The sequence below is a fragment of the Benincasa hispida genome, chromosome 4 (assembly GCF_027475165.1).
Source record: "Benincasa hispida cultivar pf3 chromosome 4, pf3_genome.v1.1, whole genome shotgun sequence".
Lineage (NCBI taxonomy): Eukaryota > Viridiplantae > Streptophyta > Magnoliopsida > Cucurbitales > Cucurbitaceae > Benincasa > Benincasa hispida.
In genome coordinates, this window is record NC_143481.1 from 67,914,887 (window position 1) to 67,986,975 (window position 72,089).

Consider the following 72,089-nt stretch of genomic DNA (forward strand, 5'->3'; position numbering starts at 1 on the left):
CTCAATATATCACATTTTCTTCTCCACTTAAAATAAAATAGTAAAGAGTTATTATTCCATGTAAGCAATGTTTATGTACACTAAAGCACAATAGTCTTTTGGGACTTAAGCACAAGGCACAAAAAAAATAGTGTAGATTTTTTTGTGTGTTGTGCACTATATATGAAAATACTACATAGTTCGAGAAAGTATAATCAAGTGGAAATATTGGGAGAAAAAAACTCTAAACACAAGAAAATTTGCATTTAAGCTTACTAGATTTGATTTTTTTTTAGCTAATAAAGAAGGAAAGACCCTAATTATTACTATTTTTTTAAAAAAATAATGAAAAAGTCCAAAAGCACATGACTTTGAGTCTTGGGGCTTCACAAAAGGTGCAAGCCTGAGGTGCTCCTTATTTTGTGAGCAAAGACGAGGCGCCAAACCTACACTTTGATCTTGGCGTGTGCCCGAGTGGGCTTTCTAAAACACTGAATGGTAATAGGTTTCAATCAAATAACCGGAGAGGCGCCAAACCTACACCGAGCTTGGCACGTGTTTGAGTGGGCTTTCTAAAATGCTGAATCTCATAGGCTTCCATCAAATAATCTGCCAAACTTGCACTGAATATTTGAATGTCATATGTAACTTCGTCAAAGTTTCCACTAAAACCTACCAGAAAATAAAAGGGAAAACTGCACAAAATGATCCAAAAAGCAAAAAAAAAAAAAAGTGACTGACCTCTTTCTAAAAACTTAATTGTTATTGACCCATTTGGCATGTGAAATACCACTTTTATCCTCAATATTAAATGAAAACTGAAAGATTGCATATGCTGACGCCAATGATCGTTTATGTTGATGTCAGCGATCACATATATTGATGTAAGCAATCATGTGCGCTAATGTCAGCGATCGCACACCTTTTTCTGCAAACGATAATTTTATTTTTATCATATCTTTGTCGATACAACTCCGTTTTAACTAAATGACCATTTATTTTCATACGATTTTTCGCATTTTTTTCAACTATGCTTATAAAGTAAGTAAAACATTAAAACATCTTTAGTTTTAAATGACTTTGAATTTTCGTTTTATTGTTGGAATGGTAGAGTAAAGAGAAGTAGAAAATACATGGGAAGAGACATTTAATATTGAGAGTAAAAGTGGTATTTCACATGCAAAAAGGTTAATAAAAAATAATTTTTTAGAAATAGGTCAGTCATAAAAAAAAATTATTATAAATATCATAAAAATAGATGCCCAATGCTTAGTGTCCTAAACGTCAGGTGTCATTTTTTATGTTGCCAATGTGCCTTGTAATAATTCATGTTTGGTGTCTCCACATCATACTTGTCACTTTGCCTATAAATAGTAACATTTGGTGGATCTTAATATTATGAACATTGGTGATAATAAAAAGAAATTTTCATATTTTTCCTATTTCCATCAATTCATATTTTCTATTGGGCTGTTTTTAAATATAGAAAAATAAATCAAAATATTTACAAAATATAGTATAATTTTAGAACTATCAATGATAGGCGCCAATAGACAATGATAGAATTCTATCAAGACACTGATAGAAGTCTATCAGTGTCTATCATTGATATTCTAAAATTTTGCTTGTAAATATTTTCAACAGTTTTACCATTTGAAATAATTTCCCTAAAATTATTATTCCTATTTCCATTTAAACAGTTTTCAACCGTTTCTATTATTCTTATTTCCATAAAATTATTATTTTAGTTATTTATAAGTTTAATTATATTTTATATTATTATATTTATTTATTTATTATTATTATAATATATATATATATATATATTATATTTTCTCCATATTCGTTGCGCTCCATTGTGCTCCTCAATTTCACAATACGTTATCAGTACGAGCTCCTGTTGCTTTCATCGCTGAAGGTAGGTCCTAAAAGTAAGTCAAGTATTTTCCTCTTTATTATAATTAATAAATTAAATGTTATTTTTCATATTTAATACATCTAAAATTTCTAATACAAATACAATATTTTGTGATAGTGTTGTCGTGATAAACCTTACAAAATTAGAATTCGTAGTCCTTGACATTAATGACAATAATTATTTGTCATGGGTGCTCGATGCCGAAATTTTCCTAGATGCTATGAACTTGGGAGAAATAATTAAAGAAGGGAAATGCGACACCTAGCCACGAAAAAGCAAAAACTATGATTTTCTTTCGTCATCATATCCACAAGGGATTAAAAATGGAGTATCTTACAATAAAAAATCTTTGTATCTTGTGGAAAATTTTGAAAGAAAGGTATGATAATCAAAAGACAGTTATTCTTCCTAAAGCCCGTTATGAGTGGATGCATTTAAGACTACAAGATTTTAAATCAGTAAGTGATTACAGTTCTACATTATTTAAAATTAGTTCAAAATTGTTGTTATGCGGAGAAAAAATTACTAATGCTGATATGTTAGAGAAGACATTTTCTACATTTCATGTCTCAAATATGCTCATGTAGTAGTAATATCGAGAGAAAAGTTTTAAACTATATTCTAAATTAATTTCATGGCTTCTTGTGGCCAAACAAAATAACAAGTTATTGATGAAAAATCATGAATCTTAACCAACCGAAACCGCACCATTCCCTGAAGTGAATGCTGTGAATTCTAAAAACAATCGTGGTCGAGATTGTGGTCACAGTCGAGGTCATGACCATAGAAAAGGAAGAAATAATTATTATTTTCGTGGTGGTCATTTTAATCGTTCAAATTTCAAAAGAACCACACAAAATGATGATCACAAAGAAAAATCTCCATAAGATAAGAGTTCAAAAAGTGTTGAAAATAAATGCTTCCGATGCAGAATGATTGGGCATTGGTCACGTACCTGTCGTACGTCAAAACACTTAGTTGACCTCTATTAAACCTCCCTGAAGGAAAAAGGAAAAAAATGTGGAAGTAAATTTTGCATACCAGGATAATAATATAGTTGACCCTGAAGGAACTCTTATCAAAGATGACTTATGAGCAAAAGCAAGATTGTTTCAAATTCATTGTGATAGAAATACTGCATTCACAAACATACATACAAGTTATGCATTTTAGAACAAATTACGGCATGCTTAGAAAACTAATTAAATACAAAGAACCGAAAGACTCACCTTTGAAGAACCTTTCTTCTGTCTTTCTCTCGGTCTCGCTAGGAACAGCAACTCTCGCTGTCATTGTGCATGCCAAGCCAATCGTCCAACAAATCTCGTTGTCACTCACACCAAATGATCTTCTACACGAACAAACAGCAAAAAGGAAACCACCACTCAGTAACCTCGGTATTCTCAGAGTGAGAATCTAGGAGGTGTGGGCTCTGTTGGATTTAGTAGAGGGAAGGAGGAAACACGATCGTATTCAACAACCAAGCAAATGGGAGAGATTTTGTGTCTATCATATAGATGGGTACTTGATCGTTTAGAAAAGGTGCACGATCGTTTAGGTAATCGGGTATGATTGTTTAAACGATTGTTTAGGTAATCTCGCTCTCGCACTTGATCGTTTAGTAAAAGCTATACGATCGTTTAGGTCGATTGCGCGTGTACACGATCGTTTAGTAAAACTTATGCTGTCATGTAGGCTCCCGTTAACTATACGATGGGCAATGTACAAATCTAAAGCGATTATCCGATCTCTTTGCAAAATGAAAACTATTTTCATTTTATCCTTCAGTTATGAAAATTGAATGCAACCTCCCACTTTCATGCACGGTTATGGAGAAAACCACCAACAATTATCTCATAATTGTTTAATTATAAATAAATATAATAACTAACTTATCATATTATATTTATAACCTATAATTTTAATATCATATCATATGCAACATATAAACCATAATCCTTTTCTCCTCCACTAGATATAAATCATATTTATATCCTTTTCCTCCAATTAATGTATCTCATACATTATGTCAACTATATCATATATAATTGACCAGTTTAATCATATCATATATAATCAAACTCCCTCTTGTCAATTTGAACACTTCAAACTGACCCAAAAACTTATTCTCAACTTGAATCCATTGAGCTACCAAGGGGACCTTATGGACCTGTGGCTTGAAGCTTCAACGGTACGTGAATAGCTGATTAAACTCTTTAGCCACGAGATCCACCATCTGTTAACTACCAAGCACTCTACTAAAGTGAAGAAAATCGAACTCGAGATTTCCATGAGCAGTGAAAAATAGATCATTCCAAATTACAATTATGAATGAACATTACAAATTACAATCGTACACAAAACAAATAGTTATGAAATCGATATAGAAATTATAGCATGATAACTACAAATGAACAAGGCGAAAGCTACAAAAATTTGTAGACTCGTCTCCACGCTCCTTGCTCACGAATGCTCGAACACAACAACCTCAAACACTCGAACAACATGACCGCAACACTGCATGAATACTTCGTGCTCATCCTCAGCGATCGCCTCGGTCACGAACTCCTCAGCAACACGAACGGCCTCCACAGAACCTCGACGGTGTCGAATTGAGTATGGCACCACCAAGAAGGTTACCTTGGTATTCTCAGTGTGAGAATCCAGAGGGTGGACTCTGTTCGAACTTGGTATGAGGCAGACGAAGGAGGAATCAACAATCGTGTACACGATTGGGCAAATGGGAGAAGACAAAAACCTATCGCATAGGTCGATGCCCAATCGTTTAGCTAAAGCTAAGCAATTCTCTAGCAAAAGCTAAGCGTCGTTTAGCTCATCGTTTAGCTCAGTATCTGTCACCTACAAAACACTACACGATCGTTTACTAAAACACATTGTCGCTTAGTAAATCCGTATTTACTTGACAAACGCCCGTGAGTTTTCTTTTTGCGTGAGAAATCTCAAAACAATTTTTCAACGTTTTTTAAAAACTTTTGTAAAAACTTACTAAAATTAGGAAAAAAAAATTTCTTTTAACTCACGGTTACCATGAACCACCTAACCTCCCACTCAATTGGTTATTAGAGAAAAAGATTTAATTATCCAATCATTAATATTATTATAAATATAATTGATAACCAACTTATCATATTATATTTATAACCTATAGTTTTAATATTTCATCTCATGAAACATATAAACTATAGTTCTTTTTTTTATTTCATGGTACTTAATGTAAATCTCATTTACATCAATCCTCCACTAGATGTATCTCATACATCATACCAATTATATCATATATAATCAAAATACCTCTTGTCAATTTGAACATTTCAAATCAAGACCAAGAACTGATCCTCAACTGAATCCATTGAGCTACCAAGGCGACCTTATGGACCTATAGCTTGAAGCTCCAACGGTACGTGAATAACTGACTAAACTCTTTAGTCACGGGATTCACCATCCATTAACTGCCAAGCACTCCACTAAAGACCGACAGCTGAACTCTTCTTACCACATATATATTATGTGTCCATCTTAACCAATCAAAAGTGCGACAACCCTTCACAGATCGCTAGTAAGTATAATTAGGCCAATAACCGTTATGCCCCTATAGTTATTTGTCTCCTTAAGTACCACTGATCCCTCTAATGAACATATGTCATAGTCCTACTATGATCGAGTCTTCTCTTCCAAAGAGAAGTTGTGGCCATTATGTTCAAGCCCCGGAATCAACCCTTAAGAGAGCAATCTCTCTACTTATCCCTGCTTTGGGAAAGGAGTGAATTCCATTTTGTGAATTGAGTTCTCAGCTTCTAGATTAGACAAGTCCCTAAAAAGGTAGGCTTGTTGCGTTGGCAATCTAGCCATTCTCACCCATACTAATCAAAGAACCGCCCTCAAATGCAGAAGTTCCCAAAACACTTAGGATTGAGGTCGTGTCACCTATGGTCGTTTAGGTGAGATGTAAGTCTCTAGTATCAATGGTGTTATATACAAAGTCTAGTCATCTCGTGGTCCAGGTCTTATACAAACTTTTTGTATAGGACACCCTCACTCGCACATCTCCACATGGATGGTCAGGATCTACCATCTATAGTAGTTTACAACACATGTAAACCTCTACAAAGCGGGCCATATCTGTAGTGTCACCAGGATCAGGTATCTCACCTTAATCCTTATACTACAGACCTATTTAGATTATCACTTAAGGCATGATTCTCTTGTATATCACATATATATGCTTAAGTTCACATAAGATAACCAATGAGCTTTGTTTATGGGATATGAGTAAATGCCAGAATTAAATAACATTTATTTTATTCATCAAACAATGTGTATCTTTACAAAACAACGAGACTTCGGGAGAATTAGGACATCAATCCCAATATAAAGACCGACAGCTGCACTCTTCTTATTACAAATATATTTCTGTGTCCATCGGATATAACCAGTCAACAGTATGATAACCCTTCACAGATGCTCGTAAGTACAGCTGGGCCAATTTACCGTTTTGCCCCTGTAGTTACATCTAATTCCTTAAGTACCACCATCCCTCTAATGAACAATACAACATAGTCCTACTATGTGTGGGCACCTCTCGGGCTATGAGAAGGTGTATGGCGCCAAATCGTTCAAGTCTCGGAATCAGCCCTTAAGGGAGCAAAAGCAAGAGTGAGTTCCATCTTGTGTAGTTGAATTCCTAGCTCCCAAATCAGACGAATCCCCAAAGTGGTAGGTTTGAGTCGGCAATCTGGCCACTCGTACCCATGCAAATCAAAGGACCACCCTCAAAGGCAGGAGTTCCCAACTCACTCGGGATTGAGGTCATGTTACCTATGGTCATCCTAGTGAAGTGAAGTCTCTATCATGAATGACATTATATAACAAGACTATAACACTTCATGGTTCGGTCTTATACAAACTCCTTTGTATAGGACGCCCCCGCTCGCATGTCTCCACATGAATGATTAGGATCAAAACATCTGTAGCAAGTCACTACACTTGTAACTCTTCTACAAAGCGGGTCGCATCCGTAGTGTCACCAGGATAAGATTTCCCTCCTGTATTCATATACCACAAACCATTTTGGTTATCACTTAAGGCATGATCCACCTATATGTCCCCACACATACATGCTTAAGTTACAACGACAACTAGGGATCTTAGTTTATTGGTTTGTGGTAAAGTAATTAAAACATCCCATGTTTCATAGACAACAGTGAAGAAAATATCATATATTATTACATCACAAGCATTTGTTCAATACAGTGTTTACAAACTACATGACCCAACGAGAGTTTAGGACATCAACCCCAACAGACCCATCCCATATGACAAATTTGGATGTGGCGGACTTCTTTGAATCTTCTAAAGAGAAGATTGGCGTAGTTGATGGTGAAGGATCTCTTACTGGAGAGTTCCATGAGCACGTTCGGATCGCTCCGATCTCACAATGACCGAAATACAACAATGTACATTCAAACACACAGTTATGTAAACATATCTTAATTAACGGTATGCTATGAACAAGATATAACAAGGGAGAGAGTATCATACCAGTTGAAGACAATCTTCAATCTTCGGAACTCAACGCAACTGAACCCTCTACCTGATCACCCAACGCCCAGCAGCAGCGTCGACTACAGCAACACGAACAACCGCACAAACATGAACGCCACAGGGACGACACCACCAGAAAAGAGCCCTAGGTATTCTCAGAGTGAGAACCCAAAACATGATCTTTGGTGAATTTAGCAGAGGAAGGAGGAAGCACGGATCGAGTAGGTGATAAGCAAGTGAGGGGGAAAAAGGCGCTATCACATAACATGATGCTTATCGTTTAAGAGACTCTATACGATCATGTAGGTTTTACTGAACGATCGTTTAAGAAATAGTATGCGATCATTTAGCAAACTCGGCACACACTATGATCGTTTAGAGAAGTTATGCGATCATGTAGGAACTAGTGTGCGATCGTTTAGGCGCGAAGTGGATGATCGTTTAGGTGGAGAGTGACTATCGTAAGGTTCTCAAAATGCTTAAGCGATAGTTTACGATTCACCAACGCGATCTTCTATCTTTTTGCGGACGAGCAATTGAATTCTCGATTCAAAATGAAACAATTTTATTTTTATTTCATCGATTACAATAACCAACGCTGGCCCACTAACCCACGTCCAAACGTGATTTTTGGCTTAATTATCATATAATTAATCAATTAATTAATTAATTAATATAATCATATTACATTTTTATTCTATAGTTTGATATCACATATCTACTATAGTATTTTCTCCTTTACTTGATATAAATTATATTTATATCTAATTTTCTCTAAAATAATGTATCTCATACATTTAGCCAATTATATCATATATAATTAATCAGTCCAATTATATCATATATAATCAAACTTCCTCTTGTAATTTGAACATTTCAAATTAACCCAAACACTGGTTCTCGACTTTATCCAAGCTACTCATGGGACTTAATGGAATGTGGCTCGAAGCTCCAACGGTCCGTGAATAGCTGACTAAACTCTTTAGCCACAAGATCCACCATCCGTTAACTGTCAGGCATTCCACTAAAGACCAACAGCTAAACTGTTCTTACCACAAATATATTCCTGTGTCCATCGAATATAACCAATCATGAGTACGATGACCCTTCACAGATGCTCGTAAGTACAGTTGGCTCAAATTACCATTTTGTCTCTATAGTTACATCTCACTCAAGTACCACTGATTCCTCTAATGAACAATACAACATAGTCCAACTATATGTGAACACCTCTCGGGCCAAGAGAAGGTGTGTGGCGCCACATCATTCAAGCCCCGGAATCAGCCCTTAATGGAGCTATCTATCTACTTACCCCTGTCTCGGGGAAGGAGTGAATTCCATCTTGTGTAGCTGAGTTCCCAGCTCCCAAATCAGACGAATCCCCAAAATGGTAGGTTTGAAACGGCGACCTGGCCACTCGCACCCATACAAATCAAAGGATCACCCTCAATGGCAGGAGTTCCCAACTCACTCAAGATTGAGGTCATGTTACCTATGGTCATCCTAGTGAAATGAAATCTCTATCATGAACGGTGTTATATAACGAGACGTTAACATTTCGTGGTTAGGTCTTATACAAACTCTTTGTATAGGACGCCCCCGCTCGCATGTCCCCAACATGAATGATTAGGATCAGACCATCTGTGATAAATCACAATACTTGTGACCATTCCACAAAGCGGGCTGCATCCGTAGCATTACCAGGATAAGGTTTCCCTCTTATATCCATATCCTACAGACCATTTTGGTTATCACTCAAGACATGATCTACTTGTATGTCACCACATACATGCTTGAGTCACATACAGATAACTAGGGATTTTATGTTTATTGGTTTGTGGTAAAACAAATAAAACAAGCTGAGCAAAATACAAGATGTGAAGTAAATATCATATATTATACAACACAAACATTTATACAAACTGTTTATAAACTACAGGACACGAGACTTTAGGACATCAACCCCAACAGATGGAACATCAAGTGTTTTTTTTTATTTTTTTATTTTGAGAATATCTAGACTTAATGTTGTTGTTTTCTTTTATCTATTTTCATGTTTTTTTAGTAACTTTTATATATTTGAAGTGTTGTTTTTCTTATTGTAATTATTTTCTTTTAATGAAGAAGCATGGATCATTTTCATATGTTTGACAAATGGTGCAACTACACATACAATACTTACAAATAAAAAATACTTTTCTAAATTGGCAATGCTAAAAGCAAAAGTAAATACAATATCAGGTTTTGCAAAGTTGATTAAAGGTTTTGGAAAAGCAAATATTATTTTCCCCAGAGGAACAAAATTTACAATTGACAATGCATTGTTCTCTAGTCAATCAAAGAGAAATCTTCTAAGTTGTAAAGATATACGTTGCAATGGTTATCATATTGATATTGATAGTAAGAATAATATGGAATATCTATATATTGTCTCTATTGTCTCAAATGAAAAATGTATATTAGAAAAATTGTATGCTTTATCTTCTGGATCATATTATACTTATATACAAGTAATTAAAACATATGTAACAATGAACCTGAAGTTCATGAATCCAGACATATTTACAATTTGGCATGACCAATTGGGTCATCTAGGATTTATAATGATGAGGAGAATTATTGAGAATTCAAATGGACACTCATTGAAGGACCAAAAGATTCTTCAATCTAATGAAATATCATGTGATGCTTGCTCTCAAGGAAAATTAATAATTAGACCATCACTAGCTAAAGTGGGGACTGTATCACCTGCATTTTTAGAACGAATTCATGGTAATATATGTGGACCTATTAACCTATTAAGTAGACCATTTAGATATTTTATGGTATTAATAGATGTATCCAGTAGATGGTCACACGTGTGTTTACAATCAAGTCAAAATCTTGCATTTGCAAGATTACTTGCTCAAATAATTAAGTTAAGAGCACAATTTTCTGATTATACAATTAAGACCATTCGTCTTGATAATACTGGTGAATTTACATCGCAAGTTTTTGATAATTATTGTATGTCAATTGGGATAAGTATCGAACATCTTGTAGTTCATGTTCATACACAAAATGGTTTAGCATAATCATTTATAAAACGTTTTCAGTTAATTGAAAGACCATTACTTATGAGAGCTAAACTCCCTTCATCTATGCGGGGGCATGCATCACTTGTACACATTAGGCCAATAGCATATCATAAATACTCGTCATTACAATTAGCTTATGATCATGAGCCAAATATTTTCTATCTGAGAATTTTTAGGTGTGCAGTATATGTTCCAATTGCTCTACCACAATGCACTAAGATGGGTACTCAAAGGAGGTTAGGAATAAATATTGGATATGATTCCCCATCAACTATTAACTATCTTAAATCTCTGACGGGTGATGTATTTGCTGCACGATTTGCTAATTGTCAATTTAATGAGACAAATTTTCCAATATTAGGGGGAGGAATTAAGATATTAAAAAAATAAATTACAAGAAATGCATCGTTATTGTCTCATTTAGATCTCTGTACAAATCAATGTGAACTTGAAGTTCAGAAAATAATTCATTTGCAAAATATAGCAAATCAATTACCAGATGCATTTATAGATGCAAAGAAAGCAACTAAGTCACATATATCAGCTGCAAATATTCCATAAGAAATTGATATCTCAACACAACAAGTTGTCAATAATGAGTGTGGAACATCCTATAAGCGTGGTAGACTAGTGGGTTCCAAAGATAAAAATCCTCGAAAACGAAAAATAATTAAAAGTGAAAAAATATTTGGTTGAGGATGTAAGCACCCATGAAGAAATCCTCAACATGACTAGTGAGGAAGGTGAAATGCCTAAAGATGAAAATGAGATGTCAATAAACCATGTCATGACAAGAAAAAGATGAAATCGAACTAATGTATTTATTGACAACATTTTTGTGTATAATGTTGCTCTTGATATTATATTTGAAAATGAGGATCCTGAACTAAAATCTGTTGAAAAATGTCGACATAGAAAATATTGGCTTCAGTGAAAGAAGCAATCAAGGTAGAACTAAACTTACTTTAAAACGGCTGGTTTTTGGACCAGTAGTCCAAACACCAAAAAGTGTCAAACCTGTAGGATACAAATGGGTATTTGAGAGAAAAAGAAATGAAAAATAATGAAGTCACAAGATACAAAGCAAGACTAGTTGCACAAGATTTTTCACAAAAACTTGGTATTGATTATGAGGAGACATATTCTCCAGTGGTGGATGCAATTATACTAAGATATTTAATTGACTTGACTATGTATGAAAGTCTGGAATGCGTCTTATGGATATAGTCACAACATATTTATATGGATCTCTCGATAATGATTATTTATATGAAAATCCTGGAAGGATTTAAGGTACCTGAAACATATACATCAAATTCTCAAGAATGATATTCAATAAAGTTACAGAGATCACTATATGGATTGAAATCTAATCAGGACGGATGTGGTACAATCACATGAGTGGATAATTATTGAAAGAAGGATATCAAAATAATTCAATATGTCCATGTGTTTTTATTAAAAAATCACAATCAAGATTTATTATTATAATTGTATATGTTGATGATTTGAATATAATTGGAACTTCTGAAGAGCTTTCAAAGGCAATAGAATATCTTAAGAAAGAATTTGAGATGAAAAATCTCAGAAAAACAAAATTTTGCCTTGATTTACAAATTGAGCATTTAGCAAATGGAATATTTATTCATCAATCAACTTATATAGGAAAAATTTTGAAAATATTTTATATGGACAAAACACATACATTAAATATTCCAATGGAAGTCCGTTCATTGGATATAAAGAAAAATATATTTCGACCTCGAGAAGATAGTAAAGAACTTATTGGACCTAAAGTACCATATCTTAGTGCATTTGGTGTACTTATGTATTTTGTTAATAATATAAGACCAAATATTGCATTTTCAGTAAATTTATTAGCTAGATATAGTTCTTCTCCTACAAAAAGACATTGAAGCGGAATTAAGCATATACTCTATTATCTCCGAGGAACAATCGATATGGGTTATTCAAATAAATCAAATTTTGATTTAGTTGGTTATGCAGATTTTGGATATTTATCTGATCCACAAAAAGTTAAATCTTAAACAGGTTATCTATTCACATATGGAGGAACTGCTATATCATGGCGATCGGTGAAACAGACCATAACGGTCACTTCCTCAAATCATGTTGAAATTCTTGCAATTCACGAGGTTAGTCGATGTATGACTAAGGTCAACGGCTCAACACATTCGTGAAATGTGTGGCTTGTCTTCTAATAAAAATCTTCTAACAATATTATACGAAGACAACACAGCTTGCATAGCCTAAATCAAAGGAGGATATATTAAAGAAGATAGAACAAAACATATTTCACCGAAGCTCTTCTACACTCATGGTCTTAAAGAAAATAGCGACATCATTATATAACAAATTTTTCGAAGGATAACTTGGCAAATTTATTTATAAATACATTACCAACCGCAACTTTTAAAAAATTAGTGTACATTGGAATGCGAGGACTCAGAGATCTTAAGTGATGTTTTCATGAGAAGGAGTAAATATATTGTATTCTTTTAAAAGTATGTATTATATGAAATATATACTCTTTTTCCTTCACTAGGGTTTTTTTTTTCCATTGGGTTTTTCCTAGTAAGATTTTAACGATGTATATTTCATATATATATATAGGCATCTAAGGGAGAGTATTATAAATATCATAAAAATAGATGTCCAATGTTTAGTGTCCTAAAAGCCATGTGTCATTTTTTATGTTGTTCCCGTGTAATAATTCATGTTTGGTGTCCATGTAAGTCTAGATCTTACTTGTCACTTTGTCTATAAATAGTGGCATTTGGTGGATCTTAATATTATGCACATTGGTGAGAATAAAAAGAAATTTTCATATTTTTCCTATTTTCTTAAATTCCTATTTTCTATTTCTATTGTTACTATTTCAAAAAAAATATAATTTTAGTTATTTATAAATTTAGTTATATTTTATTATTTTATTATTATTATATTATATTATAATTTTTCCATATCCTTTATGCTTTTTGGATTATTTTGTACAAATCTCCAAATAAAATGGCATCAAATGGCATCATGAATTCCAAAATTGAAGTCGAGTAATAATACTTAATCGTTTCGGGTTGTTAGATTCTATTCTATGTTTGAAGTTGACCATCCAGTCTCCTAAAGTTTCTTTACAATAAATTAGTGTCAGAGCTTAAAATGAGTGTCTCACTCATATCGTCCCTTCATGTTTGAGAAAGACACGTTTAGTCATAGTGTGTCCTTTCTTTACTATCTCTCATATATCTTGAGAACTAATGAAACCCTTCATCTTCATGCTTCAATCTTGTTCTTGTTCAGCATAGGATCTTAATTTCTAAAAGATGAATTGATGAAATTTTATTGTTAAGTTAACATAATTTACAACTTTTTTAAAATTTAAATCAATCATTTTTCTATGAAAAATTTAAATCAATCATGTAGTAGGATTGAAAATTAGACAACTAAAAAAAATAATAAATCAATATTAAGGTAGTAGATTTGGACTTTGATTGGTGATAGCAGACTTGCTTTTAGATGTATTTTTTATTAAAAAATAATAATAATAATAATAATAAACTAATATATCAGCCGGTCAATTTTGGTCGGTCGGATCAGTTTTGGTGCCCCTGTGCACACCCCTAATAGTAATACATTTACCGTTTGTAAAATCACATAAGAAATCCAGGCACTCTGAAACTCAGAAATAGAAGGGTAAATCAAATCAATGAACTAGAAAATAACCCCCAAAAAGGAAAAAATAGTCGGGAGGGGGGAAATCTTTCCATAACTAGGAAGTATATGCTTTCAATGTCTTGCAGACGAATGTGGATTCAAAGTAAGAAAGAAAAGAACCAACAAACAGTTGAAACATTTTTATTCGATTTAGAGGTCACTGATTTATGTACATAAGTTCTATATATATATATAAAAGAATGACATTGTTGATCGTTATACAAAGTTTAGCACTATTATGATTTCGTGTCAATAAATGGAAGACAAGAATTTCTCTTTATATTTTTCACTTACAGTATCCATTCCAGAAACGAAGTAGACAAATCCACTTATGCTCCACAACTTGTAAAGAATTCCTTCCCCTCCGTCTTAGCTTCTTTGTTGTCTTCACAGTTTTTAAGCATCCATTATTGAGTATGGGGCCTCTGCCTAACGAACTTTATTCACATGGAGCTCTGATGTGTTGTTCTTCATAGGCCTAACGTACCGATAAAAAAACAAATAAATGTAGTTAAAAAGAAAAGAAAAGAAAAAGTAGCTTGGGGAGACAACCAGTTTTTTGAATCACTTTAGCATACCCAATTCGCCCACATTTCAAATGTAGAAGTGAAGAAGTGTGCTTTTATCAACATTAATTTACTCCTCACTATCATGGACGTTCTTCTGTGTTGTGAAATAGACAAATAAGCAAGAAAGAGTAAACAATAAAGATTGATAAAAGAGATTTACGTGGTTCACTAACAGTGTATTAACTACTTCCCGAGGCAGAAGAAAAAAGCAGTTTAATAACAGAGAAAAATATCAGATAACACAGTTTATAGAAGCGTCAATTGAGTTAGAGAATTTATAGATGACACCTCTCTTTGAGACATTTCCAATATAAAGAGGACTCATTGCTCACCAGTTTGAGTTGTAATTCAGAAATTCTTTGCTGTCTCTGATTAGCAAAGAACTTCAGTGACTGCAATGAAAATAGGAAAGTCAGCAGAATCTAACAGCCATATTTACACAAACTGGGTCATTTATATTAAGTTATTAACAGAACAAGGAACAGAAGTTTAAAACAACAAGGCTTCACTTACTCCAATTCTCTGCATCTCCAAGGACCTACTTAATGCTTTTCTTTTAGTCAAGAGATTCTTGGGCACTGAATGTAGAGGTCGTTTATAGTTCTTTCCACGGAAAATAATTATTGCATAGCCTTCTTTTAGTTTGTCCACGGATACTAAAATCCCACCACTTTCTGCTTCAAGCGATTTTGCGGTATAAATAACCTGATTAAAAGCTCTCTGCATGGTAACCACCTTTACTACCTCTCTGTGTTTCCAGTGTTGATGCAAGCCTTCAATAACACCATCAAAGATACCACGCCTACCTAAAGTCACCAAAAAACCGAAACTAAAGAATAAACATGGGGAAAAAAATAATGCTGTACTATTTACCTTTCATTGCATAGTTTGCCACAATTTAACCCTTCTATTTAGTTTTTTCATTTCCTAAGGTTAATCGAAGTTATGCTTGATGATAATTACATGAGAGCAAAACAATAGGGCATCTTATGTTTTCATCGAAGTAAATTGAAGCAACTTTATATGTTTTCAATAAGATTCTAAAGGTGCTCGGGTACTAGGCATTAGAACCTAACAAAAGTCCAACTTAACGGATGGAATCAAATTTGAACTAGATACCGAGTGTTAAGCAGCTATCCATCTTCAATCCCATCTTTCTAAAACATATTCTCTCCTCATTTGTAATAAATTCCTGATCTGCATCTGGCTCAACATGCCTCCAAGATGCATTCAACTTTGTCAACTCCTTTATTGACTTCTCTACCTTAAAGTTCAGCTGCAAAATCCCAATAAGAGAAAAACATCGGCAGGTCGTGATAACAGCTTAACAAAAAGGGTCAATTCAGATATTAGCGCATAAAAGTCAACCCTACATTGCTAAGTCTTCGCTCTTGCATCCTTAACTCCCTAATTATTTTTCCCTTTTCAGCATCTGCTTGAAGTTTTGATTCTGTGCTTCCAGTTGACAAATCTTGATACTCCACTGTGATATCCTTAAAATCTGATAGAGTTCCAGCCTTGGCTCTCTCTTCCATGTTTCCAGTGTCAAAACAGAAAAGTTCACTGGCTTTTAGCCGTGAATTTTCCTCGTGAAGTTGCCATCTTTGGAGCTCCATTTCTCTTTGAATTATTGAATTGGCAACTCCAACAGGTAGGAAGTCCTTGCCACGGTAAAGGATAATAAGAAATTTGTTGCGCAGCAGCAATGTTCCTCCTGTGAGACTCTGAACCAGTAATAGTTATTTAATGCAATAACATCACCCCATGCTGCATAACACACTAAACCATAGCAGGGGACACAAAACACCATAAGCATAGTTTAGGACAACAACCAGATGTCTCCAGTCCGTACAAAATTTAAGTCCAAACATCCACACATAAGATAGATATGTGCTCTACCATAAACTGAATTAAGCAAGAAATCCAGTTAGTCCTTAGAGATTAGAGCGTTTTGCTTAGCTCTCTTGTTTATTGGGAGGAGTTACCTCCTTTTTGTTCCCTGCTTTCAATTTTTTCTCTTTCATGAAAATTCTATTACTATCTAAAGAGAGATTAACTATAAATTCTTACAAGCAACTTTCAAGCAATTTGAAAAGATTTCATAGATACAAGATTCAGACAATGATTTTGATGCTTTATTCAAGTTGACGTTCATTTAGGGACGATGTTGTTAGGAATCCACACCTGCAAAGAAATCCCCAACAATTTTCCCAAGAACAGAGCAATGCTCTGGTATGTATTATTTATGAACTTCAAGGGAAAATTACAAGATGAAGGTGATCATAAGTTCTATAAACAGAAAGCAAACAATAGCAAAAGATACCCTAACCTCCAGTACATTCAAGAGGGCTGGAAAATCCTCTCCACCAAGCACTCGCTCACTACCAGGAGATACCCTGCCTACACCTACGGGCATAACCCCTTCTTAAACCCCTCCTTCAGCTGGTCCTCACCTCTAACTAACAAAAATTACATTTCATCTCAGTCTTCCTTTCCCCACTATTACCTTTCCTACCCCTACGTTTATAAGTATTTATAATTGGGGGCCTTACAGATGTCTTTCATATATACTAGAAAATTTTCAATTATTTCACATTCAAAGTCTCACAACTTATACATTTCTAGAAAACTTGCCTTAAGTTCACATGCCATCTGCTCATTGTTTGTATTTGGAACCCCCCACTTCAAAGCAATCTTAGCTATCAGACTTTTCTCCCACAATTTTAAGATGGCAGCAGCTAACCCTTGAAGTTTTCTGTTTCTCCCTTCAAATATTTGGAAAATAACAAATTAGTGAGCATACAGTTACTTTCAGAAGGAGAGTAAATATACAATGAACCAAGTGGATAATATTCAATTGAGCCATAATATAGCAGGGTCTGTATGTAGCTATGAACATGCACACACAACATCATAAGCAGAGTGCAAAATATTATTTATCCACAAATGAAAATGCATGTCGATTGGGGGTAAAGTTTAAACCATTCACCTTAAAGATTAGTTTATGTGGGAGAATAGAGAAGAAATATCAGATTTGACTCGGTTCATATGATCATTAACCATTCTTTTAAAATTATCCCAAGACATTTCTACACTGTTAGATTAGAAGTCGTTGTACTAGACCAAGTAGTTAAAGAAAAAAATAAGAAACAAACAGGTTAAGGTGAACATTTCATTGTGTTGCTTGCGACCTTCACTTAAATTGCTTAAGTTTTGCCGTGTCTTCCCATAAATTTTAAGCAGAAAAACCAGCTATTCAAAACCTTCTACCTTGATTTTTACCTTCGTCCTATCTTGCCTAACATTGCAACTGAAGAGCTCAAGAAAAATTTGATTGAATGAAGAAAAACAACAAAGTTTATACCAAGGACAAAATGAGTAGGTAAGGAATGTGCTAGCTTCCTCAGATGTAGTAGTTCAGCATCTGTAAGATTCGGTTTAGTAAAGGGTGGACAGCGCCTAAATGGAGGCATATATCCAGGAACCACCTCTGGAAGCATGTCAGCATCAACCGGCAGAGGTTTGTGCATCCACCAATCAATAAAGCGAGGGCCCAAGTCATCTAATAGTCGGTCAGTTTCCCTCTCATAGAGTGATCCACTCAATGGTTGGAAATTTCCTTGATGCATCAAGAAAGAAGTAGAAGTTTCTTCCCATTCACCATCATTGTCGTTTATACTTTGATTTAAATCATTTTCATAATGTTTGCCTGAAAAATCACTGTCCGTTTCCAGCTTTACCGGATTCTGCTGCATCACCTGTGTTTTGGAACAGTAAGAGCTATCTACTTGCATTTCTGTACTATGTTTCAAACCCAGTGGATAATTGCAACCCCGGTAAACAACAAGACCGTTCTTCTTACTCCAGACAACCATACCTCCAGTTTTCATCTGGACAAGAGGAAAAGTAAGAAAGAAAAACCATAACCATAAACAGACATCCTAAGCATAATATGTATGATTATCATATCTGACAGTTAAAAAATGGATGGCAACATAAAGCAATAATTTTCCACATAAAGTTAGCAACACTAGAGCATATCAATTTACTTGTGTCTTCTTTAAGGAAAAATTTCTCGCTGTTATATTGCAAAAGCATTCCTACTCCCAATAAGAATTACTAAATACAAGGGACTTCAAATGATAAGTAGACGACAAGTGAAGGAGACAATGAGGTTTTAGAAGAAGAAAATGAAGCCCAACAAGCTCAATCTAGTTCAATTGAAGCTCGTGCTAAAAATCATTGGGAGAACATTCCAAGTCAATCCAATCATGAGGCAATCATAATGCCACAATGACCAATGAGCTAGAGCTAAGAGATTTCGAGAAGGATTAAATGGTTGCTTCCAAGCTAAGTTTCCAATAAATGATAGAGATGCAACCTTTGAAGCTCCAAGAGTCATAACGAATCTAAAAATTCAGATTCATCCACATATTTAATACTAGATGTATCAATTTATTTCAATATTTTTACATTTATTGAAGGTTCATGTATGAAATTAAAAAAAAGTTGTTGAACCTTGTCAATTAGATGAAAGGTTATGTCCTTTCATAGTGTTTTTTCAATTAGTTTAAATGGGATTGTAATCTCCACATTTTAGAAAAAGACTTTAAATTTGAATGAAAATTTTCTTAGAGTTTAATCTCGCGAGCTTTATGCTTTCCTTGTATTCTTGTGTTCAGAATGCATGTTTTAGGACTTTCAATCTAGTTTGATCAATTAAATCGTAAAGAGTTTGAAATCTTGAAGTGGGGAACAAGTTCTCCTTTGATCAATCTTACAAGCCAAATTTGTTTTAGCTTTCTTGGGGTTATTATCAATTTGTTCATTGGGGTTATTCTTAGTTGTGGAGGTTCACCTTATTTAAGGAGAGTTCTCAAACGTGATTTGAGGTAATTTCCTGGTTTGGGGAGTTCTCAAAATTGAAATAACAAAATACTGGAAGAAAAGTAACCAAAACCAACCTTACCTCAACAATTTCTCGTGCTCTATCCATATTGCGGCTCAAGGGCACATCAAATTTCAGCATAGCAAGCTCATTTCTCTCCCATATGAATTGTATCTTATTCACAACATCTTCAGTAACTCCAACTTTATTGACTTTCACCCATTTCTCCATTTTTGAAGCCGCACTCCTCAACCTCTCAAGCAACATTTTATCAAGATTCAACTCCGCCGAAGTCACTGTTTTCTTCTTAGTCCTCCGCAAAACAATCCCATTATCCTTCTCCCATGGCATTCTCCGGCGAGTTCCAGACTCCTCAAAACCCTCCAAATAAAAACCCCCAAATTCAACCTCCTCCAATTTCATCCGAGTTTCTCCCGAATCCCCATTCTTCTGAAGCTTTCCGATGCTCTTAGCAATTCGTCGCATTGCGTATTTCCCAGTTTTATCAATTCTTCCATCAGCCAAAGCCCTAGAACACTTTTCGCCCCCATTACCATCAGAGCCATTTCTTCTTTCGGGTTTTGCGAGATCCACGCCTTCTTCTTGTTGGGGTTGAAGGTAGAGAGGACCCTTCATCCATGGCGCTGTACGGAGGTTAACGGCGGCATTGGAGGTGGAAGGCGGCTCCGATAGAACAGATGATTGTGATGGTGTAGAAGTGGCGGAAATAGGCTTATGGATGGAGAAGTGTAAGAGAGTGGAATCTGATCGAAAGGATGGAGGAATGAGAATCCTTGGGGAGAAGGAGGTTGTGGGAAGCATAGTTTCTTCCTTGTGGTTTTTCAATGGCGTTTTTCCATAACAGAATCAGAGTGAGAAATCAGTTAATAGACTGTTTTATATGGAGGAAGATGCGGCTGCCGATGACTGGGTCATCCGGTCAGATGACGCCACTGCCCGCCACGTAAGCTTGAGGCTTTCTGTTTAAAAGGGGATTTATTAAAATTAATTTTAGATTAGAATATCATGTTCGTGTTATACTATTACTATTAAGTTTGTTCAATTTAGTCTTTGGTATAAAATAATTTTTTAAAAAGAAAACAGCACTAAAGGATTAAATTCAATATTTATTAAAAATACACAAATTAAAATAGAACCATGGAAGGAATAGAGAGACTTTTAAACAAACTTCAAATATTAGAACCAAAATAATATTTTGACTACTACTTTAATAAGCTCTTTAGCTATTAGAGATAGTGATAAAATAATCAACCCAATAAATTTGTCTTCTTTACGAATTAATTCACCATTTCATTATTTTGAACCTTGTATGATTGACCACGATATAATCTATATCTTAATCGAACCATAAAAAAAAAAAAAAAATGAGTCTCAAGTTCAAAGTCAATAATAAGATAAATAGAAAGAAATTAGATAAATGGATGTGATTGAGTCAATTATAGATTATGATCCATGGGATCTTATAACGGTCGAAAGTGAGCGAGATCGTTCATCGTAACCCAATTTTTAAAGAAATTGAAAAATATTTCATAAATTCTACCAGATGTCTTTGTTCTTTTCCTTCGAGGAGAGGAGACCGGGTTCCATTGGATTTATTTCCAGAGGTATAATTTTCTTTTAATAGTATGGGAGAGGATAATCTGCCAAAGTACATGTTTAATATTTTAATATTTTTCGATTTAGTTTCAAATATCTTAAATTTTTTGCTTAATCTCTGACAAACTGATCTAAAAAAAATTCAATCTATTTTAAAATTGATTAACAATACTAAAAAGAAGAAGAATAGAGGTCCAACTTTCCTATATATTTTAAATAAAAATAAGAAAAGATTTTAAAGAGAAAAAATTATCAAAATATTTATAGAAATAGCAAAATAACATTTATTGATTTCTATCATTATCTATCACATAATATCAGTTATAAATTTCTGTCAATTTTTGTCATTGATACATTCAGCTAGAAGTTTCAATCCGTCTTTATCAAAAAGAATTTTAAAATTTTACTATTTTAGATAAATAATTATTTTTTATTTTTTATTTTTGAAAATCCCCTACAAAATAATAGAGAAAAGAGTGCAATTTAAGAGAATAAATCAATAAAACACGAAAGGGGGGACGGAGAGCAGTTCTGGGTCATCGGAAGAAGGCCGAGTTAATTAAACAGTGGCGAAAATGGAGGATGGTGAAGAAGACGAGTTGAGAGGCTTGGCAAGTGCGTCAGCCCCATCTTTACAACCAAATTTCAAGCCTAAAAGAGTCACCAACGAGCAACTCTCTAAATTTCAGGTGCTCTTTTTCCTTGATTTCCGTTCGAATTTGGGTTTAGGGTTTAGTTCAATGTCATCATTCATTATAATGCTTCTTATCTAACATCAAGACGGGAGGGGAAAGAAAGAAAGAAACTTCTTGGTAGTGAAATTGTGAAAGGTGTTTCTGTATCCAATCACTATGGTGGTTGGAAAACCAATTGTAAATATTAGAAGGCCATGGCCCATTTAGTAACTACGCGGTTTTTAGTTTTTGGTTTTTGAAAATTAAGCACCCATTTTCTTTGGTTAATCATTTACTTTGTTTTCAAAAATCAAGTTAAGTTTTTTGAAAACTAGAAAAAATATTTTTAGAATCTGCTTTTGTTTTTAGAATTTAGCTAAGAATCAATTTTTTTTTAAAAGGATGATAAAAAAATTGAGAGAAAATAGGCAAAAACCACAAATAAAATAGTTACCCGAGGGGCCTACATGATTGGTTGAATAGGAACTGTAGCTTTCACTTTCTTAGCAACGTTTTAATGGCTACTTTCTTTGGCTCCCTGCAGCATTTGCTTCGTCAATTTTCTGATTACTTATGGTTTTGTTAATTTTAATGTTTGTCCCTCGATGTACTTTCCCTATTGCTATCATTACTCTTTATACTATCAATTTAATATGACAGGAGCTTCAAAGGAGGCGACTTCAGATTAAATCAAGGTCAAAGAAAAGAAAGAATACAAAAGGTTTTTCCAGTTCATTGGTATTGTGGTGTAGTTTTTTGTTGAAGGTTTATGTTTTAATTTTGAAGTCTTTGTTGGAAAAGTGGATGCGACTGGAAAATCTCAAATCAAACATCTGAATACCAATGATGAAGTTAATGAAGCTGATTACTCGAGACTTTCCAATTCTGAGGTTGATTTTGGGGAAAAGAGCTCCCATGTTCAGCAAGACAAGACAAAAACTACGTTTCCATCCAAAAAGCTACACAAGTTACATTGGGGGTATGAGATATTATGGTACATTATATATATACGCACATTTTGGTACATTATATACATACACACGCTCACACATACCCACACATGAGTGTCTGTAGTATTCAAGGTAGTCCAAACTGATGGGAACCTCAGTCAAATCTTGTTTCAGAGGGCATGTCTATGAAACATTATCAACCTATAAAGATTAATCCTAATGTGGATGGATTTGATTAGGTAGATCCAGAAAGAGTTACGAGAATGGACTAGACCTATAGGTCAAGAGTACTATTATTTGTAGTATTAAAAGATTCTCAAGTGTCGGTATGTTCTAATTTTTGTGTTTCCAAAGGACGATCATCTCTTAATATGTTATATTTCCAATGTTTGAAAAAACAGTGTAAATATATAAACATCATTATTTTTATAAATACTATATCTCCGATCAAAATAAAATTTCCAATATAAATTTTTATATTTGGATTTGTAGTTTCTGAGTCATTCATTTGTCCAAAAAGCCAGATAATAATGTGCTGTTGCTGGTAAGTCCCTAGACGAGATTACAGATAAAACATAATTATTATGATGCTTTCGGAAATCTACCTCATTTCATATTTTGATAAGAAAGAAACTCTTGAGTAACGAAAAAGAATACGAAAAAGAGGATAAGACATCCTAAAGGATAAAAGTCAGAGTGCTGGATATGTGATTAGGAATTTTCATTAGTTATGGGAGTTAATATAGTATATGGCCTCTAGCTCGGGTGTGATCCATAAGCTCTTTTGTAGGGTTTATTTATTTATTTATTATTATTATTTTTTTTAAAATCTATGAGAAACGAGAGGTACATATACGAAAAAGGGGAAAAAACAATAGGAGTATATACCAGAAGATAACAAGAACAACACAAGGGCCGGGTAGAGGGCACCCCTCAAAATAAAGAGAACTACACCATACGAGCCTTTCAATCACTGATAATCATCTTTTTGTGAATTGCCTCTAACTACACCATAAGCTCTTTTGTAGTTACTCAACTTGAGGGAAGTTTTCTTTATCGCCCTGACTGGAAAGATATCCCATCTCTCCTCCTCTTGACATGCTATTTATGTCCTCTCTGGCCATTAATGAAGTTTTAGTTACTTTTTCAGAACAAGAAATTGGAAAATTCAATTCACAACCAAAAAGAATTGGGATCCGATCTAAGAATGGTGAACTCAGAGAGGCCATCTTGAAGGGTTATGTTAAGAATCCCACGTTGAATAAAGAGATTTCACAATCTTTATAAGTTAGATGGGCCACTCCTTTTTTTGCTAATTGGTTTTGAAATAGAATCCTATGTTGTCTTTAATACCCATAGGATGTCATTCCTGTCCTCTCCGGCTGTTAATGAAGTTTTAGTTACTTTTTCGAACAAAAAATTGGAGAATTTATATGGTAAATATAAAATAGACATGAACGCATCTGTTGTCTCATATATCTTCTATAAATTTTTCTCTGGTGTTATTTATATGTTCAGGCTTGACACCAAGGAACCATGGGAGAGGAAGGCAAACATGTAAAAATATATACATATAGGTGGAACGCAGCTGCCAAGTGCTGTAGTGCTGGATTGGGTTTTGGAAATTGAATGATACGACTCGAAAGGTTTGTATTATGGGTGATGGATCAAATAATGTGTTGAATGGCCACTTATTCACTCAGTTTTATACTTATATCTGCTCATTATTGATCTTACAGACCTGAATTATGTGAAAACTTACACAATGTGGATGACAAAGACTAGACTAAAGATAGAGAAACTGTAACAAATTCTTGTGAATTGCCTCTAGGTATGATGTTGTCTGCATTCGAACATAAAACTACTACATTTCAAGATGATTTAACACTGCTTAGAGAACCATTTTTTGTAAGGTTGTATTGTAAGTTTATCCTTCAACTTGAATGATAATGTGTCTAAATTATGTTTTTGAACTGTGAATTTTGATTTTATGTTGCTTCTTTTTGCTGTTAAAACTGCTCACTAAATCATGAGTGTGACGTGTTTAATTGACAAATGTTAGTTATTTGGCATACCATGAAAGATAAATGACATAAGAAAGCGAGCAAATGATTGAAGTAAAGTAGCACATACAACATTTTTTTTGGATCACTTTTTTTTTTTCGGACCATGATTCAAAATTCTCGAACTAAACTACAAAATCGAGCAGATAAATTAGTTTCTAAATTCACTAATAAAATCTTCAAACTTAATTTAAAAAACATCAAACTCCATACGAAGAAAACTTATCTAGTTAGTCAATGAAAGTCAGGACTTATATTAGAAAAATTTAGGTTGGAAGCATGCAGGGATTTTTGTCCCAAAGACAAGAAAAAAAGAACCTATGATCAAATCAAATGGAGTTGTTAAGATTTGTGATAGATTTTATCTATTAAACTAATCAACTGCAACGTCAGTCAACCAAAAAAACAAACGTTGTTTGACAATTTCCTGATTGGTTCTATTACACAACTAAATTTTCTTTTCTGTCAAGTTATATAACATTTTGATTTAACTTTTAAAATATTTAATTTCGAAAATAAGTTTTTTTAGAAAATTGAAATGTTTGGTAAATACTTAAAATAGACTTTAAAAATATTTCAAAGTGTATTTTAAATCAATTTTATCAAAATAGTTTAAATAAATAATCACGTTCTTGAAAATTAATTAATTTTGGTATTATAATACTTAAATGTTTATTTTTGGGTGTGGAATTATTTTCCATTCTCAATGTGGAGAGCTATACATTAATAACAAGATCTCATATAATAATAATAATAAATAACTTGACCCACAACTTAAATTGAGAGAAAAATATAAATTATTAATTTATATAATTTCGTATAATTTTTTGTGGATGTTAACATTTTACTGATATATTTGCGGATAATCATAAAATTGAAATTTTGATATCATATCATTGCATAGAGTGTGAAAAAAAAGAGAATATATTTGAAGTTTGAATATATTTTCCTGACAAATAAAAACTATTGGCATGAGTGAGTTGGCTCTAACTTGGAAGAAATCTATTAAAACTTTGAACACCTCAAATCCAACAACTTAACAACGATAAGCTAATCCATTGGAATGACATGGTCATTTCCGACAAACACGCGCCTATTAGTTCTTATCTTACCGTCACTTGATACATAAATAAATATTTGTTAAAAGATGACATTATCATCGGACAAATTGATTATTAAAAATAGGTTAAAATATCATTCCCTTTGAAATTTATTCAATTTTAATCCATATACATTCAAGTTTATAATTTTAGTTGGGTGTACTTTCAGTAAATCTTAAATTTGGAAAATTTTCATAGATAGAAAAAATAGAAAGAAAAAAAAACATTAATAGACTTCTATTAACATCTATCAATGATATAAGTTTTTATCATACACTCCGATACTATCAGCCTCTACCAAAGAATATTTAAATTTCGTTATTTTATGTAAATAGTTTTTCTTATTTTTCTATTTTTAAAAATCTCCCCTTAAATTTAGTCTCTCGAAGTAAATTTTTATCGAAATTGATTTAATAATCATAATAATTTTTGTACAATGAAACACAATATGTGAATATGTTTCAAAATTTATAGTGAAGATTTTACTTAAAAATAAAAAGTAATGAATTGACTAAATTTAAAATTTATTCGAATGTATTGAGACAAAAATTGGACATTTGAAAGTATAAAATCTAAAAGTGAAGTATAAGAACAAAAATATTTTAATCTAAAAAAATATATACATATCTTAAAGTAAGTTGGAGTTTGTCCCAAAAAAAAAAAAAAAAAAGTTGGGTGATCTCATGTGTAGCCAAATTTCCTTCATTAATTAGTTGTATTTTAAAACAATATTTCTATGACTAAAGAGCATACTTGAGATTTAAAACATGAAACTTCTTTAAAACTGTCTATTTTTGCAAATCAAGTTGAAAATTTGGCACTTTTGAAATTAATTAATTACCAATTACTCTTTTGAACTGGTTTTTCTCTACTAATTCTTTCTTCTAAGTTTCTAATCTTACCCTTCTCTCTATCTCCTCTCTCTCTAACATGCCTAAGTCTCGTCTGAAGCTTTTTGGTTTCAACATCTCAAAAGAGAAAAAAACAGTTTCAAATGTTACAAAGCCGCCGCCGGCGATGGAGTGGCCGGAATCTGAAAATCCCCATGCCCCAAAGTTCGAGTGCCAGTATTGTTGCAGAGAATTTTCCAATTCGCAAGCTTTGGGCGGCCATCAAAACGCCCATAGAGAAGAAAGACAGCTTTTAAAGAGCGCTCAAATGAAATCTTGTCATCGGAATTACATCACAGCTCTGCACGTGCAGAACTGGCTGTCGTCGTCCTTTCCGCCCCCGCCGCTGCCGGCGGTGGTGGGTGGTCCTCCATCGACGGCGGAAATGATTTATGCTATGTCGCGGCCGCTGTTGTCCCAAGAGGTTCGGCGGCAGGCCGGAGATCTTACGGGGGTGATCGGAGTGGTAGGAGATGAAGATGTTTCCGGTTGGAGTTTGGGCCTGGATTTACAGCTTAGTCTTGGGCCTGGTAAGCCTTGACTTGGGCTTTTCTCGATTACGGCCCACAGTGTATAATATTGTTGAACTTTCTTTCCTTTTTTTTTTTTTTTTTTTTTTTTGCATGAAAAGAACTTGAATTTTCTCTACTTGAGTTCAGACAAAAAATTTTAAACAATTTAAAGAAGAGAAAGGTTGTCGTACCTTTACTCATATACTGCTTCCCCGCCCGCTCGGATCAGATTCTATATTTATTTGAGTTTATGACTATTTAAACTTCATTGGATAATTATTTTTTTTATTTTTTATTTTCTTAATTAAGTTCATATACACTATTTTTACTTTAAAATATCTTCTTTTTTTTTTTTATCTATTTTTTACCGATGGTTCAAAAAATTAGGTCAAATTTTAAGAACTAAAAAAAGTAGTTTTGTTTTTGGAATTTGATTAAAAATTCGACCATTCTACTTATAAAAGATATAAATCATTGTAAAAAATGTTGATGAAATATGCTTAATTTTAGAAAACAAAAACAGAGAAAACCAAATAGTTACCAAACACGGAGTTAGTTTTTGGGTTTTTATTTTTAAAAATTAAGCCTATAGACACTACTTACACTACTAAAAATTTTCCTTTGTTATCTACTTTTTATTGATAGTTTAAAAAACCAAGCTAAAATTTGAAAACTAAAAAGGAGTAGCTTTGAGAACTTTTTCTCTTTTTTTTTTTTTTAAAAAAAAGGCTAAGAATCCAGTCATTGTATTTAAGAAATATGCAAATTTTGTAAGAAATAGAAAGAAATAGACTTTATTTTCAAAATTCAAAAAATGAAAAACGAAATAGTAGCCAAACGGGAACTTCCTTTTTCGTTCTAATTTCAAAACTTTCAAATAGTTTTTTTTTTTTTTAGTGATTCAACTTTTTGATATTATATTTTAATTTTTTCAATTTACAAAACAAAATATTTTTATTAATAATTTAACACAAAACTATATCTATCAAAAAATAATAATAAGAAAACTATATCTATTCTGAAACTTGACTAGTAACATGAAATTTTCGGTTTTGGTCCTTTTTTTTTCCCCTTGAAAATTAACCCTATAACTACTCAATTTATCCGTAAATCTTTTCTATTGTTATCTACTTTTTATCAATATTTTAAAAAACAAAACCAATATTTGACAACTAAAAAAAAATAAATAAAGTCTCGTTTAATAACCATTTTATTTTTGAAATTAAGTTTATTTCCTCTCAATTTTCTTACATTGATTTGCATCTTTAAATACAAAAGTTGAAGTCTTAGTTAAATCTCAAAAAAAAAAAAAAAAAAAAAAAAAAAATTTTAAGAAACCACTTTTTTGTTTTCAATTTTTTACTTGATCTTTTAAAACATTTGTAAAAAATACATATCAAATCAAGAAAGATAGAAGTAGAAGGAATCGCAAACATGCTTTATTTTTTATTATTATTATTATTTGAAATTTGACTACGAATTCAATCCGGGTAAGATTCCAATCAGTGTAAAAAAGTGAGAGGAAATAGACTTAATTTTTAAAAATTAAAAACTAAAGCCCCATTTGGTAACCATTTAGTTATTTATTTTTTATTTTTTTTAAAAAAATTAAGCTTAAAGACACTACTTACACCTCCAAATTTCTTCCATTATTATCTTCTTTTTATCAATGGTTTGAAAAATCATTCCAAATTTTGAAGACTAAAAAAATATCTTTTGAAAAGTTGTTTTTGTTTTTAGAATTCGACTAAGAATTTAACCATTGTACTTAAGAAATATGCAAATTATTGTAAGAAATGAGAAGGAAATAGACTTAATTTTTAAAAACTAAAAACTAAAAACCAAAAACTAAATAGTTACCAAACAAGAGTCTTTATTTATTTATTTTGAAAGTTAGGCCTATTTCTTCTCATTTTATTACACTGGTTTGCATCTCTTCTTAAGCACAATAGTATAATTCTTAGCCAAATTCTAAAAATAAAAACTACTTTTTAGTTTTCTAATTTTAGCTTGGTTTTAAAAAACATATGTAGAAAGTAATTAACAAATAAAGAAATCTAGAGGCGAAAGAGGAGTTTGTAGACTTAATTTTTAAAAAACAAAAAAAAATTACCAAACGACACCTAAATTGTTATCAAAATGGCCTAAGGGGTCATTTGGTTGGAGGATTTTCTACATGGAAATTAGACAAACATCAAAATTTTATGTCTGTTTCACAGTTTTTAACTATTTACCTAAGAATAAACTATTCACAAACATCCTCGTTTCCCACAAACAATGGTTTTTTATTCCCTAAAATTATGGGTTTTCTCTTTTTTCCTCTTCATCTGTATTTCATTTTATATATAATTTCACTTTGAATGTAGTTAGTTAATTAATTATTTTTTTATTAATTTAACAAAAATAATATAAATATTTATTTTAATAAATCAACAATAATTTATTAAAATATTTAATTAACTTTTTTTATAATAAAAATTTATTAAAAGTGGAATTATTTTATACATAAATTATTAATTTATAAGCCAACAATATCTTAAATATACTTAACTAGTAAAGTAGGATTAGTTAAACTTAGTTACTATAAAATTCTTTTTTTTTTCAATAATAATAATTTGTTACTTTATTGGTTTTAATAATCAAGTAATTATTTATTGAGATTGATTTACTTGATTATTAAAACAAATAAAGTAACAAATTATTATTATTGAAAAAAATGGAGCTTTATAGTAACTAAATTTAACTAATCCTACTTTACTAATTAAATATATTTAAGATATTGTTGGGTTATAAATTAATAATTTATGTACAAAAATAGTTCCATTTTTAATAAATTTTTATTATAAAAAAGTTAATTAAATATTTTAATAGATTATTGTTGATTTATTAAAATAAATATTCTCTATGGGGTAGTCTCTCTCTGGAGCTTTTGGGGAAATGAAGCATGAAAGTTAAGATTTTCTTCAAAGGTATGACTTTTAGTCATCTAATATTCCAAGAAATTTGAATCAAAAGTCTCTCTTATCCTTGAAAGGCTAAAGGATATATCATATTTAGTGATTAATTTGTATTCTATCCGAAAGAAGGCGTGGTTAACCTTGATGGCGGAATAAAAATTATCGTAAAATGTGATGGATACGTTTAAGTCTTACAAAGATTAAAGATCGATCGATTAACGATTCTAATTTGTTTCAATGTTAGCTTAATGTCATTACTTTCATCACACCTTTAAAGAAAGTTTTGACAAATTGCTTCCCAAGGTTCACTCTCTCTCTCCCCATGCTTTCCAAATTACTCTCTAAGATTTCTCACTCCCAAACGATCCTCGATAACACTGCCTCTTTCTCACAATCCAAAGAACCTCAAAGTATGTATGATCCTTTAAGTATCATTCAAAAATACAATTCAGCTGAAGCAGAAATTGCTAAGGTTGAAGATCATCTCAAAAATTGAACCATTCCTAAGTTGGATCCAAAACTAATCTATAAGATCAACAACTTCAATTTCTCTCAAACTGACCTCATTGTCATCATCGAGAAAAATCTCGCAATGAAGGATGAGTTTAACGAAATCAGCCTTCTTCCAAGAGAATCTATAGAGCAAGCCATAGATAGATTCAAATATTTACACATCTGATGTATTCAAGTGGCCTATAAACCTCTATTTAGAGAAGGATTAGATGTTCCAGTCTATCTTGCCCTCAGAGATAAGAGACATCTTCGATTCTCACACTCTATTCTAGGAATTGTTCAATCTAACCTTGAAAGAAGACCAGTTTACTTCACGTGCAAATCGGGATTTATTGTTTCCCTTCAAGACACAAATCTCCGAGATGCCCTCAGCCTCTATGTCCATTCTCAAGGCCTCAAATTAAGGGACGGGTCCCTCCTGTTTACCGTCTGCTATCATGTATATTTCAAGCTAATGCATACAAATGTATCGTCGAGAGCTTTGGGAATATCTCCTAAAGGAAGCACCATGCTTATGGAAGTCAATATTGAGAAATCCTCTATGACTGTCCCAAAGCTTCTACAATGGAGTGAATTCACATAGAATCCCGTTTGGAGAATTCCATGAGCGAATACCCCTGTTACAAAACAAAGTGAAGATTCTACGATCACAGAACATCATAACGGGGATGTTGAAGTTCAATTCTATTCAGAACCAAGATATCCTAGGATTCAAGAAATTATGAGTAGTAGGCCAAGCATTTCTTCCGAAACGCGGCCAACTAGTTACACTTCCAGATCTATCCCCGATTCTAGGTCAATGAGAACGTCCGTAGATTTTGAGAGATCGATTCCAGACATTCAGTATGAAAGGAACGAAGGTTCTTTATCTCTTACTCAATCCGACATGGAAAGGAGATCAGAACCAATTTACAATCAAATTAACGTACTATCGACTTATGAGACTCCTGAGCAAAGATATAAGTGAAAGTACAGTCAATACATAGATCTCTATATATCTTAACCAAAGGAGGCCAGAGGAGCTTTCATTATGAAAAAAGATTTCTTCAAAATAATGAAAGAAAGAGATGAAGCAGCAAAACGTCACTATCTCACTCTCAAACAAAGCCCCACTTGGATTACGATTAATGGAAAAGAGATAATTGCAGACTATCTGCCTGAGGAAGAATCCTATTTTTCTCACCTGATAGTCCCAGCCATCAAGATGGTATCCTCTATATACAAAACCATCGATGAAGAGAAAGTCTCAAAATTTGAAGTACGAGAAATGAAAAACATCCAACATAACCTGAATTACTCAAACAAAATGCTAACGATCCTCTCCAGACAGTTGAGAAAATAAAGGATAAAAAAGCTACCTCAAGTTCAAGCCTTAAGGGCATACCAAAGATTGATCCAAACCAACCAATCTTCCAACCAAATACCTTTCCCATTGAAGATCTGAAAGGCAATCCAGAGGAACTTCTAGCTGAGATCAATAAGAAATTGTCAGTATTCAAGATTGACAAAGGAGAAGCAGACTCTTCAAAGAAGACCAAAGTCTCCAAAGTTTCTAATATGATAAAAGAGTCTAAAGGGACTTCTACATCTTATACAAAAATCCTTCATGTTGTCTCTTATAGCACAAATATGAAGAATCATTATGCAAAACCCTCTCCTCCAGATCTAGGATGGGATGATTTTCGTCCAGATTAAAAGACTTATGATGGAACCTCTGTTATACGCTGGAACATTGACGGATGTTCCGATCAACAAATGATGAATATTTTCCAAGAAATGCTTTTAGCTGCTACCGCCTACAGCACTAGAAAAACTGTTCTAAGAACTGCTCACATTCTGGTTTCAGGATTCATAGGAAATCTGATGAACTGGTGGCACAATCAACTTTCTGAACAAGAAAGGTAGACCATCCTAACTGCCACAAAGACAGTTACGGTAAAGCAAGAAGGAAATCCAAGAGCAAGAATAGCCCCAATGGGGATAATGCAAAATGAACCAGATATGGTTAACTTATTGGTATACACTACAATGAAACACTTTGTAGGACGAACAGTCATCTACAGTAGTCAAGCTACTGAAGCACTTCTCAAGATGCGTTGTAGAAAGATAAGTGATTTCAAATGGTACAAGGATGTTTTTATGGCGCGACTTTATAACCTTACATCCTGCAGAGACGAAATCTAGAAACGAAAATTTGTAGAAGAATTACCTCCTTATATTACCGAAAACTTTTATCAGAAGATGTCTGAGATCTTCGAAGGAAATGAAATCAATTGGAACTCTCTCACCTATGGAGACATTACCAGTAACATTCAAGCACTATGCTTAAGTCTTTGTAAAGACAACAAGCATAATCAAAGAATCATCAAAGATGCAGATTATCGAAAGGAATTAGGGACTTTCTGCAAACAATACGGCGTTGAACAAGATCTACCGCCTTAAAAAACAAAGAAGAAATCTTCTAAGAAATCCTAAAGCAAAGGACGAAGAATGAAAGATGAAGAAAAACCCCGGAAGAGGAAGTAATACAATAGAAACAAGAAGTATTGTAAAAAGAAATGACCGTTTGTTTCCAATGCAACAAACAGGGTCACTATGCTAATAAATGCCCCTTGATAAAAAAAAATAAAAAATCAACAGTCTAGAGATTGACAATGACCTAAAACAATCTCTTCTCTTTGCCATCCGTTCTAAAGATAAAATTTCTATTTCAGAAGAATCATCTTCCGAGGGACTAATTAATGAAGTTATTGAAGATTCCTCTTCTGAAGGATATTCTTCCAATTCCTCTCAATTTTCAGAAGAGGTTGTTCCTTGCACAGGATGTATCAATGTTTTAACAAGAGACCAGGAGCACCTACTTGATCTAATAGAAGAGATTCCTGATGAAATATCTTGGAAAATGGTCCTCCTAAAACTTCGAGAGTCTCTAGAAGGCCAAAATATGAAGTCTCAAGTCTTGGAGCCAATTCAATATTCCTTTCAAGAAATACTCAATCGGGTCAATAACGAGTCATTCCAAGAACCCATAAAGGCTTTTGACCTCCACATGGAAGTCAAGAAACTCAAAAGGGAAGTCACCATCAATAAGCAACGACTGTCGATCCTAGAAAATGCATTCAGTGATTTCCAATAGCAATCAGCAAAAACGATTACCCCAAGAGAAACTTCAGGAGTCCAAAGAGATGATATAGAGGAATCAACTATATAAGTAAAGTCTACAATAAAAAAAATGGCTATCTAAGGTCACCATTAAGGTCCAGGATTTCAAGTTTGAAGTAGTTGCCTTACTGGATTTTGGAACAAACCAAAACGTCATCCAAGAAGGATTAATACCCTCAAGGTATTTTGAAAAAACAATGGAAGTTCTGAGAGGAGCCAACAACCAGAGACTTCACATTAATTATAAGTTGCCAAAAGCGTATATTTGCAAAGGAGATGTGTATTTTGTTAACACATTTCTTTTAGTCAAAGACCTATCGGAGGAAGTTATTCTGGGCACACCCTTCTTTACTTAACTATACCTTTTTCATGTTTCTGAGAAAGGATTATCATCTCAGATCTTATCAACAAAGATTTTCTGGTGCGAACGGATTCAAAGGCCAGTGAATACATCTTTGAAAAGGATGTGAAGAATCTAGTTTCAAAGCAAATCTTTACAAGATGGTAGGCAATCTTATCCTGCTTTGATTTCAAAATTAAGCTTATAAAAGGCACAGAAAACTCTCTTGCAAATTATCTAAGTAAAGAACACCTCTCAAGGGAACAACCTCCTAAAAAATATCTCCCTCAAAAACCCCTAAAAGCTCATAGAACCTCCCGGCCATCCTCAGCCACCAAGGCGGCCTCCCTGACACAGAGCGTTCTGGCTAGCCCTTCCAAGGCTAGTATTTCAAAGGGCAAATAGCACATCTCTCATTCTTCTGCACCATCTCCCATGATTGCAGAAAATTATGCCATGGACATCGACTTTGAAGTCGTGTCTAGAAGGCGTCAAAGCAGTGCCAAAAAGGCATTTTCAATACAGTCAGGATCCTTAAGCCTGCCTCCTCAATCCTCAACAACACTGTTACGCCCTTCGGGAGCAAATAGATCAAATAAGAGATCCATGAGGCCATCTTCAAATTTAATTCCCAAAAACCCATCAACATTTTGCCAAGTGGTAAAACCAAAGGTTTTCCAACTGAGGCCACCAATTTCGGGATATTTCATTAAAACAACAATGGTCGATCTAACAATCGAGCCAGAGTTTGACGAACCATTTATTCAAGAAGTCTGTTCTCAAGTATTCCCTCACGGATTCAACTATCTTCTCGAAGATGTATAAAAAATAAGAACATTCTACGAATTCATCTTGGTGGACACCAAATCCTTAGAAATTACTCATGTTCCGGATCGTTCCAATCCTTAAAATATCGTATACTCAAAATTGAGAATATTCAAAGTACTAACTCCATCCTACTAGAATCAAGGGATGTTTGTAGCAAAAAAATTCTCAAAACCCTTCAAACCTCAAACATATACATACCGTGACTATAATATTTTCTGGTTTCAAGCATACAACCATTCTTGGTTTGTGATATTTTGTAAGCAAGCTTACAAATTGCATTTTCCAAATTGGTTTCAAACATGGTGGAACTATTTTGGACTATCAGAAGAAATCTTCCCAGTAGAAGTCCAAAGATGTTACCACCTTTTTCAAAATAGCATCTATGTGTCTCCTCTTTCAAAGATGTTTAGATTTGCATTATATTTTCAAATTCCATGGATCTTTTGTTGGAATTTCCAACTAGGACCATATAGAAATTTTAAAGACTTAAGCAAGGCACTAAGAATCAAATGGTGGGAAAAGTTTGACTACTCTCACCTAGAAGTGTCAAAGCTAAAAGATTGGTTCAAAGCCAATGTTCATTTACAAGATCTATCTCGTCAAGAAGATGAAAAATTTACATTGACAAAAAATTCAATCATGAGTTCTCTCGCTGGAGTAGGATCACATGCTGATTTTACTTCAGTTCTCAATACAGTCATCAGACAGTTATCATCAGACCATGACAAAACTCAAGAAGATGCAAATTCTTCTGCATCAGTAAATAATGAAGTCGAAGACGACGAAGACGATTATGATCCCTTCACCGATTACGACATCAATGACCCATTTTTAGACTCACAGCCAAATTAGTCTAAGAAATGGTGACTCAAATATTTATTTAAATTTAAAATTATGTAAATTATTTAAATCGCTTTTGTACTAAGGTGTGTAATTAGTCTGCAATTATTATCGCCGTACAAAAGAACCTACATTTATGGCAGAGATGATGGAGATAGTATGTTTCTGAAGTGGATTAACCACTCAGCGGCCACAAGGGTTAGCTGAAGATTGGAAAGCTCGGACAGATCACTATGAGAGAAATGACTATAATATCCCATTAACTCATAAGAATTACGTTGGGCAATCAAAGTAGGTGGGGTAGCCGAAGGAGTAAGACCCTGGATCGTAATCTCAAAAGAATTGATACGGTAGATATATTCAATAGTCGTTCCAATCAAGGCCATTCAGGAGAAACTGGGTGACGTCATCAATAGCTATCAACTGAAGATCTTATCAAACGTGCTTGAAGATAATGCAAAGATATCCCATCTATTTACATTTATTGCTTTATTATTCCTTTGTGCTTTATTGCTTTATTATTACTTTTCCCATTATGATGAGATAAGGTTAAGGACAACATTTTATCCTTTTGGAATCTTTCTTTTTTGAAAAAGATAAGATTATAATAAGATTTTTTTGATGGGACAGGACCTCCACTTGACGTTATCTTATCATAATGAGAAAAGTAATAAAAAAAAAGTAATAAAGCACAGAGCAATAATAAAACAATAAAGGTAGAAAGATAGGATATGTCTGCATTATCTTCAAGCACGCTTGATAAGATCTTTAGTTGATAGCTATTGATGATGTCACTCAGTTTCTCCTGAATGACCTTGATTGGAACGGCTATTGAATATATCTACTGTATCAACTCTTTTGAGACTACGATCTAGAGTCTTACTCCTTTGGCTACCCTGCCTACTTTGATTGCCCAACGTAATCCTATGAGTTAATGGGATATTATAGTCATTTCTATCACAATGATTTGTCCGAGCTTTCCAATCTTCAGCTAACCACGGTGGCCGGTGGGTGGTTGATCCACTTCAGAAACATACTATCTCCATCATCTCTGCCATAAATGTAGGTTCTTTTGAACGGCGATAATAATTGCAGACTGATTACACACCTTTGTACAAAAGAAATTTAAATAATTTACATAATTTTAAATTTAAATAAACATTTGAGTCACCATTTCTTAGACTAATTTGGCTGTGAGTCTGAAAATGGGTCACTGATGTCGTAATTGGCGAAGGGATCATAATCATCTTCGTCGTCTTCGACTTCATTATTTACTGATGCAAAAGAATTTGCATCTTCTTGAGTTTTGTCATGGTCTGATAACTGCCTGACAACTGTATTGAGAACTGAAGTAAAATCAGCGTGTGATCCTGCTCCAGTGGGAGAACTCATGATTGAATTTTTCGTCAAAGTAAATTGTTCATCTTCTTGACGAGATAGATCTTGTAAATGAACATTGGCTCTGAACCAATCTTTTAGCTTTGACACTTCTAGGTGAGAGTAGACAAACTTTTCCCACCACTTGATCCTTAGTGCTTTTCTTAAGGCTTTACAATTGGTCTTAGTATGAAATTCCAACAAAAGATCTACGGAATTTGAAAATATCATGCAAATCTAAACGTCTTTGAAAGAGGAGATGCATAGATGCTATTTTGAAAAAGGTGGTAAGACTTTTGGACTTCAACCGGGAAGATTTCTTCTAATAGTCTAAAATAGTTCTACCATGTTTGAAACGAATTTGGAAAATACATTTTGCAAGCTTGCTTACAAAATGTCACAAACCAAGAATGGTTGTATGCTAGAAACCAAAAAATATTATACCATGCTCGCATGTAGTCACAACATGTATATGTTTGAGGTTTGAAGGGTTTTGAGAATTTTTTTGCTACAAATATCCCTTGATTCCAGTAGGATGGAGTTAACACTTTGAATATTCTCAATTTTGAGTATACGATTTTTTAAGGATTGGAACGATCCGGAACATGAGTAGTTTCTACGAATTTTGTGTCCACCAAGATGAATTTGTAGAAAGTTCTTGTTTTTTATACATCTTCGGGAAGATAGTTGAATCCGTGAGGGAATACTTGAGAACAAACTTCTTGAATTGATGGTCCGTCAAAATCTGGCTTGATTGTTAGATTGACCATTGTTATTTTAGTGAAATATCCCGAAATTGGTGGCCTCGGTTGGAAAACCTTTGGCTTTCCACCTGGGAAAATGTTGATGGGTTTTTGGGAATTAAATTTGAAGATGACCTCATGGATCTCTTATTTTAGTTGTTTGCTCCCGAAGGACGTAACAGTGTTGTTGAGGGTTGAGGAGGCAGGCTTAAGGATCCTAACTGTATTGAAAGTGCCTTTTAGGCATTGCCTTGACGCCTTCTAGACACGACTTCAAATTCGGTGTCCATGGCATAATTTTCTGCACTCATGGGAGATGGTGCAAAAGATTGAGAGATGGGTTGTTTCCCCTTTGAAATACTAGCCTTGGAAGGGCTAGCCTGAATGTTCTGCGTCAGCGGAGGCTGCCTTAGTGGCCGAGGATGGCCGAGAGGTTCCATGAGCTTTTAGGGGTTTTCGAGGGAGATATCTTTTAGGAGGTTGTTCCCTTGAGAGGTGTTCTCTACTTAGATAATCTGCAAGAGAGTTTTCCGTACCTTTTAAAGACTCAATTTTGAAATCAAAGCAGGATAAGATTGCTTGCCATCTTGCAAAGATTTACTTTGAAACTAGATTCTTCACATCCTTTTCAAAGATGTATTTACTGGCCTTTGAATCCGTTCACACCAGAAAATCTTTGTTGATAAGATCTCCTTGGAACTTTTGAACGCAATTTACTATTGCGAGAATCTCTTTTTTTACTATGGAATAGTTCTTTTGAGCATCATTCCAAACTTCAGAATAATAACGGACTACTATTTCTCTTCCATTAATTCCTTGCTTGAGAATGCCGCCGTAACCAATGTCAGATGCATCAGTTTCCACAATTGGATAAGCTTTTTAATCTATTAACGATAAGCATGGGATGCCTTTTGCTAAACTTTTTTTGATTGGACTGCTCGAGTATGCTCGTCCGTCCATGGTTTTGGGTTCTTTTTAAATCTTTCATAAAGGGGGAGACATATGGTACGGAGGTCTTTGATAAAGTCTCCAATATAATTTATACATCCAAGAAAGCACTGAAGTTGTGTCTTGTCTTGAATAGTGTCTGGGAACTTATCCACGAATTCTAGCGATCGTTAGATTGATTTGATTATTCCTTAATTAATGTCATAATCAAGAAATCTAATTTTCGTTTGAAACAATTTGATCTTTGGTAAAGACACCACAAGACCATTTGTCTTAATAATGTTGAAGAACACTTGCAAGTGCTTAATATGTTGTTCAATTGTATTCGGGAATACCAAGATACCATCTATATAGACGATAGTGAAATCCTGATATTTGTTGAATAAGTCATTCATGACATTTTGAAATTCTGAAGGAGAATTTTTTAATCCAAATTGCATGATGTTCTATTGGTATTGTCCGAAGGGGACGTTGAATGCAATTTTATATCTGTCCTTTGCAGATACTTGGATTTGCCAAAATCTAGATTTCATATCGAACTTTGAGAAAACCTTGGCTGAGGTTATTCTTTTTAATAAATATTGTCGATTAGGAATGGGATACCTAATCCATTTGAGAGCCTTGTTAAGGGGTTTATAGTTGATTACTAATTTTGGAACTCCTCGTTCCTTCTCGGTTTGATTATTGACATAAAAGGCCGCACAGAACCATGGGCTTTTTGATGGGCTAATAAGCCCTTTTCGAAGGAGCTCATCAATTTCTACCTTGTAGATTTTGATTAGGTCTTTTGACATTTGAATGGGCCTAGCCTTCATGGAAATTTGGGGTTCACCAAATACATCGACATAAGGAAGCTCAACTATATGCTTTTTCCAGGCCTAAAAGGCATTTGGGATGTCCGAACAAATTTTAGCTTCCATTTTCTTTAGCAGATGTTGGATTTTCTTCTGGACCGAAGGCTTAGCAATTTGGTCAGCAACCTTCTTATTCTGAATGTCATCTTGAAGGAACTCAGTTTGCTTCTCTTTCTTAGAAATCCTATTGATAAACTGTTGGATTTCTTCTACAATATTTGAAATGTACTTAAGAGTTATCGGATGATAGAACTCAAAAGTCATTATTTTTCCAAATTTCTAAGAAGATAATCCTTTCTCAGAAACATGAAAAGGGTATAGTTGAGTAAGGAAGGGTGTGCCTAGAATAACTTCCTCCAATAGGTCTTTGACTAAAAGAAATGTGTTAGCAAAACACACATCTCCTTTACAAATATGCACTTTTGGCAACTTATAATTAATGTGAAGTCTCTGGTTGTTGGCTCCGATCAGAACTTCCATTGTTTTTTCAAAATACCTTGAGGGTATTAATCCTTCTTGGATGATGTTTAGACGCTCCAGAATCCAGTAAGGCAACTACTTCAAACTTGAAATCTTGGACCTTAATGGTGACCTTAGATAACCATTTTTTATTGTAGACTTTACTGATATAGTTGATTCCCTTTATATCATCTCTTTGGACTCCTGAAGTTTCTCCTGGGGTAATCGTTTTTGTTGATTGCTGTTGAAATCACTGAATGCATTTTCCAGGATCGATAGTCATTGCTTATTGATGGCGACTTACCTTTTGAGTTTCTTGACTTCCATGTGGAGGTCAGAAGCCTTTACGGGTTCTTGGAATGACTCGTTATTGACCCGATTGAGTATTTCTTGAAAGGAATATTGAATTAGCTCCAAGATCTATGTATTGACTGTACTTTCGCTCATATCTTTGCTCAGGAGTCTCATAAGTCGATAGTACATTAATTTGATTGTAAATTGGTTCTGATCTCCTTTCCATGTCGGATCGAGTAGGAGATAAAGAACCTTCGTTCCTTTCATACTGAATGTCTGAAATCGATCTCTCAAAATCTACGGACATTCTTATTGATCTAGAACTGGGGATAGATCTAGAAGTGTGACTAGTTGGCCGCGTTTCGGAAGAAATGCTTGGGTTACTACGCATAATTTCTTGAATCCTGGCATATCTTGGTTCTGAATAGAACTGAACTTCAACATCCCCGTTATGATGTTCTGTGATCGTAGCATCCTCATTTTGTTTTGTAACAGGAGTATTCGCTCCTGGAATTCTCCAAACTGGATTTTGTGTGAGTTCACTCCATTGTAGAAGCTTTGGGACAGTCATAGGGGATTTCTCAATATTGACATCCATAAGCATGGTGCTTCCTTTAGGAGATATTCCTAAAGCTTTCGGCGATACATTTGTATGCATTAGCTTGAAATATATACTATAGCAAATGGAAAACGGGAGGGATCCGTCCTTTAATTCGAGGCCTTGAGAATGGACATCGAGGCTGAGGTATCTCGAAGATTTGCGTCTTGAAGGGAAATAGTAAATTTCGGTTTGCACGTGAAGTAAACTGGTTCTCTTTCAAGGTTAGATTGAACGATTCCTAGAATAGAGTGTGAGAATCGAAGATGTCTCTTATCTCTGAGGGCAAGATAGACTGAAACGTCTAATCCTTCTTTGAATAGAGGTTTAAGAGTCACTTGAACACATTCAATGTGTAAATATTTGAATCTATCTATGGCTTGCTCTATAAATTCTCTTGGAAGAAGGCTGATTTCGATAAACTCATCCTTCATTGCGAGATTTTTCTCGGTGATGACAATGACGTTAGTTTGAGAGAAATTGAAGTTATTGATCTTATAGATCAGTTTTGGATCCAACTTAGGAATGTCAAATTTTTTAGACGATCTTCAACCTTAGCAATTTCTACTTCAGCTGAATTGTATTTTTGAATGATACTTAGAGGATCATCAATACTTTGAGGTTCTTTGGATTGTGAGGAAGAGGCAGTGTTATCGAGGATCGTTTGGGGGTGAGAAATCTTATAGAGTAATTTAAAAAGCATGGGGGAGAGAGAGTGAACCTTGGGATGTTGAAGCAATCTGTCAAAACTTTCTTTAAAGGCGTGATGAAAGTAATGATATTAAGCTAATATTGAAACAAAATAGAATCTTCAATCGATCGATCTTTAATCTTTGTAAGACTTAAACGTATCTATCACATTTTGTGATCATTTGTATTCCGCCATCAAGATTAACCATGCCTTCTTTCGAATAGAATACAAATTAATCACTAAATATGATATATCATTTAGCCTTTCAAGGATAAGAGAGACTTCTGATTCAAATTTCTTGGAATGTTAGTTTATGATCATGACTAAACGTCATACCTTTGAAGAAAATCTTAACTTTCATGCTTCATTTCCCCCAAGGCTCCAAAGAGAGACTACTCCATAGAGAGAAAATTTGATGAAAAGCTGAGCTTGAAGGCTCTGATACCATTTGGGTCGAGCTCGAGTGCTACTTATAGAATTGTTATTATACCTTACAAAACACTTTTTAATATTCTTTATTAATATATGATATTTTTATCTCATTTTTCACTTTTTATATAATAAATTGTGTATTAAAATATATTTTCTTTTAAAATTACTAATATTGAACTCAATTCATTATTAAAATGATTAAATATTAGATTATAATTAGTATGACGTTTATTAAATGCATTAATTAGTTAATTTTAAATTATAAATTACCCAATCTTCAAATATTTATAAGTAAAATTATTACTGATTCATAATTAATTAATTTTTCATCGATATATTGAATGTTGTTTATTCTTTAATTCATTGATGTATTAAATTTATAATAAGATTTTCATTCTTAATTTCATAAATTAAATATAAACATAATTTTTTATCATAAAATTCTATAGATATTTCATGCACAACCAAACACAGTTTATCTTTGATTCCCAAATATCATTTATTTCCAGACATCTAAAAAAAACTTTAAACAAAACGACTCAAAAATGTAAAAAAGATAACATTATAACCTTTGGAAAGAAAGAATACATGTATATTTTATAATTAAAGCTAAAAACAAATTAGAATGAAAAGATCCCAATAGTGGATTTTACACTCAAGGATATTCCCTCAAAGCCAAAATACAAACACTTAAGACACACAAAAGTACACTGTTTCTGTATAAGAGAGAGAAGAAAAGATATATATGATGGAAACCAAATTGAGATTTTATGTTTTGTGTGTTAGAAAATACCAAAAGCAGAAAAAGAAGAATAGCAATGGACAAACAAAGAAAAAAGCAAATGCCTAACCTGTCCTTTTTTCCTCCAAAAGCCTGCATGTGCCTTGAATTATACCACCACTCCCTCGCCTCCTACCATACATTATCCATCTTCATCTTCATCTTCATCTTCATCTTCATCTTCATCCTCTTTTCTCTATCTAAAAATTCAATCCCTAAACCCATTTTGTTAACATTTCAACATTGCCTTTTCCTTTGACTTTCTTAAATTAACTTCATAGTTCTTCTGTTTAACATCAATCATTCAGTGAATCAAACCACAAAAACCAGCTCTTTTATTATCTTATGTTCTAAGAATCATATTCAATATCAAAAAGAGCAAAAGAGAGTAAAAAAGGAAATTACAGATTCCATTCCGCAACCTTTTTGCAAATCGGACAATCAGATTACTATTCAGGGGAAAATGAAAAACAATATAAAAGAAACCAATCATTTTTTCTTGCTTCTATCAATGGCAGAAGAGAATATTGAGCCTAAACCAAAAAGATTCCCCGAATGAACATTTAGAATAGGGTTTACTTGAACTCCATTACCGTACGAACCATGTACCTTCTTCAATGGAGGTTTCTGATATCCAATTGAAGACGAACACTGTAACGAATTTTTGGACGCGTTTCTATGAGAGCTTTGCTTTTGATGTACACCGTCTTTGGACAATGGCGTCCGCTTAATATTCGACGCAGAGCCAGTCGAATTGCTTCGCGAGAGAAGCGGCAAAGGACATAAGCTCCGAGTGTAACCAGAGCCACAGCTACTGCTTCTTTTGAAACGCCAAAACGATTTGGAATTGGAATTGGAATTGGAATTAGAACTTTGTTTCTCTTCAGAATCATTACTCGTAGCCTTGATTTCCTTCAACGATGGATCTTTCTTCAAACATTTATCCGCATTGAGATCGAGCGATTTCGTTCGCGTCAATGAAGCATGAGAATGATTAGAAGAAGAGTGATCGAGTGGCTCGTCCGGTTTCTTCTTGATTTGGAGAGGAAGAATTTTGCCGTGGGAGAAAATTTCATCGGCGGAGGAGGATTCGTGATCGGAACATTCGGGAATGCAGAAATCGAAATCGAAGCTGGAATTGAAACCGGAGGAGGATTTGGATCGGGAACTAGGGCGTTGTTCGACGGGAATAGGTTCGGTAAGGGAGAAATCGTGAGAGAATGAAATTCTAGGGCTCATTGCGGCGGCAACAGAAATGTCAGGAGAAACGGCGGCGTCGATCGCCATGGATTTGGAATTGGAATGGAATGATGAGCATAAAAATGAAGAAGAGCCAATGGAAAGAGGGGGAAAACAGGGTCTGAGAGAGAAGAAGGAAGAAGATGAACAAAATCGAGAAGAGGCCAAATTAAAAGAATTCGAAGGCTTATTTCAGAGACCAAGTTTTCATAATCAGACTTTGTTGGTTGAAGAGCAACTCTGAGAAACAGAGGGCGTTTAATAACAACCTGCCGTCGACGAATTTCTTAACCCAATTATTTGTTCTCATGGCAAAATTAAAGGAATTTATTTTTATCTTTTTAATTTTAAGAGATAATCCCGAGCAAATCATTAATGACCCACTCCTAAAAAAAACAATTACCTTCGACTTATTTAAAACATACCACGCTATCATATTAGAGATGATTATATCTATAGTAATCTTAATTTCATCTTTCTCAACTTCACATCAATATTTGATAGATGTGGTCATGACAATATCCATATTTAATGCCATGAGTATTGTGATGAATGGAGAAAAATAAAGATTGTGATAGATATGATCATCACATTAGGATTACAGTAGACTTGATTAGCTCAATACGATACTGTGCTTTAATGTAAGTAAAAAATACGTTAAAAATTAAATTTAATTTGTTTTTAGGGAGGGATCATTGATCATATTTAATAAAAAAAAAATCAATTGTCCAAAAAGACGAAATTTAAATTAAAAATATATATATAAGCAATTTTTACTTAAAACTTGGGCGAGTAATCAATTTTTTATCCAATGCAAGCAAAAAAAATAAATTTTTATAGAAAAATGGTACATGATACGAAATTGGTAAACTTTGAGCCTTTGACAAAGTTATCAACGGTGATTTTATATAAGTTTGAGGTGATTTTAAAATTGTTATATTTAAAATTTTTATTAAATACTTATTTAATCACTCAAAATTAATGTAATATTTTTAAATGTAATTCATATTTCATCAAAATTGATTTTAAATAATTAAAAACATATTTAAAAGTGATTTTAAAAATGACAAAAGTAATTTTAATTATTTTAAAATTATTTTTCAAACCTGCCCTAAGTTTTATTATTTTCATTCAAATTAGGATTTTTATTTTTAATTTTCTTTATAGAGAAATTAGTGAATGAATTATAGAGTTTGAATACATAATGTAAAAATTACAATTCCGTGAAATTAATTTACTTTGTATGGTTTTGAAATTAATTTACAAAATCAATAATGCATTGATTTCAAAAAAAAAAAATTTAATTTTCCAAAGGTGTGCAGTAAAAGTTGATTGTAATGTTCATATTATAAAAATTGAATTATCACCGACAAGAGTGTAACTCGATTGGCATAATGTTCATACTATCAACTTCGTGGTTTGAGATTCGATTATCCACCCTACACTTTAATTACAATACCTCTTCAAAAAAAAATGTAGAAGTACTTTTCTTTTGTTTTTGTTTGTTCAACAATTTTGAGAATGGAAGAATTGAACCATTGATTTTTTAGATCGATGATTATTGATATTTTATTTACTAAATTATATTTGAATTGGCAAAAGTACTTTTTAATTAATATTGAAACTAAATATTCTGAAAATAATATGATAGAATATTTTATTATCAATATTGTAGATCTATACCTAGTGAGTTGGATTATGCTCTATTCAATTATATTTATAGTCAATCATAGGTCTGTACTCACCAAACCAACAGTTAGGTGGAATATGTGTGAATGCTGGTAAATGTTTGACTACTTACACTATATATATATATAAAAGAGGAGAAAATAAGTATACTCATGTGTGAAATGTGTATTTTAGTACAAATAAATGTATAACATCAATATGTATGATATTAATACATATTTAGAAATATTTAAAGTAATGCCAAAATGAAGTTTTGTAAGTTTTTGTTGAGCAGAATTGAAAAAATTACCTTTTAAAAGAATAAAAATGTCACATGATAATATTTTATAGGATAATACTTAGGAAGTGCATCCAAGCGAGCACTCAAGTTTTTTTTCAGGACATTTAAAGTTAAGGGACCTCTCTAGGTTATAGTAAATGTATTTTTCTAGATTTCTTAGCATGTAATTGTTTTGATTAACGTTAGACATTTAAATTAAAGACCTCATTAAGAATGATCTTTTTTATCATTGATAAACATTGCTTGATTTAGCAATGTGATCAATTAAATTAACTAGCGCTAGTTTAAGTTTATTCTTTTATAAGAAAAAAACGTTAAAGCTTATTCTTTTTTAAAAAAGCATAAATGTCTATCTTTTAACCAATAATTGATTCTTTTTTAGGGAAAAAAAAGTACATTTAAATATAATTATTATATAAACAATATCCAAAATATAAATTGTTAAGAGTAAGGCTCAAATTATCCCAATTACTTTTTAAGATGAAGCATCAATTATTTTTATTTATGTGATAGGCAATGGAATAAGAGGTTGTATTTGAGAATGGACCATTCAAACAACAACACAAATGGCTTTTTATCTTACCACTTTTTGTCCCAAAAATAGCACCTTTAATTTCACACCAAATATTTTTTCCATACAAATGAAAAAGGAATTTTTTTTCTCTATCTTTTTCAAGTCCTTATCACAACCTATCATGTGATATAACAATAAAAAGCATAACTTTAAAAATTAAAAAAAAAAAAAAAAACCCTCAATTTGCACAATATTAGTTGGTGTATGAACTCCTTTTAGTTTGATGATTTCATCCTAAATAATTTGATTATATTGTTTCAAATTTATGTACATATTGATGTTGCATTTGTTGATAAGATAGTTTCAATATTGATTATTGCATTCTCTACATGGTATATAAGTATTTGGTCTCTCATACTTAAGTTGTCATTTTGTTTCTTAACTATATAGTATGTTTGAACAAATATCATTTATGCATAATATACCTAGATTTTTTTGAGATGATTTAAAACAAAAGGATTGAAAAGATTGAAATAATACAGAATAATTTTAAGAATAAAATAAAGTTATGAGTTAAAAAATACTTTCGATTTTAAAATTTTCATGAAAGTAAAATTTTAATAAATTGATTAGAAAATTTTTTTTTTTAAAAAAAGTCATTTTTATTCAATTTTTTTATAAAATAAAGTTTAAAATATATTTTGAGAGTGTTTCCATAATTATTTCCAAAACACTTAATTTTTTTTTTCCAAAATGATTTATTTTTAAAATTAAACCAAATACACCTAAAGCACACGGAACAAATTGTTTAAGTTTAAGAGAAATGTAAAATTTTCATAAATTATGAGGACTGTTTTTTAAAAATATAATTATATGGTAGGGATCAAACATCACTTTCACTTATAAGGGCTAACTGAAACCATTATCAAATTAATAATGGATCAAATTAGAATTATAATGGTAACAAACCACAATATCAATGAAATTAAAAGTTGTCTTTGTAATAGACACTATAATGAGTCATTAGTACAACTTTCCCTAACATTAAATTCCGTTAAAAAATAGAAAATTCCGTCGGAAATTCCTTTTAAAAATAACGGTAGAGAGAGAAGTGAAGCTTATGGCGATTGGCGACAACACTATGTCGGCAACAAAAAGCACAAATGACCATAGGGTTATTCAAGTAAATTACGAACCAGTTCTTTAATATTTACCTTTTTTTTTTTAATTTTTATTATTACGATTAAAAAAAATATTGAATGTGGTTTCTATTTTATCTTACAAATTTTTAAAGAAGTTTTTCTTTTGAAAAAAACAATTTTTTTTTTTAAAAAAAGTTAATATATTAAAGTTGACAATCAATCGTTAAATTGAAATTTAACAATTTAATTCTTTTTCTTAAAGAGATAATAATTTATTATTCGTAGATCCTTGAAGAATTCTCAAAACTTTTATTGATTTGACATTCACATAAAAAGAAAATAAAAAATTTAAATTCTAAGCCAAAGTTATTGTAGAATTATTATTAAAAATGTGTAAAAAGTAGTGATTCCCTCTTCTCTTTTCTTTTTCTTTTTTCTTATTTTCCGTCCTTTGGGTCCAATAAGTTGTGATTGCTTGTTTTTTAAGTGATGATTATTTTAAATGACAAAATTGTTGAAATTATTTTTAAATATTAATAAACTTTTATTATTTATCAATAATAGACAATGATAGATACTGATACCGATAGATGTCTATCAATGTTTGTTAGTAATAGATAATAATATTTTACTATATTTATAAATAAGTGGACTCATTTTTTTATATTTGAACACAATCAATTTTTTAGAATTATAATCTTTATTTTAATGTGTATTTCTTTTTTAAAAAAGATTTGGACTTTTATAATGATCAATACCTCACTTTTTTTTTATTTTAAAATAAACACCATGTTTTAGATTTTTAATAACGGCCTTTTAATTAAATGCTGAAATTTGTTCATCGTAATAGTTTAAGTTTGTTAACGAAGAATGAGGCAGATATTTAACATTAAAAGCTTATAGTCATAAAAATACTGTTTTTGAATGTATAGAATCATCATTTTATTATTCAAGTTATTTGATAACTATGGGTAATCATTTGATTTTTGTTTTTAAAAATTAAGTCTATTTCATCTACATTTTTTATAATGATTTGTATGGAATTTTTAGTCAAATTCAAAAAAACAAAAACAACTTTTTTTAAAATTATTTTTTTTAGTTCTCAAAATTTGGCTTGGTTTTTTAAACTATTTATAAAAAACAGATAACAAAGGAAGAAATTTAGAGGTGAAAATAGTGTCCATAGGCTTAATTTTCAAAAACAAAAACAAAAAATAAATTGTTACTAAACAAACCCTTAATTTTTTAAGTACAATTAATCGAAAAAAAGAAAAGAAAAAGAAAAAGAGTATACTAAAAATCATCACCCACTAAATTAAGTTATTTTGTTATGAAATTACATATGCATCTTAGACTATACATATTTTTGTACATCTCATCTCTAATTGTTCGATAATAATTTGTCACATGATAAATGCCTTTATTTTTTTTTGAATGTGATTTATCACCCACTAAATTAAGCCTGTTTCATATTTATCTGAATTTAAATTAAAATAAATAAATAATTTTTACTATCGTACATCGTTATTTTGTTTTTCCTTCGAAGTACATCATGAATATGTGACTTGGTACAAATTATATAAAGTTCTAAACGACAATATAATAATTCCAGAAATTTTAAATAGTAATAGATATTGATTTTCTCTTTTGAAGCTTGTGTTTATCTTGATAAGATCTTTCTTTTTTGGAAAAGAGAAACTTTGAAGAAAATGATTTTTTTTTTTCACCCCATAATTTTTATAAGACACCAATTTTTCATAAAAGTGGCCATTTAAATCTCTAAATTTCAGTTACTAAAAAATTGGACCATTAAAAAGTTAGTAACAATAATGCAATGATTTTGTTAACAAAGGTATGCAATGATTTAGTACTTTTTTGCTTTCAACTTTACAACAATCTAATCTCCGGTCAAAATTAAATTTATAAAAATTTACTCTTTGCAGTGTTTTAAACCCATTTGATCTCAAATTTGTTAATCCATTTTCATAGACTTCTGATAATATTTTTCATCATAGAAATTAAATTACGATCAAATTAAAAAAATATCATTATTGTTAATTTTTTTTTATTATAAATCAATAGTATTTTGTTTAAAAAGTATCACTGAATTTTTAAAAGTTTAAAAAATACCCTTTTGTTGACTCTTTTAAAAATGTTCTCGAACTTTTAGAAGTTGCATTAATACTCTTAGTCTTAAAAAATATTTTGGACAAATATCAATTTACACTCCTAAACTTTGGAGTTATATCAATTTAAATCATAAACTAATAATTTTATCAATTTAAACTCTAAACTTTCATGAGTATATCAATTTAAACCCTGAACTTTCATAAATGTATCAATATAAACACTAAGGTTTCATAAATGTATCAATTTTAACCTTCCATTATGTTTTATTTCAATACACTTATTAAAGTTTAGAATTTAAATTGAAATACTTATGAAAGTCTAGAGTTTAAATTGATATGCCTATGAAAATTCATGGTTTAAGTTGATATAAATATTAGTTTGGGGTTTGAATTGATACTACCCTAAAGTTCAAGGTTTAAATTGAAACAATTATTAGTTTAGTTTAAATTGAATATTAGTTTATGATTTAAATTGATAGGACTCCCAAACTTTAGGAGTATAGATTGATATACCCAAAATTTTTTTGAATCCTTCTATCGTTAGTACAGTGATCAATTTGTTTAAAGTTTTTTTGAGTTAAAAAAATCAATTTTAAAACGAATTATATATATATACATATATATCTTCTTTTTTTTCATATAGATACTCTTATTTTTCTATCATTTGTCCAATTATTACTCCAATTTCTCATAACAAAATATAAACCAAAACTTCAAGTTAAAGCATAAAATCTCATAAGATTCTAAAATCAAAATCTCTCCTTAAAATTTTCTAAAACAATAAATAACCAAACACAAAAAGGACGTATTTGACTATTAACACATACTCAACTAATAACATACCATCTTTTAAAATATTTAAATGCTAAAGGTTCCCTTGATGCTTTCATTATTATATTCAAATTCTTTTCTTTATAATCTATCTACTTAAATAACACACTAACGATTTACATCCAAAAGTAACTGAAACGATATTTTTGAATTTACACAAATTACATTAAAGGTACTTTTAAAAATATAATTTAGCCTTTCTCTTATTCCAAATGAGCATATAATTGCAAAGGAAAAAGGTTTAATTAAAAAAAGGTAAGATTTAGATAGGTGGGCACTTTACAAGTAAGCCATGAGGGTTTGAAGTTAAAGATTGAACAACACATGTTGATATGAAGGCAAAAGACATCAATTTAAAAAAAGCAATCTTTTGATTTAACGGCAAATTGATGGCCCAAAGGAAAACAAATAGTAGGATGCGTGAAGTTGAAACAACTTGGATGTCCCCTCTCTCTATATATATTTCCAAACAAATTCAATGAATATGCCACTCGATTCTTTTTAGTTTTTTTTTTTCTCTAAAAGAACAATTACGGGATGGAAAACTGAAAATTGAATATACGACCCTTATAGGATAAACATACTGAACTATCCTTTTGTTAAACGTAGGTTTATCCATTTTTTATTCTTAAATTATATAAATCTAATCTATTTATGCACTTGTTAATGATTATGAAAAGTTAATATAACAAGATAACAAATTTAATTCTATCCTACTTGTAAATGTGATAATTAATTTTAACACTTATTTTAGAGTAAAAAGTTAATTTATTTCCTCCACATTTTAACAAGTCAATTACAATATAAAATTTGAAATATAAAGATTAACAAAAATTTACCAAAATCTAACATGCAAAATATAAACATTTTAATGGCTCGAAGATGATACAAGCTTCAAAAATACATAAATACATGCACACCAAACAATCACTAGAGAAAAGAAGAAAAAAAGAGGCCCAAAGTCTTGCTTGGGTTAGCCCAAACTAACTTCTAAGAGTTTACATTAGTTGGTGTTTTTAGAAAGTTGCAGTGAATTAACCACACAAATGTCCTAACATTTAGCGGAGGTTTGTCTCGCTAACATGAATTCAGTTGAGTTGATATAATATACAACTAATTATTTGGTCCACCAACTTTAAATGTTGTTAGAGTTGAGTTGGTATATTTTACCAACTCACCCTAACTTTCCCTTCTTCCAATATTTTCAATGGTCCACCTATTGACCAAACTCCGAACTCCGACAACTACCTCAGATGAAAACTATGACGACCAATTCCGGACTTTGACAACCACCTCCAATGACAGTTCCATGCTAACAACTTCCAACTTCGACAACCTTCGCGCCACCAACTTTGACAACCAATTTTGGACTCCGACAACCACCTTTGATGACCAATTTTAGACTTCCATAGCAAACTTCGATAACCAACTCCGAAAATCATCTTCATAGGCTCTGACAACCACCTTCGACTACAAACTATGATGGAAATCACTTTTGATGATCACCTTTGAGCAAGCAACTCAGATGACCAACTCAGGGCTTCGACAACCACCTCCAACGACAAACTCCGACAACCAACTCTATACCAACTTCATGTGACTAACTTCGGGCTCCAACAACCACCTTTGACTACAAACTCTGACAAAAATCATCTTTGATGAACAATTTCGACGACCACCTTCATCTGACCAACTCTGAGCTCCGAAAACCACCTCCGATAACAAACTTCGACGACAGACTTCATGTGACCAACAACCACATTCGACTACAAACTCCAACAAAAATCATTTTTGATAATCAACTTCGACAACTACTTCTGATTATTATAAGACTGATGACCGTTAAAGTATGTTGTAAAGTTGTTGACTATATAAATAATAGTATTTTGTCTACATTAATTGCAATATTTATACATAAAAATTTGTAAAAAAATTGAATTCACATATCAAATGAACGTTAAGAATATTTAGATGAAAAATATTTATGTAGTTGAGAAGTATGCAACATATAACAAAAAAAAAATCATTAAAAAAAATTCCTAAAACATTTTCTAGCAAAAATTAGTGAACAATGGAGATTTGTTTTGGAACGATCCTCCAAAGTTAGAGAAATGAAAGTGAAATTGTTGAAGAAATGTGATGACATTTCATTGGTTGCTAAGATGATGGAGAAGATTTAATTAAAAGAAAATTCATGATAGAGTAAAAGTATAGAGCAATAACAGGAAGAAAAAGAAAAAAAAAAAAGAAGAGGATAAAAAAATTCATGGAAAAAAATTAGAAATCAAAAGTTTTGATTTCTCTTTAGTTTCTCATTTTATCTAACCATATTTATGCAATAAATGTAATGGGTTAATTGTTGTTCATTGCCCAAAAAAGATAGAAAGAAAAGATTTCAAAATTAAAAGGAAAAAAATTACAATCTATATTTATTCAAACAAAAATAGGTAGAATATCGAATAAAAAAATTTCAAAAGAAAAATAGTAATCATAAAAGCAAATTATTTAGAGTTCAAAAAACTGACATATAAACTCAAACTAAATAATTCTACACCCCAAAACATATGAACTCCACATATATATGAACTTTACAACCCCTTAATAATATTTCAGAACTAGATTTCAATGACACTTTGGAACATTTAGTCATTTTGATAGATTATTTCTCCTCTTTTAATTTTGTAATATTTTAAAATAAAAAAGATATTATCTTCGGATTTAGTACTAATTATATAAGGATTTTATATGTAAAATATCATTAATTACATCATCTCTCATCAGCGAATTTTCAAAACATTTAATTCTTCCTTTAGTAACATCATTTACTATTTTTAACTTTGTTTTCTTATTTATTAATTTTGGTCAATATTCATTTAACGCAATATATTTCAAATCAATGTTTCATTCATTTTAGGAGATTTTACTTATTTTCTCCCATATTCCTAGCTGAAAATTGACCATCTCTCCATTGAGATCTTATGTCGAATATACTAATAATATATTGAAAAATGTAAATATACATCGCATATACCATGATCTAATTTTGATGTGTGTTTACAAATATACTGAAAAATGTAAATATACATTGCATATATTGTTCAGTATCTAAGGCGATATATTATACAAATTGTCTTATTTATGCACTCATGAAATATATATCATGGTTTATTTTTAGAAAGTTCAAATATATAGTGCTAAATATATCAAATATACCTCATTTTTTCTTTTGGAACTTCTTGCCGATTCTTGTTTTCATTTATGAGGGTAACAATTTTGGAATTTTTCAAGAAAATTTCCTTTACTCGTGCAGGTTTTGAAAAGAAAACTACTTTGAGAAGTTTATAACCACAAAAATTTTTCTTGCTTTTTTTTTTTTTAAAAAAATTATTACTATATTATTATTATTATTACTATACTTAAAAACATCTAAATGGCTGAAAAGGTAAAATGGACCATACATTTGTGTAAAACAATAACACATTGGGCTATTTATATAAAAAAATCGGAAAGTTAAAACAATTTGTAAAATAATAGCTCATTAGGCTCTTTATGTAAAAATAATGAAAATTTAGACCATTGTATAATAAAACCTATTTATTTATGCTGTAACGAGGTATTAAATAGTTTCTACTCATATGCTAATAGTGAAGACATTTTTAATTTTATTTTTAAATTTAGGGATATTTTTTAAACTTTTGAAAGTTTGAAATTTTTTTGACACAAAATACAAAGTTCAACAGCATTTTTTTTTATAATTTAGCGCGCGCGCATATATATATATATAATTGAAAAAATATGACATTGTAAACTAGATTATTATACTTTAATTAGATTAGTTGGGAGACACTTGTGATGCACAAGACTTAAATTTTTTTTTCCACATAAATTTATTTATTAAATTTTAAATTTTGATTTAATTGTTTAGACACAAAATTTTGATTAAACTTTCATTGAGTTTAATTAGTAAATATTTGATATAAATGAAGTCATTAAAAAATAGTGTCAAAGTCTATATATTTTTTGTTTAAAGTTAATTTCCAATGAATATGAGATATTCTTAATGTTGTTGAAATTTTTTTAGACAATTTTTAAAGAAAAATAATTTTTTTGAATGAATACTTTTAATTGAATTTCAAACTTAAATAGTTGGTATGAAATTTAAAAGTATAAAAAGAGAAAAATATATAAAATTATTAGATGAATAAAACTAAAATATGATGTGAATAAAATTTGTGAAATAGAATTGATATAAAAGTGATATAATAATATATCTTAATTATTAATCAATGGAGTGATTCTTTTATAATTTTTCAAAGGCAGCGACTCCATTAAATGAACCTTCTTGTTTGGTTATTTATTTATTTCTTTTTATAAAAACAAAATTTTATCCAAAAATCTCTTATTCACAAAATCGAAAGAAAAGAAAATGGAATAATTAAAATAGGAGAAAATATACACTGTATTAGGGAATAATGTAAAATTATTTTATTTATTAATTAACAAAAGGGAAAAAAAGAGTCCATTAACAAATATTGTATTAGTTGATGCGATAAATTTATTCCGTCAACAACAAATCGGAGAAAATTTATATTATAGAATTAGATTTGGAAAAAGAAAGAAGATTAAATTAATATTAATAATCTCTCCCTAAATATTTTCTAACTCCTCTCTCCAAATCTCAATTTTCTCCTAATTATTTTGTCCATATCTCTATCTTCCCTATTTTTTTTCTTTTTATTTCCTATCTAAAATATATTTGGTTTGGAAGAGAATAATTAAATAATATTAATTTTTTAAGGAGGATTTCTATTCTTATTTTAAAAAAATTGAGTTTTAAGGAACACCTTCAAAAAACTCTCAAAGGAACACTAAAAAGAATAAAAATACAAAATTATTCTATTTTATTAATTTAAGAAAATGGAAAAATGATTTATTAGCATACCCTTATATTAGTTGACCGTGCGCCATAAATTTATTATGTCGATAACAAATAGAAAGAAATTTATATGAATATAGTAATGAATATACAATAAGATTTTGAAAACGAAAAACTCTAATATTAAATTAATTTAATAATTTCTCCCTACACATTCTCCAACTCCTCCATCTATATCTATATCTTCCTCTAATTATCTTGTTCATATCTCTCTATCCTATTTTTTCAATTTTTTTTCTTCATCTTGATTCTCACTTTGTCACTGGGATTAGAAGAGAATAATTATATATTAAAAATGCCAAAAAAAAAAAAAATCTAATTGACATATATAATTAGAATAACAAAGGATTTCCATGAAATTGAAGTTATCAAACATAAAAATAAGGGGAAAGAGAGAACTTATAGCTAATACAAAGAAAATGTAATATGAAGGATTCCCAAGAACTCATTGATAATCAATTTACATGATAAAATAATCTTATCCCTTTCTACACTGCATTGCATTCTTATATGTTAGGGTTGATTCCTCAAATCTCTCATTTCTCATCTATTTACTGATTAGAACATTAAGAAGGGAGAACGAATATAGTAAACAATCTCCAGAGGCAGCTAGAAACATATTAAGCATTAGACAAAACTTTTATAAAAAGGTGTTCATATAGAAAATATTATCTAAAATTTATTTTCTTGTTTGTTGAGATGCAAAATTATGAATTAAATATTGATAATCTAAGCTCATTAATATATTCTTTTCAATGGATAATATGACAAGTCCATTTAATCTTTCTTATGACATAGTTGACCTCATATAAGATTGAATTAATTTTAATTTTGAAAAGCTTGAAGAACCCATTACTGATATTGTTAATAATATTCTATAAGAAATATATGCATCTGGAAAAATATTTACCCTTTTTATATAATTTAATATTTTAATAGTACAATCAATTTCATTTTGCAAAATTTCTCTTAATATTTTTAACTCAAGAAATAAATCTAAATTGTTAATGTCAGAAAATGTATCATGTTTTAATGTATTTTCAAAATTAATATAATATCTTTTCAAATTATCATCATCTAACAACTTTAAAATTTTCATATCAAATAAGAAGTTAAAAATATTTTCGTATAGTTGAAATTGTTCAAATCTATTTTTCAGTGAAGAAATTGTTTGATCTATAATATAGTAAAAATAATCGGTTCTAAAAAGATCTTTAGGTGATCATGTTTCTTCAATGTCAACATTTTCATCAAATTATTATTTTTTCTTTGAATCATTATTTTTTCAATAAATGTTGGTTGTATTTTCCTATCATTTGCAATTTCTTTAGCAGAAATCAAATCTTAATCTATTTTCTCTATATTTTTCTAAAATTGAAACTAAATCTTTTAAGTGATCTAAAGCAACATCAATATGCATATCTTTATGTTGTAAGACTTTTTACCCACAGAATTTACAACAAATAAGATATCATACCATACAGTCATGCCTAACAATAATTCAAAATTTTCAAATTCATAAGTAGCTAAAAAATTAGTTTCACTTTTCATTTTAAGATCTTCACTAGTTTCTCTTAATTTTAATAAAGCGTCCCTTATGTGAGGCGCTTGAAATCTTATTGCTTTAATACTTTCAATTCGACTTTCCCATCGTGGTTGTGACAATGCTTTAATAGTCAAGTTGGTTACGTGATCTAGCAAAAATTTTCACCATTTTGTAGATGAAGAAAATAAAAAATAAATATGTTGCACATCTCCAAAAAAAAAAATAAATAAATAAATCTCATGCTCTATGACACGAGCTAGCCATGTCAGAAAATACTAGATTGAGATTATGACAACCACAAGGTGTATAAAATACTCTAGGATTTATTTTCAATAATATTTTTTGTACACCTTGTTGTTTTCCTTTCACATTAGATCTATTGTCATATCCTTATCTTCTTATATTCTATATATCAAGTTTAAGATCCTTAATTATGTTTACAAGCACATCAAATAAATATTTTCTAGTAGTATCTTCAACTTTTGAAAATTCTAAAAATATTCGTCTATTTTTATTGGACTTGCTGATATATCAACACACCTCAATATAGGAGACATCTGTTCTTGATGATTTACATCAGTTGTACAATCTAATATAACCGAAAAATATTTTGCTTCTTCAATTTTTTTCCAGTAATTATATTTTTTATTTCAAGTCCTAATAGCTATATGAGATGATTTTGTATATTATGTCCAAGATAATGATAATGAATTTCTTTATTTTGAATATGACGAACATATTCTTGCATTATTGGATCAAATTCGGCAACTATTTTAATTAAGCTTAAAAAAAATCTATTATTTTCTTGATAATTTTTTCATTACTTCCTCAAAAAGCTAAATTATTTTTAACAAGATTTTTAACAACACCAATAATTCGTGCTAATACTCTATTCCAATGTTCTTTTTCTTTATTAATTAATTATTGAAGATCTTTGTTAATTGTTTTATTTTTTAACAATCTAATTTGTAAAGAAACCCAAGCATTCATATTATATATGTCTTCATTACTAGTTTCATGACTTTTAAGTCGAGAACTAAGATTTTTCTAATCATTGACTCCTTCATTAGCCAATTGAACCATATTAGATTTAGTACTAAATAACTTACAAAAAAAAAAAAAAAAAAGAAAAAGAAAAAGAAAACTTTATCAAAAGCCTTTGACTAAATAAGCCAATTTCTATCATATTTTTCGCCATTAGATAATTTTTAGTATAATGAATAAAAGAAAAATGTCTAGAATTTTCATCTTTTGGAAAAATTAAACGGCTTTCTCTAATGAGGCTTTTTTTCTACCAATAAGTCAATTAATTTAGAATCATTATTTTCCCATCTTCCTAGATAATATATATTAGATATTCAGAATGCACCATACATGTCTCATTATCATCACTAAAAGCATCATTGTTTTATCTTTTTTTTCTTTTTTTTTTTTCACTTTCTGAAGGAAATTTTCGAAAAAAATCCTTTGAGCAGAAGCAAGATCGACCAAAATTCCATTTTTCATTGAATATGAGTTTTACCGTAAAAAAGAACAAGATATGCATTCACTTAAATTACAACATGCTTAAACAAAATGCTTAGGGTTTCAGAAACCCCTACCTTTGAAAAACCCTTTCTTCAAGAACTCCTTCGAATAAAACACGAACACATCACCTTCTCCACACGAGTCTCCTTCAAAAGGGACACCACCACTTGAATGTTGAGGATGATGCCCTAAACTCTCGTGTCCTGTAGTTTGTAAACATAGTTTTGAACAAACGGTTGTGATGCATAATATATGATATTTTATTCACACTTTTGTCTATGAACATTGAATGTTTTATTTGCTTTATCACAAACCAATAAACTAAGATCCCTAGTTGTCATTTGTAACTTAAGCATGTATGTGGAGACATACAAATGGATTATGTCTTAAGTGGTAACCAAAATGGTCTATAGTATATGGATATAAGAGGGAAACCTTATCCTAGTAACGTTACGGATATGAACCACTTTGTAGAATAGTTACAAGTGTTGTAACTTACTACAGATGGTTTGATTTTGATCATTCATGTAGTGACATGCGAGCGAGGGTATCCTATACAAAGAGTTTGTATAAGACCGGACTATGGAGTGTTATAGTCTCGTTATATAACCCTGTTCATGACAGAGACTTCACTTCACTAGGATAACCATAGGTAACATGACCTCAATCCTGAGTGAGCTGGGAACTCCTGTCTTTGAGGGCGGTCCTTTGATTTGCATGGGTGCGAGTGGCCAGATCGCCGACTCAAACCTATCACTTTGGGGATTCGTCTGATTTGGGAGCTTGGAACTCAGCTACACAAGATGGAATTCACTCCTTTTCCGAAGCAGGGGTAAGTAGATAGATTGGTCCCTTAAGGGCTGATTCTGGGGCTTGAACGATGTGGCGCCACATACCTTCTCATGGCCCAAGAGGTGTCCACACATAGTAGGACTATGTTGTATTATTCATTAGAGGGATCAGTGGTACTTAAGGAGTTAGATGTAACTATAGGGGCAAAATGGTAAATTGGTCCGACTATACTTATGAGCATCTATGAAGGGTTATCGTACTGTTGATTGGTTATATTTGATGGACACAGAAATATATCTGTAGTGAGAAGAGTGCAGCTGTCGGTCTTTAGTGGAACGCCTGGCAGTTAATGGATGGTGGATCTCGTGGCTAAAGAGTTTAGTCAGCTATTCACGTACCGTTGAAGCTTCGAGCCATAGGTCCATAAGGTCCCCTTGGTAGCTCAATGGATTCAAGTTGAGAATTAGTTTTTGGGTCAGTTTGAAGTGTTCAAATTGACAAGAGGGAGATCGATTATATATGATATAATTGAACTGGTTAATTATATATGATATGATTGACATTATGTATGAGATACATTATTTTAAGGAAAATGATATAAATATGATTTATAACTTGTGGAGGAGAAAAGACTATGGTTCATTTGTTGTATTTGATGTGATATTAAATTATAGGTTAATGAATATAATATGATTATATTTATTATTTATTTTTGGACAATTATAGGATAATTGTGCCGAAATTTTCTCCATAACTATGTGATAGTGGGAGGTTGCATTTAGTTTTCGTAACCGAAGAATAAAATGAAAATCGTTTTCATTTTGCAAAGAGATCAGTCATTTGCTTACGTTTAGCGTATACTGCCTATCGCTTAGCAAACCGATAGCCTACATGACACCTCAAGTTTTACTAAACGATTGTATACACGCGCACAACTTTCTAAACGATCGCATAGGATTTGCTAAACTTCTTTTAGTTTTCGTAACCGAAGAATAAAATGAAAATCACTTTCATTTTGCAAAGAGATCAGTCATTCGCTCACATTTAGTGTATACTGCCTATCGTATAGCAAACTGAGAGTCTACACGACAGCTCAAGTTTACTAAACGATCGTATACACGTGCACAACTTTCTAAATGTCCGTATAGGATTTGGTAAACGATCGTCTACCTTTTTCCTAGACGATCACGCGTCCGAGCATTTACTAAACGATCGTCTATACGATCACGGCCTATTTACTATACGATCATGTACCTCTTTCTAAACGATCAAGCATCGTCTATAAGATAGCACCTGCATTCTCCCACTTGCTTGGTCGTGGTATACGATCTTCTCTTCCTCCTTCCCTCTACCAAATCTAATAGAGCCCACACCTCCTGGATTCTCACACCGAGAATACTGAGGGTTCTAAATGGTGGTGTCCTCCCTGTTGCTGTGTTCACGTGAAGTCCATATGTGGGTAAACAACCGGGTTTTGGTGGATGATTACTAGGACGTTCTCAGCGAGAGCAAGAACAACAGTCTTTGGTGAGAACGAGTTTTTATGTGAAGAAGGATTCTTCAACTGATACGTTTCTTGTTCTCTTGTTGTTTAGTTGTTAAAAGCATGCCTGTAATTAGTTGTTAAATGCATATCTATTCTGTTGATTGTGAATGCGTTAATTCTGTCACAATGAGTTTGGAACGATATCGCTTCCGCTCAGAGGTACTCTTTGATAAGAGTTCCTTCAATGAGTACTATCTGTATTCTCTTAGGATAAAGGATTCAAGCAAGAGTTGTGGGTTTTGCTTGAATCCTTGGAGGAGAGGAGGAGATGGAAGAGAATAACTTTTCTTCTCTTTAAGTTTTTTCTTAGAGAGAACTTTTTTCTTAGAGAGAATTGAGGAAAAAAAATGAATCTCCAACTGTTGGGATTAGTGTCCTAATTCTCCCGGAGTCTTGTTGTTTTGTAAAGATACACATTGTTCAATGAATAAAATAAATGTTATTTAATTCTGACATTTACTTATATCCAATAAACAAAGCTCCCTGGTTATCTTATGTGAACTTAAGCATGTATATGTGATATATAAGTAGATCACGCCTTAAGTGATAACCTAAATTGGTCTGTAGTATAAGGATTAAGGTGAGATACCTGATCCTGGTGACACTACGGATACGGCCCACTTTGTAGAGGTTTGCAAGTGTTGTAAACTACTATAGATGGTAGATCCTGACCATTCATGTGGAGACGTGGAGCGAGGGTGTCCTATACAAAGAGTTTGTATAAGACCTGAACCACGAGATGACTAGACTCTGTATATAATGCCGTTGATACTAGAGACTTGCATCTCATATAAACGACCATAGATGACACGACCTTAATCCTGAGTGTTTTGTGAACTCTTGCATTTGAGGGCGGTCCTTTGATTAGTATGGGTGAGAGTGACTAGATTGCCAACTCAATATGCCTACCTTTTTAGGGACTTGTCTGATCTGGGAGCTGGGAACTCAATCCACAAGATGGAATTCACTCCTTTCCCGAAGTAGGGATAAGTAGAGAGATTGCTCCCTTAAGGGCTGATTCTGGGGCTTGAACATAGTGGCCACAACTTCTCTTTGGAAGAGAAGACTCAGTCATAGTGGGACTATGACTTATGTTCATTAGAGAGATCAATGGTACTTAAGGAGATAGATATAACTACAAGGGCATAACGGTTATTGGCTCAGCTGTACTTACGAACGATCTGTAAAGGGTTGTCGCACTGCTGATTTATTAAAATGGACACATAATATATCTGTAGTGAGGAGAGTTTAGATGTCGGTCTTTAGTGAAGTGTCTGGCAGTTAACGGATGGTGGATCCCGTGACTAAAGAGTTTAGTCAGTTATTCACGTACCGTTGGAGCTTCGGATCTATAGGTCCACGAGGTCCCTTTGGTAGCTTGGATTATGTTGAGGATCAACAAGAGGTATTTTGATTATATATGATATAATCGGATATGATTTATAAGATACATCTAGTGGAAGATTAATGTAAATGAGATTTACATTAAGTACCATGGAATAAAAAAAGAACTATGGTCTATATGTTTCATGATAGGTCTCCACCTTCTCCCACTATGAGATTTACTAGACGAGCGTATAGCTTTATCTAAACAATTGGGTATCGACCTATATGATAGGTCTCCGCCTTCTCCCACTTACCCAGTCGTGTACACGATATGTGTTTCCTTCGTTCGTCTGCCTCATACCAAGTCCGAACAGAGCCCACCCTCTGGATTCTCACATCAAGAATACCAAGGTTGCCTTGTTAGTGGTGTCAGATTCAACTTGACACAATCGCGGGTTTTTGGAGGCCGTTCGTGGTGCTGTGGAAGTCGTTCGTGTCACTGAGGACGAGCGCGGTGTCCGTTCGTGTTGCAGAGGAGTTCATGATCGAGGAGATTGTTGAGGACGAGCGCAAAGTGTTCGTGCTGTGTTCGTGCGGTGTTGCAGTCGTGTAGATCGAGTGCTCGTGGTTGCTGTTGTTCAATCAGAGTCGCGCATCAGAGTGTGGAGACGCTACTTCATTTGTTCGTACAGTTTTTCCCTCTGTACATTTGTTATACATGCTGTAATTTCTGTATGAATCGTATAACCGTTTGTTTTGAAGTCGACTTTAAATTTTTGTTGATTCATGATTGTAATTTGGAATAGTCTTGTTCCACTGCTCATGGAAATCTCATTTCCGATTTCCTTCAATTGGTATCAGAGGCAGGTTCTCTGATATTCCAAATTACATATCTGAATTGAATGTTTTTTACAGTCGCGATGGGTTTCTGCATTTGTAGTTAACCATTTTCTGCATTTGTGGATGAATTTTGATGAACATTTCGGGTTTGATTGCCTTTTTGTTAAAGCTTTCGGTTTTACAAAGTGTTAATTGTAAAGGCCCCTACGATTTTTGGCGAAATTAAATTTGCAATCGAGTCTATAATTCGAAAAGTTCGAGTTCGTCGAGTCGTTCGTGATGAAGCTTTAGCTCATGGCGATGTTGTTCTCAATGAAGAAGAAGATCAAGCGTTGGTCGGATCGTGTAGCCTCAGGTAAACGATCGTAGGGATTTTACTAAGCGATCGTTTAGATTTTTTGTTCTAGACGATCGTGTAGTATTTTTTAATCGATCGTTTAGCTAATGCTAAGCGATGGGATAAATCGTTTACCATATCGCGTAGCGTTGGTTGCACGATCGCGTAGGCGCTTGAGGTAGACGATCGTAATAGGAGTATGCAATGCTCGTCATTTAGTAGAAGACGCGCGCTAGACGATTGCGTAGTTAGCAAGCTTCATCGATTAGTTACTACCTATGCGATCACATGTATACGATACAAAGACGCTAGCTAAGCGATCGCTTAGGTGATGGTGCTTCGCGACATCGTAGTCGCTTAGAAAATCGTGGAAGGCGAGTGCTGTGTGGAGTGCGTTAAGCGATCGTGTACTTTAGGTTTCATTGCTTAGTAAAGGTACATGATCGTGTTGTAGTAGCGAAACGATTGTTTGGATTTTTCTATACGATCGTATAGTAAAAGCTAAATGATGTAACTCTGGGAGCGCTGGTAAGTGATAGAGTAAAGAGTTTGTTTTATTGTGTAGACGATCGCGGGGTGCTTGGTACACGATGGTTGGAGAAGCGATGCTTTGCCGAGCAGTTCAAGACCCGGTTCGCCTGTTTGAACCGGAGACTTCTTGTCTTTGTAATAGTTAGCTTTTCTTTTTGTATTTTAAGGCAATTTTACCCAGTTCTTCAACTTTTATTGCTTATACATGTGATGTATGGTACTTATATGTCAAAGTGTTTGTCATATAGTTAAAAACCCACCTTAGGTTGTGAAATTACTCATGTATCATGTATTATAAATGTTATGATATTGCATGAAGAAATTACTTGAAAGCATGCGCATGCATCATGAAATATAAGAGTTATATTTTACATGCATTGAACATTATCATGCATCATCTTTTTATTATAAATGTTATAGTCTAGGTTGAATGGAAGCATGTCTTGCTTGTTTCATTTCCGTTTTGTATGTGTTATATAAAAGAAGTAGCAATGAATGGACAATGCATTGAGCATGACACTTAGGCTTTTTATAATCGTTATGAATGCCTTGCATGTGTTAGCCTCGCATTGTGGTGGTTGTTTCCATTTATAAGTGTTATAAAGGAAATTAGACCTAAAATCAATAATTCAGAGTTGCATGCGGACTTAAGGTGAACTCAAGTTTTTATAAAATTGGATTGAGATAGACCTAAGTTCAAGTGGTTCTAAAGAGTTTAGTAACCTAGATTAATCTTTTAAAATCGGTTTAATAGGATTAAATTTGTTGTAAACCTATCTATAAGGGACATTTTGTCTAAGGTGGGTTCTGGTTAGGCTGGGGTTCTTAAGTTGACGGAAACGTAACACCCTTACCTGGAAACCTACTTGGAAAGGTGAATTAGATATATTTTCAACAAGCATGCAACGTTTTGGTCAGAGACTCTATTAAAGAGTTTAATGGATGATGATCAAAATTATTTCAACTATCCAAGGTAAAAGTTACTATTGGGAAAACCTAAAAGTCACTTAGTTAAAATCTTTAGCCATGTTTTTTCTAAGTAAGCTAAACCCTAGGTTATAAAATACTCAGTGGGAGGAGGAGGCGTGTCAGATATGTTTATGATTCCACTCACATTTCTTCCTGTATGTTCACATCGTGAGATTCATACTTGGCCTCGAGATGCCCTAAGATGCATCTCCCTTCGGATGGTGTTTGCATGAGTCAATATCAAGGTGGATGAAGAGAGTATTTATAGTAAATGGGTGAAGGGTGTGTGCCAACACGTCCTATGGTCTCTGTCATTGGTCACACCGTGAGATCATTCTGTACGCCCTCGTGTCGCCTTCGGAGCAGCCCCCTTCGGATGAATTTTGTGCAGTTGGTCAATATCAAGGTGAACTCCAAAAATGGATAGGGTCGCTTTAGGTTTTGCCTCAATCAGATTTTCTTCCTTCGGATTGGCCTTTTGGGACGGACCTCTAAGGCTTAAAATGGCGGGTCACACTTACGGAAGATTGTTAAGTAAGTTAATCATCTTTTGGTCAAATCAATGATGGTTAATCGTTATAGGAACAAGAGTTGTTCTGGTATTAATCACTGGTTGAGAACTTCTTAATTCAGAGGAGGGATAACTAACCTCCCTTCGATGGCTTTTGTCTTAAACCTTTGAAGCATCATTGCGAAACTAGATGTCACATGGGGTTCATATTAGTTTTGCTAAAACCTTATTGGATGTTGTTTTGTTTTACAATGGGTATTTGCTTAAAACCTAACGTGGATCAATGTGTTTTTCTTTTCAAAAACTCGTTAGTATTTTCGTTTAAAGCTTTTAAAAATGACCGATTTATTACAGTGGAAAGAATCGTGTGAAACAAATTTTGTGACAAACGACCTCTATCCCACTACTCTCTAAAAGAGGAGACAAGATAGTAAATTTGATTTATTAGTCTTGGAGACATGTGCGGTAGAGAATGATGATTATGCCTGGATCCTTGATTCAGGTCCTACCAGTCATGTCAGTTCCTCGTACCAAGGATTTAGTTCCTGGAAAACATTGCCACAGGGAGAGATGACTCTTCGAGTCGGTATTGGTGAGCTTGTTTCAGCTATTGCTATTGGCATGCTGAAGTTATTTATTGACCAGAAATGTTATCAGTTACTAGATAATATTTTTGTAGTTCCTCATATTAAGAGGAACTTAATCTCGGTTTCTTGTCTCATTGAACAAGGCTATACCATCTCCTTTTATGAGAATAAAATGTTTATTTTCAAGAATGGAATGGAGATTGGTTATGGTTCAATGGAAAATAACTTATATGTACTCAGGTCGTTAGTCATAAAAACCTTGTTTAACACTGAAATGTTCAGTACGACAACAACAGCTAAAAGATCAAAGGTTTTTCCAAAGGAAAACGCCTATCTTTGGCATCTAAGGTTAGGTCACATCAACCTCAATAGAATTGAGAAGTTGGTGAAAAGTGGACTTCTAAAGTGTTTAGAAGAAAACTCTTTGCTGGTATGTGAATCATGTCGCGCACAACTTTCTAAACGATCGTATAGGATTTCCTAAACAACCGTCTACTTTTTTCCTAGATGATTGCACGCCCGAGCGTTTACTAAACGACCGTCTATACAATCACGACCTATTTATTAAATGATCGTGTACCTCTTTCTAAACGATCAAGCATCGTCTATACGATAGACACCTACATTCTCCCACTTGCTTGGTCGTGGTATACGATTTTCTCTTCCTCCTTCCCTCTACCAAATCCAACAGAGCCCACACCTTTTGGATTCTCACACCGAGAATACCGAGGGTTCTAAGTGGTGGCGTCCTCCCTGTTGCTGTGTTCGCATGAAGTCCATTCGTGGGTAAACGATCGGGTTTTGGTGGATGATTACTAGGACGTTTTCAGCGAGAACAAGAATAGCAGTCTTTAGTGAGAACGAATTTTTATGTGAAGAAGGGTTCTTCAACTGGTACGTTTCTTGTTCTCTTGTTGTTTAGTTGTTAAAAGCATGCCTGTAATTCGTTGTTAAATGCATATCTATTCTGTTAGATTGTGAATGCGTTAATTCTGTCACAATGAGTTTGGAACGATCTTGCTTCCACTCAGAGGTACTCTTTGATAAGAGTTCCTTCATTGAGTACCTTATGTATTCTCTTGGGATAAAGGATTCAAGCAAGAGGTTTGGACTTTGCTTGAATCCTTAGAGGAGAGGAGGAGACGGAAGAGAAGAACTTTTCTTCTGTTTAAGTTTTTTATTAGAGAAAACTTTTTTCTTAGAGAGAATTGAGGAAAAAAATGAATCTCCAACTATTGGGATTAGTGTCCTAATTCTCCTGGAGTCTTGTTGTTTTGTAAAGATACACATTGTTCAATGAATAAAATAAGTGTTATTTAATTCTGGCATTTACTCATATCCAATAAACAAAGCTCCCTGGTTATCTTATGTGAACTTAATCATGTATATGTGATATACAAGTCGATCATGCCTTAAGTGATAACCTAAATCGTTCTGTAGTATAAGGATTAAGGTAGGATACGTAATCCTTGTGACACTACAGATACGGCCCGCTTTGTAGAGGTTTGCAAGTGTTGTAAACTACTATAGATGGTATATTCTGACCATTCATGTAGAGACGTGGAGCAAGGGTGTCCTATACAAAGAGTTTGTATAAGACCTGAACCACAAGATGACTAGACTCTATATATAACGTCGTTGATACTAGATACTTGCATCTCACCTAAACGACCATAGGCGACACGACCTCAATCATGAGTGTTTTGTGAACTTCTGCCTCTGACGGCGGTTCTTTGATTAGTATGGATGAGAGTGGCCGGATTGCCAACTTAACATGCCTACCTTTTTGAGGACTTGTCTGATATGGGAGCTGGGAACTAAATCCACAAGATGGAATTCACTCATTTCCCGAAGTAGGGATGAGTAGAGAGATTGTTCCCTTAAGGGCTGATTCCGGGGCTTGAATATAGTGGCCACAACTTCTCTTTGGAAGAGAAGACTCAGTCATAGTGGGACTATGACTTATTTTCAATAGAGGGATCAATGGTACTTAAGGAGATAGATGTAACTACAGGGGCATAACGGTTATTGGCCCAGTTGTACTTACGAGCGATCTGTGAAGGGTTGTTGCCTACTGATTGGTTAAGATGGACACATAATATATCTGTAGTGAGGAGAGTTCAGCTGTCGGTCTTTAGTGGAGTGCCTGACAGTTAACGGATGGTGGATCATGTGACTAAAGAGTTTAGTAAGTTATTCACGTACCGTTGGAGCTTTGGATCTATAAGTCCATGAGGTCCCCTTGGTAGCTTGGATTATGTTGTGGATCAATTCTTGGTGTTGATTTGAAATGTTCAAATTGACTAGAGGTATTTTGATTATATATGATATAATTGGTATGATGTATAAGATATATCTAGTGGAGGATTGATGTAAATGAGATTTACATTAAGTACCATAATAGAAAAAGAACTATGGTTTATATGTTTCATGAGATGAAATATTAAAACTATAGGTTATAAATATAGTATGATAAGTTGGTTATCATTTATGTTTATAATAATATTAATTATTAGATAATTAATACTTTTTCTTTTAAACTTTTACTAGACGAGCGTATAGCTTTATCTAAACGATTGGATATTGACCTATATGATAGGTCTTCGCCTTCTCTCACTTGCCCAGTCGTGTACATGATCTGTGTTTCCTCCGTTCGTCTCCCTCATACCAAGTCCGAACAAAGCCCACCCTCTGGATTCTCACACCGAGAATACCATGTTCGCCTTGTTGGTGGTGTCAGACTCAACTCGACACCATCGGGGGTTTCTGGAGGTCGTTCGTGGTGCTGTGGAGGCCGTTCGTGTCGCTGAGGATGAGCGCGGTGTCTGTTCATGTTGCAGAGGAGTTCGTGACCGAGGAGATCGTTGAGGACGAGCGCGAAGTGTTCGTGCGGTGTTGCAATCGTGTAGATCAAGCGCTCATGGAGACACTACTGCATTTGTTCGTACAATTTTTCCCTTTTTACATTTGTTATACATGCTGTAATTTTTGTATGAATCGCATAATCATTTGTTTTGAAGTCAACTGTAAATATTTGTTGATTCATGATTGTAATTTGGAATAGTCTTGTTCCACTGCTCATGGAAATTTCGTTTCCGATTTCCTTCACCAACCACATCCCACGTAAATTAACTGAGGGAATGGAGAAGGGAGTTGTAACTCCTTCCCTTTTATTAATTGTAATTAAATTAATACTAATAATAATAAAATATATATAATAACTACTTTATTATATATATACACTATATGTTATATCAAATATGACATATAGCCTATAGTTTTATATTGCATCAAATATAACATAACCTACAGATTTTATTTTCTCTCAACAATACATGACATTTAATATAAATCACATTTATATTAAATTCGTTTATATGAATCTCATCCATATAATTGATATTTGGATCATATCCAAATATTTAAATTCCTCTCAATATAAATCATATTTATATTAAATTTAATTACATGTATCTCATTCATATAATTAGTATTTGAACCACATTCAAATTCCTCTCATATTACCTTAAATTATAATGTATCAAATACATTATATTAATTATATCAAATATATAATAAATTTAATTAATTATATCATATATAATCAATTCTCTTAATTAATTTGAACACTTCAAATTAATCCAAAAATAATTCTCAATTAAATCCCTGTTGAGCTACAGTGGGGACTTTGTGGACCTGTAGATTAAAGCTCCAATGGTACTCAGATAATTAATTAAACTCTTTAATTTAATTACCAACATCCGCTATTTTTCGGTCACTCCACTAAAGACTGACAACTGCACTCCTCACATTACAGATAAATTTTTGTGTCCATTGGATATAACCAATCAACAGTGTGAATCAACCCTTAAATGAGCAATTTATCTACTTGCCCCTGCATCGGGGAAGGAGTGAATTCCATCTTGTGTAGCTGTGTTCCCAGCTCCCCAGTCAGACGAATCCCCAAAATGGTAGGCTTGTTGAGTTGGCAATCTGGCCATTCTCACCTATACAAATCAAAGGACCGCCTTCATGAGCAGGAGTTCACAACTCACTCAAGATTCAGGTCATGTCACCTATGGTCATCCTAGTGAAATGTAAGTCTCTATTATTAATGGCGTTGTATAAGGAGATTAATCATTTTGTAGTCCGGTCTTATGAAAACTCTTTGCATAGGATACCCCGCTCACATGCCTCCACATGAATGATTAGAATCAAATCATTTGTAGCATTTTACAACACTTGTGACACCTACAAAGTGGGTCGTATCTGTAGTGTCACCAGGATAAGGAACCCTACCTTATCCATCTACTACATGTTGGGGTTGATTCCCTAAAGTCTCGTGTCCCGTAGTTTGTAAACAGTTTGTACGAACGCTTGTGTTGTATAATATATGATATCTTACTTCACATCTTGTTTTTGCTTAGTTGTATGTTTTATTTGCTTTACCACAAACCAATAAAGATAAAATCCCTAGTTTTCTGAATGTAACTTAAGCATGTACGTGAAAACATACAAGTGGATCATGTCTTGAGTGATAACAAAAATGGTCTGTAGTATATGGATATATGAGGGAAACCTTATCCTGGTAACGCTACGGATGAGGCCCGCTTTGTGGAATGGTCACAAGTGGTGTGACTTGTCACACATGGTCTAATCCTGATCATTCATATAGGGGACATGCGAGCGGGGGCGTCCTATATAAAGAATTTGTATAAGACCTGACCATGAAGGGTTAATGTCTCATTATATAACACCATTCATGACTGAGATTCATTTCACTAGGATGACCACAGGTAACATGACCTCAATCCTGAGTGAGTTGGGAACTTCTGTCATTGAGGGCGATCCTTTGATTTGTATAGGTGCGAGTGGCCAGGTCGCCAATTAAAACCTACCATTTTGGGGATCCGTCTGATTTGGGAGCTGGAAACTCAGCTACACAACATGGAATTCACTCCTTCCCCGAAGTAAGGACAAGTAGATAGATAGCTTCCTTAAGAGCTGATTCCAGGGCTTGAACGATTTGGCGCTACACACCTTCTTTTGGCTCAAGAGGTGTTCACACATAGTTAGACTATGTTGTATTGTTCATTAGAGGAATCGGTGGTACTTAAGAAGTGAGATGTAACTATAGGGGCAAAACGGTAAATTGACCCAGGTGTACTTACGAGCATCTGTGAAGGGTCATCGTACTCATGATTGGTTATATCCGATGGACACATAAATAGATCTGTGGTAAGAAGAGTTCAGCTGTTGGTCTTTAGTAAAATGTCTGACAATTAACATATGTTAAATCTCGTGGCTAAAGAGTTTAGCCAACTATTCACGTACCGTTGGAGCTTTGAGCCACATGTCCATAAAGTCCCCTAGGTAGCTTAGATAAAGTCGAGAATCAGTTTTTTGGTCAGTTTGAAATATTCAAATTGACAAGAGGGAGTTCGATTATATATGATATAATTGGACTAG

At 32.7% G+C, this 72,089-nt stretch overlaps 4 protein-coding genes across 10 annotated transcripts; 2 read left to right on the plus strand and 2 right to left on the minus strand.

Moving 5' to 3' along the window:
- Positions 1 to 14,384: 14,384 nt before the first annotated feature.
- Positions 14,385 to 20,705, minus strand: CRS1 (maize chloroplast splicing factor-like protein). Of its 4 annotated transcripts, XR_005481237.2 has the most exons (9): positions 19,807 to 20,675; positions 18,202 to 18,727; positions 17,472 to 17,602; positions 16,211 to 16,561; positions 15,957 to 16,113; positions 15,351 to 15,643; positions 15,170 to 15,229; positions 14,847 to 14,931; positions 14,551 to 14,746 (listed from the first exon to the last, which is right to left on the minus strand). XR_005481237.2 is itself a non-coding variant. In XM_039028439.2 (8 exons), exons 1-8 carry the CDS (start codon positions 20,545 to 20,547, stop codon positions 14,708 to 14,710), a joined length of 2,298 nt encoding a protein of 765 aa, XP_038884367.1. In that variant the 5' UTR covers positions 20,548 to 20,705; the 3' UTR covers positions 14,385 to 14,707. The 4 variants fall into 4 exon arrangements, 3 of the variants coding, with proteins under 3 accessions (XP_038884367.1, XP_038884368.1, XP_038884366.1); XM_039028439.2 differs by lacking the exon at positions 14,847 to 14,931 and having other exon boundaries at positions 14,385 to 14,746; positions 19,807 to 20,705; XM_039028440.2 differs by having other exon boundaries at positions 14,662 to 14,931.
- Positions 20,706 to 21,815: 1,110 nt separating this feature from the next.
- Positions 21,816 to 24,946, plus strand: LOC120075231 (uncharacterized). 4 transcript variants are annotated; one of them, XR_005481238.2, is made up of 5 exons: positions 21,816 to 22,031; positions 22,677 to 22,737; positions 22,818 to 23,010; positions 24,485 to 24,612; positions 24,706 to 24,946. XR_005481238.2 is itself a non-coding variant. In XM_039028442.2 (4 exons), exons 1-4 carry the CDS (start codon positions 21,918 to 21,920, stop codon positions 24,525 to 24,527), a joined length of 411 nt encoding a protein of 136 aa, XP_038884370.1. In that variant the 5' UTR covers positions 21,816 to 21,917; the 3' UTR covers positions 24,528 to 24,946. The 4 variants fall into 4 exon arrangements, 2 of the variants coding, with proteins under 2 accessions (XP_038884370.1, XP_038884371.1); XR_005481239.2 differs by having other exon boundaries at positions 22,818 to 22,995; XM_039028442.2 differs by having other exon boundaries at positions 24,485 to 24,946.
- Positions 24,947 to 26,797: 1,851 nt separating this feature from the next.
- Positions 26,798 to 27,731, plus strand: LOC120076468 (zinc finger protein 6-like). The gene has a single exon (XM_039030310.2). The coding sequence runs from the start codon at positions 27,060 to 27,062 to the stop codon at positions 27,558 to 27,560; it is 501 nt and encodes a 166-aa protein (XP_038886238.1). The 5' UTR covers positions 26,798 to 27,059; the 3' UTR covers positions 27,561 to 27,731.
- A 15,925-nt stretch (positions 27,732 to 43,656) lies between these two features.
- LOC120075010 (uncharacterized) lies at positions 43,657 to 44,943 on the minus strand. The gene has a single exon (XM_039028146.2). The coding sequence runs from the start codon at positions 44,633 to 44,635 to the stop codon at positions 43,838 to 43,840; it is 798 nt and encodes a 265-aa protein (XP_038884074.1). The 5' UTR covers positions 44,636 to 44,943; the 3' UTR covers positions 43,657 to 43,837.
- Between the last annotated feature and the right edge of the window lie 27,146 nt (positions 44,944 to 72,089).

Bases quoted from the DNA above. Each gene is read 5' to 3' on its own strand.
- LOC120075010 (XM_039028146.2), bottom strand. From the start codon at position 44,635: ATGGCGATCGACGCCGCCGTTTCTCCTGACATTTCTGTTGCCGCCGCA.
- LOC120075231 (XM_039028442.2), top strand. From the start codon at position 21,918: ATGGAGGATGGTGAAGAAGACGAGTTGAGAGGCTTGGCAAGTGCGTCA. The intron at 22,032-22,676 runs GTGCTCTTTTTC...TTAATATGACAG, and splicing joins AGCAACTCTCTAAATTTCAG to GAGCTTCAAAGGAGGCGACT. The intron at 22,738-22,817 runs GTTTTTCCAGTT...TTGTTGGAAAAG, and splicing joins GAAAAGAAAGAATACAAAAG to TGGATGCGACTGGAAAATCT.
- LOC120076468 (XM_039030310.2), top strand. From the start codon at position 27,060: ATGCCTAAGTCTCGTCTGAAGCTTTTTGGTTTCAACATCTCAAAAGAG.
- CRS1 (XM_039028438.2), bottom strand. From the start codon at position 20,547: ATGCTTCCCACAACCTCCTTCTCCCCAAGGATTCTCATTCCTCCATCC. The intron at 17,603-18,201 runs GTATAAACTTTG...AAATATTTGAAG, and splicing joins ACCTACTCATTTTGTCCTTG to GGAGAAACAGAAAACTTCAA. The intron at 16,114-16,210 runs GTAGGGTTGACT...GGGATTTTGCAG, and splicing joins AAGAGCGAAGACTTAGCAAT to CTGAACTTTAAGGTAGAGAA.